This window comes from Myxine glutinosa, chromosome 1 (genome assembly GCF_964187855.1).
Source record: "Myxine glutinosa chromosome 1, kmMyxGlut1.1, whole genome shotgun sequence".
Classification (NCBI taxonomy): Eukaryota; Metazoa; Chordata; class Myxini; order Myxiniformes; family Myxinidae; genus Myxine; species Myxine glutinosa.
Window position 1 is genome coordinate 3,029,480 of NC_136261.1, and position 72,089 is coordinate 3,101,568.

At 48.6% G+C, this 72,089-nt stretch overlaps 1 protein-coding gene across 5 annotated transcripts; it reads right to left on the reverse strand.

Moving 5' to 3' along the window:
• Window positions 1-20,910: 20,910 nt before the first annotated feature.
• LOC137420783 (protocadherin-11 X-linked-like) lies at window positions 20,911-58,771 on the reverse strand. 5 transcript variants are annotated; one of them, XM_068106139.2, is made up of 10 exons: window positions 58,715-58,771; window positions 58,038-58,172; window positions 53,441-54,387; window positions 46,336-47,658; window positions 46,055-46,217; window positions 36,398-37,389; window positions 25,832-26,168; window positions 24,886-25,034; window positions 22,084-22,387; window positions 20,911-21,680 (listed from the first exon to the last, which is right to left on the reverse strand). In XM_068106139.2, the coding sequence occupies exons 3-10, from the start codon at window positions 54,161-54,163 to the stop codon at window positions 21,592-21,594; spliced, it is 4,080 nt and encodes a 1,359-aa protein (XP_067962240.2). In that variant the 5' UTR covers window positions 54,164-54,387; window positions 58,038-58,172; window positions 58,715-58,771; the 3' UTR covers window positions 20,911-21,591. The 5 variants fall into 5 exon arrangements, with proteins under 5 accessions (XP_067962240.2, XP_067962260.2, XP_067962269.2 ...); XM_068106159.2 differs by having other exon boundaries at window positions 58,013-58,172; XM_068106168.2 differs by lacking the exon at window positions 58,038-58,172 and having other exon boundaries at window positions 58,715-58,755.
• Between the last annotated feature and the right edge of the window lie 13,318 nt (window positions 58,772-72,089).

The window sequence follows — 72,089 nt, forward strand, 5'->3', positions numbered from 1 at the left end:
CTCCCACAGATCTCCTGATGTCCCTGTTCTCTACTGTTGTACTTGTGTGCTTCCCTCTCTCCCAATCTTGTCTCCCGTTCCCTTTATTGCATGTTTTGTTTGTTCCTTTTTTGTGTGTGATTAATGTTAGCTCTTACACGAGCCTCGATCTTTTATACGAAAAACAAAACAAAACAAAAAATGAAATCTTTCTTCTTTTCCAAACTGATTTCCAACCAACAGTTTGGATTGTCCCAGTTACTCAAGTCCAGACATGCTTCTCTCAGCAACGTGACAGACGATGTGCCTCAAGACAGCATCTTCAGCCCAGTCTTACTCCAAACCAACAAACATCCTCACCGATGCCCTGGAAAACCCTTTTCCTTTTTGCAACCTCCACAACACCCCGGATCCCTCTACTCGGCAGGCAGCAGCTACATCTCTCTGTTCACCTGAAAATAATTACACCCTGGACTGATATACACAACACATCCTTCAATCCTCAAAAATGTCTCTCTGGAAGGAAGGTCAAACAAACACAGCCATGGACAGCCACGGGAGAGATTGCGTCTTCAACCTCAAAGCCACGTGACGAGCAATTCCCGATCCTGGACTGACCACAACACACACAAAGGTGCACACTGTACATCCTCCATTGTTCAAAGTTATTCCTACATTTAAAAAACTAGGGCATGCCCGTACTATATATATATCTAAAATTATATCCCCCCCCCTCTATTTACATGAAATGGTTTGGTCCATTCGCAAAGCCAAAGCGAACGGCTTGCGAGTACGGTGACAATCCCCCCCCTCTATTTACATGAAATGGTTTGGTCCAAAGCGAACGGCTTGCGAGTACGGTGACAATCCCCCCCCTCTATTTACATGAAATGGTTTGGTCCAAAGCGAACGGCTTGCGGAGTTTGGTAAAGAAATCGCCATAGCGTGCACAAACGCGCAGGAAAGCGAAAGAATCGCAAATTAGTTTTAATTAGTTTTAAAACATAGTTTAACGCCAACATAGCTGCAACATAGTTTGCCAACGTGAAATAAATGAATACGCTCTCAAATGTGCCGTCCGAGGCAGAGTCTGTTCGCCACGTTCGGCACACGTGATAACTCGCTGCTCTCTGATTGGTTGAATCGTTTTTTGGACATAGCTCGGTAACTACTTGTCCGATTAATATGAAACCTTGAAAAGGCACATCCTCGGGTCCCCAGCAATATACCTGGCAAGTTTCAAGTATATCGGACCCGTGGTTGTCGAGAAACAGCGGTCACAGACAAACAAACACACAGAGATTACTGGAATTATAGATAGACTAGGGCATGCCCGTACTATATCTATATCTAAAATTATATCCCCCCCCCTCTATTTACATGAAATGGTTTGGTCCAAAGCGAACGGCTTGCGAGTACGGTGACAATCCCCCCCCTCTATTTACATGAAATGGTTTGGTCCAAAGCGAACGGCTTGCGGAGTTTGGTAAAGAAATCGCCATAGCATGCACAAACGCGCAGGAAAGCGAAAGAATCGCAAATTAGTTTTAATTAGTTTTAAAACATAGTTTAACGCCAACATAGTTTGCCAACGTGAAATAAATGAATACGCTCTCAAATGTGCCGTCCGAGGCAGAGTCTGTTCGGCACGTTCGGCACACGTGATAGCTCGCTGCTCTCTGATTGGTTGAATCGTTTTTTGGACATAGCTCGGTAACTACTTGTCCGATTAATATGAAACCTTGAAAAGGCACATCCTCGGGTCCCCAGCAATATACCTGGCAAGTTTCAAGTATATCGGACCCGTGGTTGTCGAGAAACAGCGGTCACAGACAAACAAACACACACACAGACACACACACACACACACACACACACACAGAGATTAGTGGAATTATAGATAGACTAGGGCATGCCCGTACTATATATATATCTAAAATTATATCCCCCCCCCTCTATTTACATGAAATGGTTTGGTCCATGAAATGTTTTGGTCCATTCGCAACGCCAAAGCGAACGGCGAACGCTTTACATGAAATGGTTTGGTTCATGAAATGTTTTGGTCCATTCGCAACGCCAAAGCGAACGGCGAATGGCTTGCGAGTACAGTGACAATCCCCCCCCCCCCCCCCCCCTCTATTTACATGAAATGGTTTTAATTAGTTTTAAAACATAGTTTAACGCCAACATAGCGGCAACATAGTTTGCCAACGTGAAATAAATGAATACGCTCTCAAATGTGCCGTCCGAGGCAGAGTGTGTTCGCCACGTTCGGCACACGCGATAGCTCGCTGCTCTCTGATTGGTTGAATCGTTTTTTGGCCATAGCTCGGTAACTACTTCTGCGATTAATTTAAAACCTTGAAAAGGCACATCCTCGGGTCCCCAGCAATATACCTGGCAAGTTTCAAGTATATCGGATCCGTGGTTGTCGAGAAACAGCGGTCACAGACAAACAAACACACACACAGACACACACACACACACACACACACACACACACACACACACACACACACACACACACACACACACACACACACACACACACACACACACACACACACACACACACACACACACACACACACACACACACACACACACACACAGAGATTGCTGGAACTCGGGCATGCCCGTACTATATATATATATCTAAAATTATATCCCCCCCCTCTATTTACATGAAATGGTTTGGTCCAAAGCGAACGGCTTGCGAGTGGTGACAATCCCCCCCCTCTATTTACATGAAATGGTTCGGTCCAAAGCGAACGGCTTCCGGAGTTTGGTAAAGAAATCGCCATCGCGTACACAAACGCGCAGGAAAGCGAATGAATCGCAAATTCGTTTTTATTAGTTTTAAAACATCGTTTAACGCCAACATAGCGCCAACATAGTTTGCAAACGTGAAATAAATGAATACGCTCTCAAATGTGCCATCCGAGGCAGAGTGTGTCCTCCACGTTCGGCACACGCGATCGTTCGCTGCTCTCTGATTGGTTGAATCGTTTTTTGGACATAGCTCGGTAAGTAATTGTCCGATTAATATGAAACCTTGAAAAGGCACATCCGGGTCCCCAGCAATATACCTGGCAAGTTTCAAGTATATCGGACCGGTAGTTGTCGAGAAACAGCGGTCACAGACAAACAAACAAACGTACAGACGTACAGACAGACAGACAGAGATTACTGGAATTATAGATAGATTATAGATAGATACTCTGAAATTGCAAGGGATGACATCCCATAGCTCACTGTTCGGGTGTTCGCAAGGTAAGATAATTAATTAATTAACTAGTTGATTGTGAAACATCGTAGCAGTGCCCCCCCCACCGCCCCCCATCCATGCTAGACGCGAGTGTTACCCGGACCTCCTCCTCCGGTGACGATCTGAAGCATGAGCTGCACCTCCTCCACCGGTGACTATCTGAAGCATGAGCTGCACCTCCTCCACCGGTGACTATCTGAAGCATGAGCTGCACCTCCTCCACCGGTGACTATCTGAAGCATGAGCTGCACCTCCTCCACCGGTGACTATCTGAAGCATGAGCTGCACCTCCTCCACCGGTGACTATCTGAAGCATGGGCTGCACCTCCTCCACCGGTGACTATCTGAAGCATGAGCTGCACATCCTCCACCGGTGACTATCTGAAGCATGAGCTGCACATCCTCCACCGGTGACTATCTGAAGCATGGGCTGCACCTCCTCCACCGGTGACTATCTGAAGCATGAGCTGCACATCCTCCACCGGTGACTATCTGAAGCATGAGCTGCACATCCTCCACCGGTGACTATCTGAAGCATGAGCTGCACAACCTCCACCGGTGACTATCTGAAGCATGAGCTGCACCTCCTCCACCGGTGACTATCTGAAGCATGAGCTGAACCTCCTCCACCGGTGACTATCTGAAGCATGAGTTGCACCTCCTACACCGGTGACTATCTGAAGCATGAGCTGCACCTCCTCCACCGGTGACTATCTGAAGCATGAGCTGCACCTCCCCCACTGGTGACTATCTGAAGCATGAGCTGCACCTCCTCCACCGGTGACTATCTGAAGCATGAGCTGCACCTCCTCCACCGGTGACTATCTGAAGCATGAGCTGCACCTCCTCCACCGGTGACTATCTGAATCATGGGCTGCACCTCCTCCACCGGTGACTATCTGAAGCATGAGCTGCACATCCTCCACCGGTGACTATCTGAAGCATGAGCTGCACATCCTCCACCGGTGACTATCTGAAGCATGAGCTGCACATCCTCCACCGGTGACTATCTGAAGCATGGGCTGCACCTCCTCCACCGGTGACTATCTGAAGCATGAGCTGCACATCCTCCACCGGTGACTATCTGAAGCATGGGCTGCACCTCCTCCACCGGTGACTATCTGAAGCATGAGCTGCACATCCTCCACCGGTGACTATCTGAAGCATGAGCTGCACATGCTCCACCAGTGACTATCTGAAGCATGAGCTGCACAACCTCCACCGGTGACTATCTGAAGCATGAGCTGCACCTCCTCCACCGGTGACTATCTGAAGCATGAGCTGAACCTCCTCCACCGGTGACTATCTGAAGCATGAGCTGCACCTCCTCCACCGGTGACTATCTGAAGCATGAGCTGCACCTCCTCCACCGGTGACTATCTGAAGCATGAGCTGCACTTCCTCCACTGGTGACTATCTGAAGCATGGTCTGCACCTCCTCCACTGGTGACTATCTGAAGCATGGTCTGCACCTCCTCCACCGGTGACTATCTGAAGCATGAGCTGCACATCCTCCACCGGTGACTATCTGAAGCATGAGCTGCACATCCTCCACCGGTGACTATCTGAAGCATGAGTTGCACCTCCTCCACCGGTGACTATCTGAAGCATGAGCTGCACATCCTCCACCGGTGACTATCTCAAGCATGAGCTGCACCTCCTCCACCGGTGACTATCTGAAGCATGAGGTGCACATTCTCCACCGGTGACTATCTGAAGCATGAGGTGCACATTCTCCACCGGTGACTATCTGAAGCATGAGGTGCACATTCTCCACCGGTGACTATCTCAAGCATGAGGTGCACATTCTCCACCGGTGACTATCTGAAGCATGAGCTGCACATTCTCCACCGGTGACTATCTGAAGCATGAGGTGCACATTCTCCACCGGTGACTATCTGAAGCATGCGCCGCACCTCCTCCTCCTCCCCCCCCCCCCCCCCCATCCATGACTGACAGGCACGAGTGTTACCCGCACCTCCTCCACCGGTGACTATCTGAAGCATGAGCTGCACCTCCTCCACCGGTGACTATCTGAAGCATGGTCTGCACCTCCTCCACCAGTGACTATCTGAAGCATGAGCTGCACATCCTCCACCGGTGACTATCTGAAGCATGAGCTGCACCTCCTCCACCAGTGACTATCTGAAGCATGGTCTGCACCTCCTCCACCGGTGACTATCTGAAGCATGGTCTGCACCTCCTCCACCGGTGACTATCTGAAGCATGAGCTGCACCTCCTCCACCGGTGACTATCTGAAGCATGAGCTGCACCTCCTCCACCGGTGACTATCTGAAGCATGAGCTGCACATGCTCCACCGGTGACTATCTGAAGCATGAGCTGCACAACCTCCACCGGTGACTATCTGAAGCATGAGCTGCACCTCCTCCACCGGTGACTATCTGAAGCATGAGCTGAACCTCCTCCACCGGTGACTATCTGAAGCATGAGCTGCACCTCCTCCACCGGTGACTATCTGAAGCATGAGCTGCACCTCCTCCACTGGTGACTATCTGAAGCATGGTCTGCACCTCCTCCACTGGTGACTATCTGAAGCATGGTCTGCACCTCCTCCACCGGTGACTATCTGAAGCATGAGCTGCACATCCTCCACCGGTGACTATCTGAAGCATGAGCTGCACATCCTCCACCGGTGACTATCTGAAGCATGAGTTGCACCTCCTCCACCGGTGACTATCTGAAGCATGAGCTGCACATCCTCCACCGGTGACTATCTCAAGCATGAGCTGCACCTCCTCCACCGGTGACTATCTGAAGCATGAGGTGCACATTCTCCACCGGTGACTATCTGAAGCATGAGGTGCACATTCTCCACCGTTGACTATCTGAAGCATGAGGTGCACATTCTCCACCGGTGACTATCTCAAGCATGAGGTGCACATTCTCCACCGGTGACTATCTGAAGCATGAGCTGCACATTCTCCACCGGTGACTATCTGAAGCATGAGGTGCACATTCTCCACCGGTGACTATCTGAAGCATGCGCCGCACCTCCTCCTCCCCCCCCCCCCCCCCCATCCATGACTGACAGGCACGAGTGTTACCCGCACCTCCTCCACCGGTGACTATCTGAAGCATGAGCTGCACCTCCTCCACCGGTGACTATCTGAAGCATGGTCTGCACCTCCTCCACCAGTGACTATCTGAAGCATGAGCTGCACATCCTCCACCGGTGACTATCTGAAGCATGAGCTGCACCTCCTCCACCAGTGACTATCTGAAGCATGGTCTGCACCTCCTCCACCGGTGACTATCTGAAGCATGGTCTGCACCTCCTCCACCGGTGACTATCTGAAGCATGAGCTGCACCTCCTCCACCGGTGACTATCTGAAGCATGAGCTGCACCTCCTCCACCGGTGACTATCTGAAGCATGAGCTGCACATCCTCCACCGGTGACTATCTGAAGCATGAGCTGCACCTCCTCCACTGGTGACTATCTGAAGCATGAGCTGCACATCCTCCACCGGTGACTATCTGAAGCATGAGCTGCACCTCCTCCACCGGTGACTATCTGAAGCATGACCCGCACCTCCTCCACCCGTAGCCGACCGAAGCGTGACACGCAGCTCAACCCCCCCCCCCAGGTGACCGCTGAAGTGTTACCTGCACATCGTCCCGCGGTAACTGGTTGGCAGGCCTGAGAGGAAGCGGTCCTGTAGGACTAGTACTGGTCGGCCCGGAAGCTCTCAACACCTCATTTTGTTTCTCGAGCCGAGAGACCAACTCTCTGAGCTTCAACACCTCCAGTTCTGCGTCTACCCCTTCGTCCAATCCAAACTTCACCGAGGACATAGCTGTGGAATAGGGGATTTCGGTCAACCAGAATCGCGCTGCCTTGTTCGACCATAACAGTTAGAGTTAACACGAACGCCAACGGTTAACACCCAACCATAACACCGTGCGTTATAAATACGTACTAGATACCGTATTCGTTACATTTAGTTTCCTTTTCTCCTCGTCACATGGATAAAGTACCATTTAAAATATCCTTATTTGTAATAAGGGGAAAAAACAATTACGGAAATGTGAGATACCAGCCTTGGCAAACTCGAGTATAACTATACACCGCAAATAACGGTCTTTACTGCTTCTTAACTAACGTAAACCTGCCTCATTATTTAGTGTGTAACAAAACAAAACTATCACAAAAATATAATTTTACCATTTAAATTATATTGATATTGTTACGACCTGTGCGTAATCCAGAGGAGTCCACAGATTGGTTCAGCAATGATTTATTTGACGTCGCAAACACTTTAAAGAACCTTCACTTACACAGCACAGCTTCATCCAAGTTACTCCCAGAAAACAAGAACAAATGCACCAACAGCACCGCTCTCGGCTTTTTATTCCTCTTTTATCAAATGCACCAACAGCACCGCTTGCTCGGCTTCTTCTTCCTCTCTCCCAAATGCACCGACCGCCCCGCCGCTTCGGCTTCTTCTTCCTCTCTAACAAATGCACCGACCGCCCCGCCTCCTCGGCTTCTTCTTCCTCTCACTAACCTGTCTTCATCCCTCTCATTAATTATTCAGGGTCCTTTTTACTGTTGCCACCTTCACAATTTTGTTCTCCCAACAAAACTACCGTTAAATAACTGCACAATTAACATGAACAACAAACGTCAGCAACAACTTCACACAATGCAGCCCAATTATTCACGCAGTTGTATCAGGGTGTGGTGCTGTGCACACACGACGCGATTGCCAGAGAGGTAGGCCACAACGCGTTGATACAACAAGAGTTTATTACAAGCTCGCATATCAGCACTGGGTGGGCTCGAACTTAGAGCCCGCATATATGTCCCGAGGCCACGCCTTGCCCCCGGGCGTGGCCGATTGGCCGAAAGGCGGGGCATGTATTTCAGTTCCACGCCTGGACGCTCGCGCCACCCACTGGTGCGTGGAATTATTGACCCTTGTGCCCGCCACACGCGCCCCCCCAGAATTCCCGCGCACCTGAAGCGTGAGCTTGCGGGCAAGCCGGATGACCCGGCGGAAACGTCCCCTGGCGATGCGTGCAGGGCTGGGGGGTAGCGGGACGGCGGGGCTGGGGGTGCCGGGGGTCTGACCGCCGGGGGGCGGCCTCGACGCGGAGGCAGAGCTGCTTGCGGGGGGTGGTCCAGTTCGAGGTGGGCCGGCTTGAGGCAGTCCACGGAGATACGATCCGGGGCACCGCCGATGTCCACGGTGAAATGTTTGTCCCCGGTCTCCAGCACGCGGAAGGGCCCGTCGTACGGGGGCCGCAGCGGTGCCCGGTGGGCGTCGTGCCGGACGAAAACGTACTCCGCCGTGGGAAGCTCCGGGGCGACGTGGGACGACGGGCAACCGTGGTGTGCCGTCGGCACCGGGGCGAACCTCCGGGCGGTCTCCTGCAGGGTGGAGCGCTGTTGCGATTAATTCGCCCGGTACCCGCAGCGGTTGTCCAAAGACCAGCTCCGCCGAGGACGCGTGCAGGTCGTCCTTGGGCGCCGTCCTGAGGCCCAGCAGGACCCAGGGGAGCTTGTCGGTCCAGCTGCCGTCGCGGAGGCTGGCCCGGAGCGCGGCCTTCATCGAGCGATGAAAGCGCTCGCACAGGCCGTTGGCCTGGGGGTGGTAGGCCGTGGTGCGGTGCAGTTTGACACCGAGCCCTTGCGCCACCGCGCCCCAGAGCTCCGAGGTGAACTGGGGGCTGCGGTCGGACGAGATGTCCGAGGGGGCACCGAACCGGGCAACCCAAGTGGCGATGAAGGCTTGTGCCACATCAGCCGCAGACGTCGCTGCCAATGGCACGGCCTCCGGCCACCGTGTGGTGTGGTCCACCATGGTGAGGAGGTGGGTGAACCCCCGCGAGGGGGGCAGAGGTCCCACCAAGTCGACGTGGACGTGGTCGAACCGACGCTCGGGCTCTGTAAACGGGGCCAACGGGGCCTGGGTGTGACGGTGGACCTTTGCGCGCCGGCACGCGAGGCACGTCCTGGCCCAGTCGCGGACGTCCTTCCTGAAGCCATGCCAGACGAACTTCGCCGTGACGAGCTTCTGGGAGGCCTTTGTGCCCGGGTGGGACAGGCCGTGGATGGCGTCAAAAACCAGGCGATGCCAGCCAGGAGGCACGATGGGGCGAGGCCGGCCGAGGGAGACGTCGCACATGAGGGCCGCGCCCGCGACTTCGAACGGCACCTCGGTGACGCGGAGGCCCGTGCCAGTGGTCCGCAAGGCGTGGATGCCAGGGTCGGCGGTCTGGTCCTCCGCCATCTGGGCATAGTCGATCCCGAGGTGGACCGCGTGCGCGACGGACCGGGAAAGGCAATACGCCACCGGGTTGTCTTTACCCGCGACGTGATGGATGTCCGTCGTGTACTCGGACACGGCAGAGAGGTGACGTTGCTGCCGGGCCGACCATGGCTCGGCGACCTTGGCCATCGCGAACACAAGGGGCTTGTGATCAATGAAAGCCGTGAACGGGCGGCCCTCGACCAGATGGCGGAGGTGTCGGACCGCCAGGTGGAGCCCGAGCAGCTCGCGGTCGAAGGCGCTGTCGTGGCATTCGTGCGGGCGAAGCTGCCGGCTAAAAAACGCCAGGGGCTGCCAAGCACCACGCACCCACTGCTCGTGCACCACGCCCACCGCGTAGTCCGACGCGTCGGTGGTGAGGGCGATCGGTGCATCGGGCGCCGGGTGCGCCAGCATGGTGGCGTTGGCCAAGGCCAGCTTTGCGCCCGCAAATGCCGCGGCCATCGGCTCCGACCAGGCGATGTCACCTTTGCCCGGCTTTCCCCGGAGGGCCTCGTGCAGGGGGCGGAGGAGCTGGGCGACGCGGGGCATGAAGCGGTGGTAAAAATTGACCATGCCCAGGAATTCCTGGAGCCCCTTGATCGTGCGGGGGGGTGGAAAACTCTTGACGGCCTCCACCTTGGTCGGTAAAGGGACGACCCTGTGCCTGGTGATGCGGTGCCCCAAGAAGTCGATGGCGGCGATGCCGAAACGGCACTTTGCGGGGTTGATGATCAGGCCATGCTGGCCCAGGCATTCGAAAAGCGTGCGGAGGTGGAGCAGGTGCTCCTCACGGGACGCACTCGCGACGAGGATGTCGTCCAGGTAGACATAAATGAAAGGTAAGTCATGCGAGACGCTGTCCATGAGCCGCTGGAACGCCTGGACCGCATTCTTCAACCCAAAAGGCATCCGCAGGAACTCCATGAGGCCGAAAGGGGTGATGACGGCCGTCTTTGGGACATTGTCCGGTTGTATGGGGACCTGGTGGTAGCCCCGGATGAGGTCCACCTTGGAGAACACGGTCGTGTTTGCCAACCGGGCGGAAAGGTCTTGGATATGCGGGACCGGGTAGCGGTCGGGGGTGGTGGCATCATTGAGCCGGCGGTAGTCACCGCACGGCCGCCATCCGCCGCCGGGCTTCGGCACAATGTGCAGAGGAGAGGCCCAAGCGCTGTACGATACCCAGCCGTTCCAGCGTGGCGAACGCTGCTTTCGTCATGGCAAGCTTCGTGCGGTTGAGGCGGCGTGCCCAGGCATAGACCGGCGGCCTGACCGTGGGGATATGGTGCTCCACCCCATGTTTGACGGCCACCGCTGAGAAGGTGGGCCGCGTGAGGGCCGGGAAACTGGCGAGGACGCAGGTAAACTCGTCTGCTGCCGGAAGCGTACAGACTAACCTCGCCGGGACGTAACCTTTCAGCAAGCGGCTTGGCAAGCCGCTCGGTGAGCCGCTCAGCGAACAAGCAAGCGAGCTGAAGGTTTCGGCCTGGATGAGACGTCTGCGCTTAACGTCGACCAACAGCCCATGCGCACATAGGAAGTCCGTGCCGAGCAGGGCCATTGGCACGCTGGCGGTGACTAACGACCATTGAAAGCGCTGCCCTCCGAACCGTAGTGAAAGGCAACGCTTCCCGAATGTGCAGATGGGTGTACCGTTGGCGGCAAGCAAAGCAGGGCCCCGGCCCGCGGCTTGCTTGTCGGACGTGGAGGCAGGGAGGCCGCTTACCTGCGCTCCCGTGTCGCACAGAAAACGGCGACCGGACGAGGTGTCCGTGATGAACAAGAGGCTGCGGGAATGGCCGACGCTCATGGCCGCAAGTGAGCGCCGGCCCGACCCGTCAAAAGAACACGGCGGGCGGCACGTTTCAGCCTTGCTGCCGAACCTGGCATGGTAGTAGCACCAGGTTTGCGGCGGTGGCCCCCGCGGTGGCCGTGCCGGTGGCGGTGGTGGTGGCGGTAGTTGGCGGGGTGTAGCAGCGGCCACGAGGGAAGCAGGGGGTGCTGTAGCCTCCGCGCCTGGATACACTACGGCAACACCGACCGCGTGTCGCAGGCCTCGAAATACTTGTCAGCCTCTCCAGCCAGGGAGAGGGTTCTGTTATTTTGGAACCGGCCAGCGCGAGGCGCACCTGTCCGGGTAGCTGGCGTAGGAAAAGTGCTCGGAATAAGAAATCCGGGCGCTGGTCTGCCAGCAGGGACAGCATGAAATCCATCCAGACGGATGGTCGTGTGTCGCCGAGGGCGGGAAGGTCCAGGAGGCGGTCGGCACGTTCGACCTCCGTGAGCCCGAACGTGGCGAGGAGGAGACGTTTGAGTGCCTCATACTTGTGGTCACCTGGCGGGCGCCGAAGGATGGACACGACGTGGGCGGCAGTGCCGAGCCCGAGGGCGGCGACCACGTGGTAGTACCTGGTCTTGTCCGCCGTGATGCCCCGGAGTTGGAATTGAACTTCGGCCTGCACAAACCAAACGTCGGCTTGCGCTTCCCAAAACTCCGGGAGATTGATTGCGACGGCGTTGGTAGCCATGGCGCGTTTGGGGGTCAGCATCGGCTGAACCAATCGGGGTCACCAGTGTGGTGCTGTGCACACATGACTTGATTGCCAGAGAGGTAGGCCACAACGCGTGGATACAAACAAGAGTCTTTATTACAAGCTCGCATATCAGCACTGGGCGGGCTCGAGCTTAGAGCCCGCATATATGTCCCGAGGCCACGCCTTGCCCCCGGGCGTGGCCGATTGGCCGAAAGGCGGGGCATGTATTTCAGTTCCCCGCCTGGACGCTCACGCCACCCACTGGTGCGCGGCATTATTGACCCTTGTGCCCGCCACAAGGGCAATGTTCATGAAATATCCATGTCATTAACAATCACATACCATACCGTAGTCGTGGAAACTTGTCAGGTCTTTTCCTCTTCTGCTGCAAACACCTGCACTCTACCAACAACTGACCAACAGCTATGACTGTGGTGTCCCTCCCCCCTCCCCCCCACCCCCCAGGTCCCAGGTCCGTTGTCCTGGTTTTCATTGAGGGCCACATCGGAGATTGCTCTTGAATCAACTGTTAATACACGGAGGTTACCCGCCAGATAACGTACTATCCGGCTCCGTCCCGCGCTCCATCCCATACTCTGTCCCGCGCTCAGTCCCGCACACCGTCCTGCGCTCAGTCCCGCGCTCAGTCCCGCGCTCAGTCCCGCACACCGTATCGCGCTCAGACCCACGCTCAGTCCCGCGCTCAGTCCCGCACTCAGTCCCGTGCTCAGTCCCACGCTAAGTCCCGCGCTAAGTCCCGCGCTCAGTCCCGCACACTGTCTCGCACACCGTCTCGTGCTCCGTCTCGCGCTCCGTCTCGCACACCGTCTCGCGCTCAGTCCCGCGCTCAGTCCCGCACACCGTCTCGCACTCCGTCTCGCGCTCCGTCTCGCACCCGTCTCGCACACCGTCTCGCGCTCAGTCCCGCGCCCAGTCCCGCGCCCAGTCCCGCGCACCGTCTCGCGCTCAGTCCCGCACTCCGTCTCGCACTCCGTCTCGCGCACCGTCTCGCGCACAGTCTCGCGCTCCGTCTCGCGCACCGTCTCGCGCTCCGTCTCGCGCTCCGTCCCGTGCTCAGTCCCGCGCTCAGTCGCACGCTCAGTCCCGCGCTCAGTCGCACGCTCAGTCCCGCGCTCAGTCCCGTGCTCAGTCCCGCTCTCCATCCCGCGCTCCGTCCCGCGCTCCGTCCCGCGCTCAGTCCCGCGCTCCGTCCCGCGCTCCATCTCGCGCACCGTCTCGCGCTCAGTCCCGCGCTCAGTCCCGCGCTCAGTCCCGCGCTCAGTCCCGCGCTCAGTCCCGCGCTCAGTCCCGCGCTCAGTCCCGCGCTCCGTCCCGCGCTCAGTCCCGCGCTCAGTCCCGCGCTCCGGCTCGCACACCGTCTCGCGCTCAGTCCCACGCTCCGTTCCGCGCTTTTAAAGTTTGGCTTAATTTCGTGAAAAGGTCAAAGTTCAGCATCACATAAAATTGTCAATTTTCACCTGATTAACCTGAAATTTTAAGAATTTGCATATTGGCATATTGGGTCACTGAATTGGTTCACCAATCAAAAAGCCGTACCGTTGATTGTTTTGGTGTTTTTTAGATCAAAAGGTCAAAGGTCAAGTTTGCATAAAAGTCAATTTTCGTCCAATTGAACTGAAATTTTAAAGCTACTGCTCGTTTTTTCTTTTTTTAGATCTGCAGCTCAAAGGTCAAGGCTGCATAAAATCATCAATTTTCATTTTTAGTAGTTTTTAAAAACTGTTTTTGTTATTTTGAGCATACAGAAGAAGAAGAAGTCGGAAATGCAAAGCCCATCCGCGTCTGTTTGTATTCAGATACTTCCTAGTTTCTTTTTGTTTTCACCCTACTCATGGGTTCGCTCATTTTTCGATGGATGAATAAAACATATTCGGATCAAGCACCCATCTGCATTCATTGACCCACTTACATTTTGGTGTCAGAAGTGGGATGCAGAAAAGAATGAATACCCCACCGGGTGGCAGAAGCATACAAGTGTCTGGTGGAGATCTATCTCAAATGTCATGTCCATAGCAGGTAGATCTCATGAAAAGAGCAAGGACAGGGTGGTGGGCCAGTCAGATGACAGAATGGAAAGTTTAACCCAGGAAATGGAGGCACTTCGACAAACGTTAATGATAGAGGAAAAATACCCGTAAAGACAACCCCCCCCCCCAAGACGCTGAAGACTCCACAAGCCGCTGTACAATAAGCCGCTCCAAAAGCCGCATGTATATCCCGTTATAACCCTTTGAACAATAAAACCCCATTAGAACCTTTAAAATCCTAAGACCCCATCAGACCGTTTTGGAACCAAACCCCAAGACTCTTCAGAACCATTAAGACCCCCTAAGACTGCTTCAATCACTTTACCCTTTAAACCACTTCGACCCCTTGATCCTTTTTGCCCATTAGACTTTTTTTTAACACCTTTGACTCCTGAAGACATTTACACTCTTTAGACTGCTTAGACTGCTTAGACCCTTTTAGACCCAAACTACTATTGGAAAATACCCTTTATATATTTAGACCCCTGACGACTCTTAGACCCCTAGGACCATTTAGCCTCTTTTGACCTTTACACCCCTGAGACACAACTTTAGAGGCACACCACACAAACATCAATAGAGCCTCCTTGAAATATACAGACTATATCTTTTCAGCAGGTAATGCACAATCCCAGGCTCCTGGAGGGTGGGTCACGTGCTAGGTTGAACAGAAATTGCATATTCGGTCCGGATCTGGATTCGAAAATTGCATAAGTGATTCTTCACGGTTGAGAGATCGGGACAAAAGCGATACAGTATATAGTGTGATATGTAAAAAGGTTGTTCACGGATTATGACAAATCTTGGTGGATGAGTTGGGTAGGTGACAGGAACAGGTGACAGGTAGGTGACAGGAACAAGCCGATTACTGCATGTATGTCTGCATGTATGTCTGTCTGTCTGTATGTCTGCAGGTCTGCCTATCTGTATGTATGTCTGCCTGTCTGTATGTATGTCTGTGTCTGCCTGTCTGTATGTCTGCCTGTCTGTATGTATGTCTGCCTGTATGTATGTCTGCCTGTATGTCTGCATGTATGTCTGCCTGTCTGCATGTATGTATGTCTGCCTGTCTGCATGTATGTCTGCCTGTCTGCATGTATGTATGTCTGCCTGTCTGCATGTATGTATGTCTGCATGTATGTCTGCCTGTCTGCATGTATGTATGTCTGCCTGTATGTATGTCTGCATGTATGTATGTCTGCATGTATGTATGTCTGCATGTATGTATGTCTGCCTGTATGTATGTCTGTGTATGTATGTCTGCATGTATGTATGTCTGCGTGTATGTATGTCTGCGTGTATGTATGTCTGCGTGTATGTATGTCTGCGTGTATGTATGTCTGCGTGTATGTATGTCTGCATGTATGTATGTCTGCCTGTCTGCATGTATGTATGTCTGCCTGTCTGCATGTATGTATGTATGTCTGCCTGTCTGCATGTATGTATGTCTGCCTGTCTGCATGTATGTATGTATGTATGTATGTCTGCCTGTCTGCATGTATGTCTGCCTGTCTGCATGTATGTATGTCTGCCTGTATGTATGTCTGCGTGTATGTATGTCTGCGTGTATGTATGTCTGCGGGTATGTATGTCTGCGTGTATGTATGTCTGCGTGTATGTATGTCTGCGTGTATGTATGTCTGCATGTATGTATGTCTATGTCTATGTCTATGTATGTCTATGTCTATGTATGTATGTCTATGTCTATGTATGTCTATGTCTGTATGTCTATGTCTGTATGTCTATGTCTGTATGTCTATGTCTGTATGTCTATGTCTGTATGTCTATGTCTGTATGTCTATGTCTGTATGTCTATGTCTGTATGTCTATGTCTGTATGTCTATGTCTGTATGTCTATGTCTATGTCTATGTCTGTATGTCTATGTCTGTATGTATATGTCTGTATGTCTATATGTCTATGTCTGTCTGTCTATGTCTGTATGTCTATGTCTGTATGTCTATGTCTGTATGTCAACCGCCTACAGGTCACAATTTTTAACTGATCTTCATGAAACTTCAATAAACGGTAGAGTTGGTCATAAAGATAAAGCCTATTGATTTTGATGTCAAAAGGTCAAAAATAGGGCAAAGGTAAACAATTTTGTCAGATTTCTAGAATCCTCAATTTTCATTCAATTAACTTGAAATTCGAAGAGGTTTTGCAGATCAGGTCACTGAATTCAACCACCAATGATTGCTGAGGTCAACTATGGCCAACCACCATCATCGTGTGACAACTATGGCCAACCACCATCATCGTGTGACAACTATGGCCAACCACCATCATCGTGTGACAACTATGGCCAACCACCATCTCTTATCTTCCCCCATCCAAAACCTTGACCTTTTCTACCCCCGCTAATTTCACCCCAAATCCACTTTTTGAGGTGCCGACTTCTTTCCTGGAAGTCCTTGGTGTCCTTGCGTTTTATACCTATCCTGCTCCTCCCCACCCCCCCGCCCCCCCAGGCCCTGTCCCGATGTCCCTGCTCTCAGATGTTGTGTTTGTGTGCTTCCTCCCCTTCTCGCCCCATCTTGTCGACCGCTCCCCTTTTTATATACTTTGTTTGCTTGTTTGTTTGATTTGTTTGTTTGATAAATGTTAGCTCTTTCACGAGCCTCGACTCTGTACACAAAAAAAAGAAAAAAGAGCTGAAGGCCAAGATAGAGGGAGACGGACAAACAGTGGGTGTGGGGAGGGGCGGACATGACGAATACAGAAGCAAACTCTCAGAGGGAAAAACTGGAAATTTGGAAGGTGGGTGAGGGGGGGGGGGGGAGTGGGAGGGAAGTTACCTCCTGTCCTGCCAGTGATGACTGACCTGGTCTCTTCCAAGAAACATAAATTGAAACCTAAGGTGTTAATTTCACCCTCACATGCATCACTTCTGCCAGGTAACCCAGGATGTTGAGAAATTAACCAAGAAGGCAAATAGTGTCAGGAAATGCATCTTTATTGATGCTTAAAAAACAGTAAGCCAACACAATAAGCTGAAAATATAAACAAATAATAAATACAGTCATGCTTTAAATATATACAAACGAGCTGAATGCACCTGGCGTTGCCCGGGTTCTTTTTGAATTAATTTAATCTTCTGTACATCGGTCTGACGCGAGCCCAGTATCAGTTAGTGCTCAACGATTCCTTGTTCTTTCTTCTGCCGGGCCCCGCGAGAGACAATTTTGAAAGCATGTGTTGAAATCAGTCAGAAATTCCTATTAAGTGCATAAGTTGTACTTCAAAAGAAATTTTAAAGAAGAAGAAGATTTATTGCGAAATGGGCCCAGCCCTGCCGAGGTGGGCCTCGACCGGCCTCGCCACTTAGCCTATAACCTTCCCGGGGCCCGTCCCGACATTTTTTGTTTCAGAGGTTTCCTCCTATCTTTCACCGTTCAGGAGATTAGCACGTGCAGACAAACAAACAAACAAACAAAAACTTTCTTATATATATATAAATAAAGATAATAAGGTGTGAAATTTAATCACTTGATTCTCGGTGTTATCTTGGTGGGGGTGGTGGGAAGGGAGAGGGGGTGTCAGTGGGGGAGGAAACAGGCCTGAGTAATCTTTCCCAACTTCAAAAATTAAAAAAAAAATGGCAATTTATATCTGGTATTTATCGTTCCCAAGTTTAGCAATTTATCTCTGGTATTTATCGTTCCCAAGTTTAGCAATTTATCTCTGGTATTTATCGTTCCCAAGTTTAGCAATTTATCTCTGGTATTTATCGTTCCCAACTTTGGCAATTTATCCCTGCTATTTATCCTTCCCAACTTTAGCAATTTAAATCTGGTATTTATCCTTCCCAACTTTGGCAATTTATCTTTGGTATTTATCCTTCCCAACTTTGGCAATTTATCCCTGCTATTTATCCTTCCCAAGTTTAGCAATTTATCTCTGGTATTTATCCTTCCCAAGTTTAGCAATTTATCTCTGGTATTTATCGTTCCCAACTTTGGCAATTTATCCCTGCTATTTATCCTTCCCAACTTTAGCAATTTATATCTGGTATTTATCCTTCCCAACTTTGGCAATTTATCTTTGGTATTTATCCTTCCCAACTTTGGCAATTTATCCCTGCTATTTATCCTTCCCAAGTTTAGCAATTTATCTCTGGTATTTATCCTTCCCAACTTTGGCAATTTTTATCTGGTATTTATCCTTCCCAAGTTTAGCAATTTATATCTGGTATTTATCCTTCCCAACTTTGGCAATTTATCTTTGGTATTTATCCTTCCCAACTTTGGCAATTTTTATCTGGTATTTATCCTTCCCAACTTTAGCAATTTATATCTGGTATTTATCCTTCCCAACTTTGGCAATTTATCTTTGGTATTTATCCTTCCCAACTTTGGCAATTTATCCCTGCTATTTATCCTTCCCAAGTTTAGCAATTTATCTCTGGTATTTATCCTTCCCAACTTTGGCAATTTTTATCTGGTATTTATCCTTCCCAAGTTTAGCAATTTATATCTGGTATTTATCCTTCCCAACTTTGGCAATTTATCTTTGGTATTTATCCTTCCCAACTTTGGCAATTTATCCCTGCTATTTATCCTTCCCAAGTTTAGCAATTTATATCTGCTATTTATCCTTCCCAACTTTGGCAATTTATCTCTGGTATTTATCCTTCCCAATTTTGGCAATTTATCCCTGCTATTTATCCTTCCCAACTTTAGCAATTTATCCCTGATATTTATCCTTCCCAAGTTTAGCAATTTATCTCTGGTATTTATCCTTCCCAAGTTTAGCAATTTATATCTGATATTTATCCTTCCCAAGTTTAGCAATTTATCTCTGGTATTTATCGTTCCCAACTTTGGCAATTTATCCCTGCTATTTATCCTTCCCAACTTTAGCAATTTATATCTGGTATTTATCCTTCCCAACTTTGGCAATTTATCTTTGGTATTTATCCTTCCCAACTTTGGCAATTTATCCCTGCTATTTATCCTTCCCAAGTTTAGCAATTTATATCTGCTATTTATCCTTCCCAACTTTGGCAATTTATCTTTGGTATTTATCCTTCCCAACTTTGGCAATTTATCCCTGCTATTTATCCTTCCCAAGTTTAGCAATTTATCTCTGGTATTTATCCTTCCCAACTTTGGCAATTTATATCTGGTATTTATCCTTCCCAAGTTTAGCAATTTATATCTGGTATTTATCCTTCCCAACTTTGGCAATTTATCCCTGGTATTTATCCTTCCCAACTTTGGCAATTTATCCCTGGTATTTATCCTTCCCAACTTTGGCAATTTATATCTGGTATTTATCCTTCCCAACTTTGGCAATTTATCCCTGGTATTTATCCTTCCCAACTTTGGCAATTTATCCCTGGTATTTATCCTTCCCAACTTTGGCAATTTATCTCTGGTATTTATCCTTCCCAACTTTGGCAATTTATATCTGGTATTTATCCTTCCCAACTTTGGCAATTTATCTTTGGTATTTATCCTACCCAACTTTGGCAATTTATCTCTGGTATTTATCCTTCCCAAATTTGGCAATTTATATCTGGTATTTATTCTTCCCAACTTTAGCAATCTATCTCTGGTATTTATCCTTCCCAAATTTATCAACTTATCTCTGGTATTTATCCTTCCCAACTTTGGCAATTTATCTCTGGTATTTATCCTTCCCAAATTTGGCAATTTATATCTGGTATTTATTCTTCCCAACTTTAGCAATCTATCTCTGGTATTTATCCTTCCCAAATTTATCAACTTATCTCTGGTATTTATCCTTCCAAACTTTGGCAATTTATATCTGGTATTTATCCTTCCCAACTTTAGCAATCTATCTCTGGTATTTATCCTTCCCAACTTTAGCAATTTATCTCTGGTATTTATCCTTCACAACTTTGGCAATTTATCCCTGGTATTTATCCTTCCCAACTTTGGCAATTTATCTCTGGTATTTATCCTTCCCAACTTTGGCAATCTATCTCTGGTATTTATCTTTCCCAACTTTAGCAATTTATCTCTGGTATTTATCCTTCCCAACTTTAGCAATTTATCTCTGGTATTTATCTTTCCCAACTTTGGCAATTTATCCCTGGTATTTATCCTTCCCAACTTTGGCAATTTATCTCTGGTATTTATCCTTCCCAACTTTGGCAATTTATCTCTGGTATTTATCCTTCCCAACTTTAGCAATTTATCTCTGGTATTTATCTTTCCCAACTTTGGCAATTTATCCCTGGTATTTATCCTTCCCAACTTTGGCAATTTATCTCTGGTATTTATCCTTCCCAACTTTAGCAATTTATCTCTGGTATTTATCTTTCCCAACTTTGGCAATTTATCCCTGGTATTTATCCTTCCCAACTTTGGCAATTTATCTCTGGTATTTATCCTTCCCAACTTTGGCAATTTATCTCTGGTATTTATCCTTCCCAACTTTAGCAATTTATCTCTGGTATTTATCTTTGGTATTTATCCTTCCCAACTTTGGCAATCTATCTCTGGTATTTATCCTTCCCAACTTTAGCAATTTATCTCTGGTATTTATCCTTCCCAACTTTAGCAATTTATCTCTGGTATTTATCTCTGGTATTTATCCTTCCCAACTTTGGCAATCTATCTCTGGTATTTATCTTTCCCAACTTTAGCAATTTATCCCTGGTATTTATCCTTCCCAACTTTGGCAATTTATCCCTGGTATTTATCCTTCCCAACTTTGGCAATTTATCTCTGGTATTTATCCTTCCCAACTTTAGCAATTTATCTCTGGTATTTATCCTTCCCAACTTTAGCAATTTATCTCTGGTATTTATCTCTGGTATTTATCCTTCCCAACTTTGGCAATCTATCTCTGGTATTTATCTTTCCCAACTTTAGCAATTTATCCCTGGTATTTATCCTTCCCAACTTTGGCAATTTATCCCTGGTATTTATCCTTCCCAACTTTGGCAATTTATCTCTGGTATTTATCCTTCCCAACTTTGGCAATTTATCTCTGGTATTTATCCTTCCCAACTTTAGCAATTTATCTCTGGTATTTATCTTTCCCAACTTTGGCAATTTATCCCTGGTATTTATCCTTCCCAACTTTGGCAATTTATCTCTGGTATTTATCCTTCCCAACTTTGGCAATTTATCCCTGGTATTTATCCTTCCCAACTTTGGCAATTTATCTCTGTTATTTATCCTTCCCAACTTTGGCAATTTATCTCTGTTATTTATCCTTCCCAACTTTGGCAATTTATCTCTGGTATTTATCCTTCCCAACTTTGGCTGCACATATCCCAACATGTGAATACTTTGTGCTAGCAGGTTGTCATAAAGCCAAACAAACCGGCTGACCCCCGTTTTAACCTCATCTCTCCAAACGGATTGGCTTTACAAACATTTGAGTGAATCACAGTCCAATGCCACTTCCAACTATGTTGGTTCATTCCAAGTTAAATCAATGAGTGATATGTTTGACCATTTCTGCTGCTTCAGATACATGTCTTGCTAACATGACACGGCCGCCGGTTTATTGTCCGGGCAGTACGGATCGATGAGTCGTGTGAGGTTCGTCTGACATGAGGTGCGTTTCATCATCAGGAACATCCAGAGCACCAGCTGGTAGGGTGAGAGGACGGAAGAGTATGAGAGGTTGGGGAAAGTAAAGAAAAGGTGTTAAAGCAAAACTTCCTTCTGTTCTTCCTCTTTGTTTGCCTCGTTTTACATTTCACAGATTGGTGTATTTATGGTACAAACTAAAGCGACAGGATAGTTCCTTTGTTTGTGTGTCAGCACTTCCATATTCTCATATTTCTCCAACATTGTTGCATGTATTCCCGAATTATCTAACTTCATGTGAATCCAAAAAGCACAAGTTCAAATTATCCAGCGAATTTCCCGTTTTCCCGTTTCTCTTTTATATAATCTACGTACACACTTCTCTTAGAATCACCCGACACTGTAAATTAATCTTTTCCTGCATTTTTCATTTCCCTCTTCAAATGCATCCCATTGTTCTCACCTCCATCTGGTGGCAGAAGCCGATCTCGACTCATTTCCCCATAAGCTTGATGCACACAAGGCATTGCAGAACCTCGAGTCCATCGTACCGAGAGATCACCTGGTGTTGATAATGCAGCGAACTCTTCGCAAGGCATGTAGGGATACACCACCTCAAACCGCTTTTCATCGGTCCTTAAGTTCCTTGGAGGCAGGTACGGTAGAGCAGGTGACATAGCTCCTGATTGGTCAGGCATGAAGGACAAATCACTGCAACTGATCCCATCGGGATAGCAAAGGGCACAGGTTTGAGGATCATTTGAAGTCTAAGGAGGGGTTGTTGGGATGTTGAGAATATCACCTATGGCAAGAGGTCAGGACACTGCCTGCATTGTTGTTACCTTTGTTATGAAATGGAAATATCCACTCCAGGCTTGTGCCAACAAAGCAATTTGCCATTCACAGATCCAAAATGAGGGCTGTCATGGCCAATCATGAACTCTAAAAGTGGGGCAGACATGCAAAAGAATTGTGCCCTTTGTGATTAAAGCATACAAGGTGTTCACAGCATAAAGTACCATTCTCAGGGAGGAAGAAAAGTCCCTAAAATAACCCCATTACGGCCACCATCTTGGATTTCAAAATGGCTGTGCTTGTGTGATTGGTCGTTTGTCACGCCTTGTTGTATAACGTTAAAAGACATTGGGCACAGGACTTTGCTTCTTGCACTCCAAGGTCTCCAGCAAATCAATGAATGTGTTAACCAGAAAGCATACCTTAGAACACACGGGCCCATGCCAAATGTATGATATTCTTGAAATGAGTTTTACGTATCAATCTACTTTCTTTCATTTGACCATTTACTGTGGGATGGTCACTCTCGCAAGACCAACACTATGCAAGACTTACTGACTTCCTCTACTCCCATAACCAACATGTGGCTCAACGGAATCATTTCACCTTCTCTCCTTGTCGAGGCTGGAGTTCCCCAAGGCAGTGTTCGAGGCCCAGTCCTATTGCTGATTTTCATCAATGATCTCTCTGACTCTCGAAAATCCCTTTTATCTATTTGCTGACGAGTCCACCCTCTGCCGTGACATCCCTCATGATTCAGACAGGCCTGGCTGCAGCCTCTTCCCTCTCTTCAGATCTTGGAAAAAAAAAATCACAAGATGGTGAAACACTTGGAATATGGCATGTCTTTCAATGCAGACAAATCTGACACTCTCACTATTTCTCTCTCTCCGAAATCCCATCGGGACAATGCTCATCGGACCGTCCGGCAAACCCTCCACGTACTCTCTTAACAATCCTCTTGAGGAAGTTCAGTCATTCAAACTCCTGGTCTCGCTATCAGCCAGGATCTTTCTTGGGAAAACCACATTTAAAGTTGGCCTCCAAAGCCAGCCGCCCAATGGGCATCCTCCGTCGTACAGTCTTTCCTTGGCACACCTGAACTCCTATCCACCTAAAAGGCCTTCATACGCAGCTTGATGGAGTACTGCTCTCCCCTCTGGGCTGGCTCCAGTGCCTCTGTCTCATTTCTGGTCTTGCACCCTTTGTTGTTTGTGCTTTGCTCCCCCACCCCCTAGGTTTCTGCAGGGTGCACGCAGTCCACCAGCAACCCCTTTTTGGTTAAACCAAGATCACTGCTCACCTCGACTCATCCGTTCAACTTTTTTCCCACCTATGGACTCAACTTCCACATTCTCTTCAATCTCATTCTTCGTTCCAGGTCTTCAAGACAGCTGTTCACCACCATCTCAGATGATCGATCCCCATTCCAAAACTTTGATCTTTTCTCCACCCATTAATCCCCCGCCCTTGCCCCCTCCTTCCAAATTTCCAGTTTTTCCTTCCTCAGATTTTCCTTCTGTATCCGTCTTGTCCACCCCATGCAACCTTTCCTGGTCCCGTTCCTCCCCACACCCATTGTGTGTCCAATCTCCCTCTGTTTTGTCCTTAACCTCAGCTGTTAGGGTTTCCCATGTCCCCCATTCCCTCACAGCTGTTCCTCTTGCCATGTGATGTCCTGATCCATTCATTGTTTGAGCTTTTCCACGAACCTCGACTCTGTATACAAAACAAATATACCATTGCCCTTATCCAATCTGGCTATTTGAAAGGCAAGTACCAAAGGCAACTAAACATAATCAGGGTCCCAGACCAAAGAAAAAAGGTTCTCGGCCCAGAAATCCGAGTAGCGTCAGCGAAGGTAAACGCCTATTCCTTCAGAGCGAATGCCCAACCTAAACACGTTCAAGCTTTGTTACATCAGCTTTTAATCATCGCACTTTATCGGATGACGAGGCAAGAGGCAACGCACACCAAGATAGACAAGACACCGGAACCTCCGGGTCGCGCATGCGCGATCGCAATGATGCATATGCGTACGTCACCAACAGTAACCACATTACCATATAATGGCGTAGAACCTTCATTCAACCTTTTATCTGTCTTAGAAGTGGAGCTTTTATGGATATTGGTTGGCAATGGTGGCCATTTTGAAATCCAATATGGCTGCCATGTTAATAGGGCCAGTTTTAGCATGACTCCACTACTGAAAATGCTGAGTTTATGTTGATTTCACATCCTGCCAAATGTCATGCCTTCATCACAAAGTGCACAATTGCTTCAAATTATGACAAATATCTGCCGCACGATTACATTGATCAGTACAGTCTTAATCATCATTTGGATGGAGCTTCAACATAAAGTTTGTGCACAATCCAATCCCTGTGCCAATCTCGCACCTGAGCTGTACCACTGGGCCGATACATCTCCCCGTACCCGTGCAGCGCCCCGTGCCCATGGAATAACTGACCTGCTGGCTGCAGAAGGTGTTGTCCAAAGGTAGGTGGGCTAGGTTGCAGTCCAATGAAAAAACAGAGCCTGTGGGTAATGTTGGCCACATTATGTAGTTACTTTGATGATAGTGACCTGCCAGATCAGGGATGGACTCTCTGCCAAACACTGCAAGTCAAAGAAAGTGGGAAACGAGTGTTTACACGTGGTACATGCTTGGTAGCCTCCGGTACACGTGTCCATCTGCGCTTTAGCTGATGATTCGCCAATAAGCGATGAAACCGGTCCGGCACCTGAGGGGGTGTCTAGCATTGGGATTCTCTTGTGTGTACTGTGTGTAAATGTTGTTGCAGCTGTGGAGGGACTCTGGGAAGAGTTTGAATCAGCTGTGGAAAACTCTGGCAAGGAAGAGCTTACCTTGTGCAGTCTTTCATGATTGCAGTTATGCAGCTTTCTGCTGGTAGAAGAGCATGGGAGGAGTCCATGTATTTATATCTATACCTATAAAAGGCAAAAATGTCTCTCTCTCTTTGTTTGTATGTGTTCTATGCATCTTTTAAGTTACAAACTCGGTGTACAAATACAACTTTCTGTGGGATGTAACACAGACGATGAGGCTATGTGGCTACGGTGTCACATGGGGGTGTGGAAGGGGCTGGGAATAATTTCTCAATGTAAATATGTGTGGTGTAAATATGTGTGGTGTTCTCTAAAGCACATGCTCACTATTTTGCCCAACTTGCAGCTTCCTAGCTCAAAGGATGGCTGAGATATCACCCGGACAAACAAGAAAACAAACAACCGGAGTGAAAATTGAGTACTCCCTTACAGCGCGCGTCATCGCCGGGTGCCCGCCAATGACGTCATGCAGTGCCTGGAGATGGCATAGGAAAGGAGCGGTGTACAAAAAAAAATAGAGAGAGGGCGAGGGAGAGGGAGTAGATTATGGAGGATTGTGATGACACCTTGTTCGTTGTGACCATCAAGCTCCATATGTTCATCATGACTCATGCGCTGGTTCTTCATACAGTGCACAAAGCCACTGGTCTGATCGGCATGGTGTTCGCCTTTTCGTCCGTGCCGCCGTTCATGGTGGCGCCGAGTGGGCTTGGTTTCCACTCGTTTACGACAATGTGTGCAGCCACGTTGTTTACACAGGTAAGCAATCACCATGCATCCTGCCACGGCGAGCATGGACAATGCGAGGCCAAGTCCAGGAGCAAAATGTGCACCCAATTTGATTTGATCCGACCTCGTGTTGTTATCCCGCGGATTGGACCGTTTCCACAAGTTGTTCAGGCTCTAAGGTGGACATTAGGGAAAAGACCAGAAGAAAATTGAAGGGGTAGGATGAGAGGAAAATTGGAGAGAACAAGCTGGTAGAGAAAACGAGTTGGCAAGACCCATGGAATGGGAATCAAGAGGACAATTTGTACATGTGGATAACTGGGATAATAAATAAAAGTAATTTAAAAACTATCATCAAAATCCATGTCATTGGACCTGTTTGGTAAAAACTGGGAAAGTGGAAGGGTTATTGCAGTCAAACCTCCCAAATAACACAGTGCGATATAAATACAAGTCCAATTCACGAGTCTCTCTTCCATGAGCCTCGACTTGGAATAAAAAATTCATTTCTTCATGTCACTGTTATACACAATCCTGATATAGATTATAAAATGCATTTGGAATGAAGGGATTTTCTAAAGTTAATGAATACTTTCACATTCTGCTTTCCCTGTTTTTACAAAATGGATTCAAACCATCTTAACTACGGGGCTGTCCGTTTAGTCGTCATAGCAAAAGGTATCGATAGGTCAGGAGCATCTCACAAGATCACCAATCGTTTACTCCTCATCGGCCTGGATTGTCCTTTGGTTACTCCGCAAGCACCTCAAATCCTCAAGCTCTCGTCTTCACAAATAGTGCGGTACAAGTTGTTTACCGTATCCCTTTACAGGTATACAGTGACCAGTCAGCAACTCTGGAGGTGCCCTGTGGGACGGAGCAGGTGGAGGTGTCATACCCGATCGGTCAGGGAATATGGCCGACAACTAATCCGAAACATCACGAGTCGGTTTGAACCATTGTTTGATCCAGGACCGTCTCAGGTTCTTACATTCGCGGGGGATATGTTCCTGGAAAATGCCGTGAATTTGGAATCCGCGAATGTGGGGACATTGTTTCAATGGAAAAAGGGGGGGATAGGTTCCCAGCAGTTTGTGATTCATAAGGGAAAATCAAAAACCCCACGAAAAACCACGAATATGCAGAGCTCAGGGCCGCAAATGCTGAAGCAAACCACAAATACATCCGCAAAAAAAAAAACCGGAAATGCACCGCAAATGTAGGGGTCCGACTGTATCAATACCACAGGGAAAAGGCGACCTCAAAACCGAGAAGGCTTTAACCTCCCACTCCCTCTCCTCCCCTCCTCCCCCTTTTCCCTTTTCCCCACATCCCTCGCCGGTGAAAAGTCAAAAAGAAGATGGTTAGATTGAATAATTAAATGGGATCTAGACGATTGATTGTGACTAATTGTTGAAAGAATACAGTGTAGACAGTGCGGTGAGTGTGACTAGAGTGAGTGAAAGGTTGATGATGGTGAAAATGATGATTGGAAAACTCTTGGTGAACGTCATCTCGGGATATGCTCCGCAGGTTGGTCGGAGTGACGAAGAGAAGGACAAGTTCTGGTGTGCAATGGAGAAGCTGATGGAAAACGTGAAAGATGAGGAAGTTGTTGTGGTAGGAGGAGACTTAAATGGACATGTGGGAAGGAGTATGGATGGTTTTGAGGGAGATCATGGGGGTTACAGATATGGTGTGAGGAATGGAGAAGGTGAAAGGATTTTGGAGTTTGCTGATGGAGCTGATTTGTTGATTTGTAATACTCAGTTCCAGAAAGAGGATAATAAGCTTGTTACATACACGTCAGGTGGGTCGACGACAACCGTTGACTACCTGCTGGTGCGTCGGCGAGATAGGGGGCACCTCCGGGACACAAAGGTGATCCCGGGGGAGGAGGCTGTTTCACAGCACACACTTGGTTGTCTGCGACATAAGGGTGAAAGGTGCGAGGAGAGCACGGCGGGTGAAGTACCAACCGAAAATGAAGGTGTGGAGGTTGAAAGAGGTGACAGTGAGGGAGGCAATAAAAGAGAGGCTGAGAATGGCAGAGGATGATGTGGTTGAGCTTGAAAGTGGTTGGATGTCAATGAAAGATAGTCTGTTGGGAGCTGTTGGTGAGGAATGTGGATGGACAAAAGGACCACCGAGGCACTCGGAAACATGGTGGTGGGATGATGAAGTTGGAAAGAAGATTGACGAGTAGAGGAAGAAGTTCAAGGAGTGGCAGAAGGCGAAGGGTATGGGGGCAGAAAAGGCAGAGCATGAAAGTTATAAGGCAGGCAAGAAGGCTGCAAAGAAAGAGGCAGCAAAGGCGCAGGAGGCATGTAGGAAAATGTTCGGAGAACGCTTGGATTTGGAAGAGGGTCAGAGAGCGGTATTCAGGATTGCAAAGCAGATAGCGAAAGAGAGGTGTGATGTGATGGGGGTGAGTTGCTTGAAGGATGAAGTGGGACAAATCGTTGTGGACCCAGATGGAATTAAAGGAAGATGGAAGAGATATATGAAAATTCTGTTGAATGCATAGAATGAATGGGATGGCAACATAGAGAGTAACCCAGTTTTAGGACCGGCAGAGAAGATAACTGAGAAGGAAGTTGAGGAAGCGATAAAAGCAATGAAGAGTAGAAAAGCGGGAGGGCCGACGGGAGTTGTGGGAGATATGTTGAAGGCAGCAGGAAGTTGGGGTGTGAAGAGAATGACAGAGATCTGTAAATTGGTGGTGAAAGAAGGCCGCATTCCAGTGGATTGGGAACTGAGTACCCTCGCCCCTCTATACAAGAGGAAAGGTGACCCTCTAGACTGTGGCTGGTATCGAGCGATAAAGTTATTGGAGCATGGAATGAAGGTATTGGAAAGGGTGTTTGGAGAGGAGGATAAGGAACAAAGTGAAGATCGACGAAATGCAGTTTGGATTTATGCCAGGAAGAGGAACGACAGATGCGCTTTTTATTGCGAGGCAGTTGCAGGAGAAGTACATGGAGAAGAGGAAGAAGTTGTTTCTTGGGTTTGTTGATCTGGAGAAAGCATTCGATTGGGATCCACGCAAAGTATTGACATGGGCATTGAGGAAGTTAGGAGTGGAGGAATGGTTGATCAGAGTAGTGATGGCAATTTACAAAAGAGTACGCACAGCTGTAAAGACGAAGGACGGGAACAGTGGTGAGTTTGAGGTGAAGGTGGGAGTGCATCAGGGGTCGGTACTAAGTCCACTACTATTTGTAGCTGTGATGGAGGTGCTGGCTCAGAACGTAAAGGAGGGTTTACCGTGGGAGTTGTTGTATGCAGATGATCTGGTGTTGATTGCAGAAAGTATGGATGGACTGAAGGAGAAGATGAACAAGTGGAAGGGATGTATGGAGAGAAAAGGTCTGAAGGTGAATATCGGAAAAAACGAAGGTGATGGCAAGTGGAAAAGCATGTGGTGAGGTGGAAAGAACTGGGAAGTGGCCGTGTGCTGTTTGCAGGAAGCGTGTCGGAGTGAATTCCATTCAATGTACAATGTCCGCTGAGTGGGTTCATCAAAAATGTAGTGGTCTGCGAGGGTCATTTACCAGTGTGGCAGCTACATTCAAATGTAAGGTGTGCACAGAGGGAGCTGCAGATGGAGGAAATGTTGAGTTGGATCTTGGAGACGGCGTGAAGCTGGAAGGTGTGAAAACATTTTGTTACCGAGGAGACATGCTGAATGGAGAAGGTGGATCAGACTCGGCAATGGTTGCTGGAATGAGACGTGCATGGAAGAAGTTTCGGGAACTGAGTGGCGTTGTGACGAGGAGGAGAGTGTCGCTGAAGCTGAAGGGAAAGGTGTCTGCTGCATGTGTGAGAAGTGTTATGATTTATGGGAGCGAGACATGGGTAATGAACGTAGGGCAGCAACGAAGGCTGGAAAGGGTGGAAATGCGAATGGTTCGGTGGATGTGTGGAGTATCGTTGAGAGAGAGGAAGACAAATGATGAATTGCGAAAGATGATGGGAATAGAGCCTGTGATTGATGCTGTGAAGAGGAACAGGTTGAGATGGTTTGGTCATGTGTTGAGGAAGGATGAAAGTGACTGGTTGAGAAGAGTGATGGAAATGAATGTAGAAGGAAGTAGAGGACGGGGAAGACCGAGAAAGACTTGGCTAAAGATGGTTGAAGAAGAAATGCGGGCAAAGGGGTTAACAAGGAGAGATGCAGAAAATAGGGCAAAATGGAGAAGATTGTCATGGGGACCGCAAGGCTAACCCCCGCTCTAGCAGGGAAAATGGCCTTAAAATGCATGTTGTTGTTGGTGTTGTTGTTGTTGTTGAAAGAACACAATGCTGGTGAGAATGCTCCAAAGAGAGTCAGCGGGGGGTGAGGAGGATGACGGGGGGTGAGGAGGATGGCGGAGGGTGAGGAGGAGGGCGGGGAGTAAGGAGGAGGGCGGGGGGTGAGGAGGAGGGGGGAGATGGGGGATGACGGGAGAGGATAGGACATGGCGATTTATATGGAGGGATGGTTGGAGTAATGGAGAAATGGTGATGAGTCAAAGCTCGACAGTTGTTATGAACAGAGTGAGGATGAGGGACAGAAACAGAGTTAAACAGAGCACTGAATGTGGTAGTAGCAGGAAAAGAGACACAAGGAAGAGACAACTTGACGATGGGTCAAAGGTTGGAGATGGCTCGATAAACCAGCACATCACCCCCTTACAATGACACACATGAGCATGCACGCGTACACACACACACACCACACACACACACACACACACACACACACACACACACACTCACACACACACACACACACACACACACACACACACACACACACACACACACACACACACACACTAAACTTGCAAATACAATTCTGACACCTGAACCATTCCTCTACCCCCATCGAAGGCTCCCCACTCCCCCCACCCCCACCCCAAAGCCTCAACCTTAAGTCCTCACCCTCCCCTTCCCAACATTGAAGCATCTATCTATGCCCTCCCCGCTTCAAGCCTACAAACCCTTCCCAACCCTCCCACCACAGCTCACCCCCTCTCCAACCACCAAATGCCCTCAACCCCCACTCCCTCAACCTCCCCCTTCCACATTGGTCCCATCTTTACTTCTCCCACTCATAAAAGCAAATGGACGTTCCCACATCGAAAAAGCGGGATATTGAACGCTTTCTGTCTCCCCGATCATGCCATCACCAACCTCACAGAATCCCATCACGGTCTTCTGTTCAACTCACAGGAAGAAAATAGTCGGAAACGAGGGGGAAAAAGGAAATACTGTAAAATTTCATAACCCACATGGTTTTAGTAATTTTGTTGTGTGGAGTTAATGGCCGCCAGTTGGCCATCTTTGATGGGATTACAATCTGGAAAAAAAAGCCCTCCTTCATTATCTGCTTGCCAAGTTTGAACAACATCGGCAAATGCATGTCTGGGAAATGGTCGAGGATGTGCACAACATGAGGTTGTTGGTTTTGTTTTTTTTACACCTGTTTTTTTTTTTTTTTACAGTTTTTGTTTTTTTGTCGTCGTCATCGTCATGGCGTGGGATGTGGACAGTGTCATGGAGTGACAAGCTACCTGGATAAACATCCTGGCTTGCTCAAGATGACAAGGAAGGTCTTCACATTTGCCTGGCGGGAGTAAATCTGACCCATGATGGTAAAATATGGCTGGAGTCACAGCTGCGCCCCAGAGACTGTGTGGTTTCGTTTATTGAGCGTCAGGGCAAAACGTTAAACTGTTGTGTTACCAGGCCAAAAGAGCACAAGATCTGCCAGCAACCCTCTTCAGGTGAAACTACCAAAATCAAGACTCTCTGCTCACCTTCACCTTTTCATTCCTCTTTTCTTCCGCCTCTGGAACAAACTCCCTCACTCTCTTCAATGCCACTCCTCCCTCCAGGTCTTTAAAACAGCTGTTCACCACCATCTCTTGTCTTCCCCCATTCTTATACAGCAAGAAACTATCAACTAGATTCAGGTAAGTTTGTTGATTATTTATTTGAAAACTTTTTGTTCCGTTTGAATTCCAGTCTGTTCCTGTTATAGCATTTACCTTAAAATAGTCTTCCTTTTTAGTGGAGTTTCAAATGACTAGGGCATGCCCGTACTATATATATATCTAAAATTATATCCCCCCCCTCTATTTACATGAAATGGTTTGGTCCATTCGCAAAGCCAAAGCGAACGGCTTGCGAGTTCGGTGACAATCCCCCCCCCTCTATTTACATGAAATGGTTTGGTCCATTCGCAAAGCCAAAGCGAACGGCAGTTACGAATCGCAGTTACGATGAATCGCAAATTAGTTTTAATTAGTTTTAAAACATAGTTTAACGCCAACATAGTTTGCCAACGTGAAATAAATGAATACGCTCTCAAATGTGCCGTCCGAGGCAGAGTCTGTTCGCCACGTTCGGCACACGTGATAGCTCGCTGCTCTCTGATTGGTTGAATCGTTTTTTGGACATAGCTCGGTAACTACTTGTCCGATTAATTTCAAACCTTGAAAAGGCACATCCTCGGGTCCCCAGCAATATACCTGGCAAGTTTCAAGTATATCGGACCGGTAGTTGTCGAGAAACAGCGGTCACAGACAAACACACACACACACACACAGACACACACACACACACACACAGAGATTAGTGGAATTATAGATAGATAATCGTACCCATCCCTCTCTGTACCCACCGTACCCAGTCGTACCCAGCTGCTCCTGAACTCTGTGTCCTTTCCTCCTGACAAGGTGGAAAAGTTTCTGTCAACCCTCGACTCTGATTCTGCAACTGGACCTGACGGCATCAGCCCACGGGTCCTAAAATCCTGTTCTTCCGCTCTTTCACGCCCTCTCTCTGTTCTCTTCACCCTCTCTTTTGCTCAAGGTCATCTGCCATCTGCTTGGAAATCTGCCAACATCACCGCTTTGCACAAAAAAGGTGCAAAAACAGATCCTAGCAACTAAAGACCAATCAGCCTTCTCCCAATTATCAGCAAAGTCATGGAATCCATCATTGCTTCAGATATGAAATCTTTCCTCTTCTCCAATGGCTTGATCTCTGATCATCAATTTGGTTTCACACCTGGTCACTCTACTCTGGACATGCTGCTTCTGCTTTCTCAACAATGGATGGAGGTCCTCAATCCCAAACAGGAAATTACAGCTGTCTCCCTTGACATATCACGTGCCTTCGATACGGTCTGGCACCCCGCTCTGCTCAACAAACTCACCTCCTTTGGTATCCATGGAAATCTCCACGCATGGCTGGCGGACCTCCTCTCTAGTCGTAGTCAACGTGTGGCCCTGAATGGGTTTCTCTCATCTCCTCTTCCTGTTCAGGCTGGAGTTCCCCAAGGCAGTGTTCTGGGCCCTGTGCTTTTTCTGGTCTTCATCAATGATCTCTCTGACTCTCTTGAAAATCCTCTCATTCTCTTTGCTGACGACTCTACTCTCTGTCGCTCCATTCCTCATCCCTCAGATCGGCAGTCTGCAGCCTCCTCACTCTCTGCAGACCTGGACAAAATCACAGACTGGGCAAACAAGTGGAACATGTCTTTCAATCCTGACAAATCTCACACTCTTACGATGTCTCTCCGAAAAGACCGACTGGACAACCCTCCCATCAACTTTCTGAATAATCCTCTCCAAGAAGTTCTGTCACTCAAGCTTTTGGGTCTCACTATCTGCCATGATCTTTCCTGGGAAAACCACATTTCAAATCTGGCCTCCAAAGCCAGTCGCCGACTGGGCACCCTCCGTTATGCGAAGTCCTTCCTTGGCACACCTGAGCTCCTCACCACATACAAGGCTTTCATCCACAGCTCAATGGAATACTGCTCTCCCCTCTGGGCTGGTGCTCCTGCCTCACACCTAGCTCGTCGTCACGCTATTGAAACCAAAGCGTTCAGAATCATTGGAATCTCCCGCGATGAAGCTAACTCCAAGGGCTTTTCACTCACTCACCGCAGGCAGGTTGGTGGTCTTTCCGTCTTCTACCGAGTCCTCTCTGGCCTTGCCCCCCACCCCCAGCTCTCTCTGGGCTCTGTCCCCCAAATATTCCTACAGGTCGCACAAGATCTGCCTGCAACCCTCTTATGGTTAAACTGCCAAAATCAAGACTCTCTGCTCACCTTCACTCCTTCATTCCTCTTTTCTCCCGCCTCTGGAACAAACTTCCTCACTCTCTTCAATCCCACTCCACCCTCCAGGTCTTTAAAACAGCTGTTCACCACCATCTCTTATCTTCCCCCATTCAAAACCTTGATCTTTTCTACCCCTGCTAATTTCACCCCAAATCCACTTTTTTGAAATACCAACTTCTGCTGGGAAGTCCTTGGTGTCCTTGTGTTTTATACTTCTCCCACCCCCCCCCCCCCTTCCCACGCCTCCTCCCCCCAAGCCCTCTCCCTCCCACACATCTCCCTGATCTCAGATGTTATGTTTGTGTGCTTCCCCTTCTCTCCCCATCTTGTTTTCCGCTCCCTCTTTTTATATATTTTGTTTGTCTGGTTGATTTGTTTGTGAAATAAATGTTAGCTCTTTGACGAGCTTCGATTCAGTATACAAAAAAAATAAAAATAAAAAATAAAATAAAAAATCCAAAACCTTGATCTTTTCTCCCTCCGTTCAAACACCCCAAATCCACCTCTTTCAATCCCCAACTTCTTTCCTGAAATTCCTTGTAGTGAAACTATAATTCACCAAATGTCCGTCTGTCAGTTCGAAGGTACTGCAAAAACGGCTCAACCGACCGATCGCAACGATATTTTGGGTGGGTATTCCTGGGACCCCTGGGAGTAAAATAGGCTGTATTGTTTTTCCAATTTTTCCAATTTTTCAGCTTTTCCAAACACGATGGAATAATATTTACCGATATGAACAGTGATGTGGCTTTTGTTGAAATTATACGTACCAGGAGAGAGTAGATCGACTCCTGACGAACTCTTCCTATATAACGTGCGGCTCCGAAGTAACACGGCAGCGTGTGCAAAGCGACTGAGAAACAGGTGTAGTGGCCGCTTCCATATTACAGATTCGGTGCGCACGCTTCACACATAAATGTGCAACTGAGAAAGACGTGTCGCGGCCACTTCTGTTTTGCAGAATTCAATCTTTTTTCAAAATGGACGCCATGTACTGTTTAGATTTTGATGATTTGCATGTGATATGATTCAACGGATGTTTATATGAATAGTTTAAAATTTAAAAAAAGGCCTTCTGATATTTTACCTTTTCATTTGGGCTTCACAATTGAAGCCCCGCCCATAGGGTGGGGACCGTTGCTGGTAGTAGTGAAATTCCTCGTCGTGTTTATTTGCTTTATACCGTGTATCCGTCCCTCCTCCCCCAGCCCTCCCCTTTCCACAGATCTCCCGATGTCCCTGTTCACTACTGTTGTTGTGCTTGTGTGCTTCCCTCTCTCACCCCGTCTCCCGCTCCCTTTATTGTATGTTTTATGTGTGTCTCCGTTTATGTTTTTTGTGTTTAATATGTTAGCTCTTACACGAGTCTCGACTTTGTATCCAAAAAGAATAATAATAATAATAAAAACTAAAGTGACCACCAGTCGGCCATTTTTTTATTGCATCGCGAAACAAAATGATGTGCATATGTATACCGTCATGTATTGTCTTTGTGCCATGTATGAACAAAAGACCGAAAGGTGTCACAGACCTTGAAATCGATCCACCTCAGTGGTCGAGGCAACGTTCTGTTCATATACTGGACAAATAACTCCCAAGCAGCACTTTTGCCACTCAGGTTATGCAGGTCCTTGCTATTATCTCGGCCTCATTGGACTTGGTCCAAAATGGGGGCTTATGGATTGGGTATCACACGTGCATCAGTCCACAACCATATCTCGGACATGTATGTTTTTTGGTTCAAACTTGGCACAAGCACAGCACATGACGGCACACACATTCACCTCACCATATCTTACGATCAGATCCAAGATGGTCGACTGGAAGACTGGCGGCCATTTTAGTTGTAAAAAACCCGATATTGAACACGTCCTCAACCATTTCTCGAACACGCAATTTCGAACTTGTTCAAACTTTGCACACAGACAACGAATAACGGCTTACATATGGACGTCATTTCTTCTCGAGATCAGATCCAAGATGGCCGACTGGCTAAATCTCCTGTTTGCTCCTACCTTTCCCTTTCAATATTTCCATCCTCACCTTTTCAATTCAATTTTTTGTGATCTTTTCCTTCTTGTCTTTCGTCACTCGCATGTCAGTCACCATACGTCGATGGTGTGCAGTTAAAGCCTTTCCGGTATGGCCTCACTATTCAACACTCACATTTCTAACAAGAATGTAATCAATCTGCCTCATACTTGGCCCACTTATACACAACCAGCAGTCCAAACACAAACAACATGTATTTGAATCATTTTCCGATTCTAATTGTCTTGCTCACCTTTTCCACCAAGGTTTGAATACAAGTCGGCCTCGCATCTGAATCATTCACCAGGACGTGAAGCCAGCGGCCTGGCCCACACCGAGCGTTTGGCCATCCCGAGTCACATGTCCTGAAACCCAAGCGAAACAGGCCACGGTCTTCGGGCATTATGTCACGTGCCAGTCGTAAAAGACCATCCGTACGACCCAGGAAAAACAACACTCGCCCGACATCACGAGACTGGCGACCGTGGCGACTGGTCGTGGCCTTGCTTCCATTACAAGTACCGGAACCCATAGTAGCCTGGCTGATCCTGGAGGCCCTCGTCAGCTCAAAGGTGACCATCCCATTGCTTCCAGCATCTGGGTCCACGGCACGCAAGGTGTAAATCTCCGAGTCTCTGCTGCTGAGTGTTTGCACAAAAACCCACTCACTATCTGTGCGGGGCTTAATCAATGTGGGAAAGTTATCATTTTCATCTTCCACTACTAACACAACGTGCGATTCTGCCTTCAGGGGAGGGCGTCCACCATCCATCACAATGACGGTGAACTCAAGTCTCGATCCATCTCGTTCTCGATCCAACGGACAGGTTGTATGCAGTTCACCACTTTGGGCATCGATCCGCAGGCTCCAATTACCGATACCTGCCAATGAGTAGTTCAGAACTCCATTGGAACCGGAGTCAAGATCATAGGCAGTCAATTTACCGAGAAGACCCGCAGGACGGTTCTCGAGCAGAGCAAATGGATACAAAGACCTTGTAAAGACTGGTCCGTGATCGTTAGCATCGAGGACATGGAGCAGCAAGATGGCGTCAGTACGGCGTGCCGGTTCGCCACCATCACTGGCAGTGACATTCAGCCGATATTGGGACTTTTCGTTATGGTCCAGTTGGTGAGAGGCACGAAGGTAGCCATCGACCGGATCCAGAGATAAATACTTCGGAGCATCACACAGTGTGTAGCGGACGGTCCCGTTGGATCCGGCATCGGGGTCCCATGCTTGGACTGCGAGGAGAAACGGACAAGTACACGACCAGTAAACACGTACCATGGTCAGAGTGCATGAAAGGAAACGATACAGTGCCTTGGAATTAGAGACAAAGTAGTAAATCTGGTTCATAAAAGGATCCAAGGCATGGGGGGGGGGGGGGGGGTAAGGGGGTATTAATTAATTGGTTTCAACAACAAGAAAAAAAAATCATGAGTTAAAATAATAATTAAATACGACTGAATTACTTTTCAATTCTTTTTGTCCACAACAAGCGGGATTTTATTTACCTTTTCTTTAATTTAATTTGACTTTGAACATGTTGTGTTTGGAGTTTATCAATTTTACATTTCCATATTCGTCAGATGATAAACAAACATTCTCAACACCCTTTGGTTTCTCTGCCATCACATTCTCTTTGAGAAGAAGGGTCCATTTTGTCGACCTTGGAGCGATACATATTTGACCAGACAACGATGGATCGGGTCATTACAATAACATTCACAACTATAGATAAAATGTATCGATGGCCTCGACGTTCGAATCCCGACCCGGCCATAAACTGTCATCCCGGTGTTTCACTGGATGGGTGGTTCATCAATGTGGGTGCCGTCCCTGAGATGGACGTTAAACCGAGCGTCCGGCCCGTCTGCTGACATTAGTTGGTGGACTTAAAGATCCCACAGTGCCCTTCGCGAAGAGTAGGCAAGTTATTGCCGGCACCCTGGACAAATTCCACATTCCTACTACAAACTACATGGGGCACTGCATCAGCGGCACAGCCATGTGCTGCATACAAAAGAAGAAGAAGACATATTAGATGAAGCAAAACGGGCAGATTGGCAAAGAGAAACCTGCACAACTCAATGTAGCCAGGCCTCGAGTGTACCTGAAGGTATTTTTCATGAATGCCGACTCTCTGCGATCTTCTCTGATCAAAAGACCCACAAGACCCCGATGACCAGATGACCAGAGGACCCAAAAGCCACAAAAGAGCCAAAATACCACAATGTCCCCAAAAGACACTGGGGACCAAAAACACCCTGAAGACCCTTAAACACTCAAAAGATGCAAAAGAACCCGAAGACCCAGAGGACCCAAAATACCCAAAAGACGCAGAGGACCCTGAAGACCGAAAACACCCCGAAGACTCAAAAGACGCCAAATACCCTTAAAGACCACAAAGACCCTTAAATACCCCAACGACCCAGAGAAACAAAAAGACCCAGAGAACCAAAAGACTCTAAACATCCAAAAGACCCAGAAGACCAAAAGACCCCAACAACCCCAAATACACTTAAAGACCCCGAAGACCCAGAGGACCCAAAATACGCGAAAGACCCTGAAGACCCCGAAGACCCAAAATACCCCAAGGACACAAAAGATCCAAAAGAAGTGTAATTATTTCTCCTCTATTGGAAATGTAGACGGTGGCATGCAAACCGAGCCTCAAGGGTGGTTTACAGAAGTGCTTTAAAAAAAAAAAAAAATAAATACAAGGCGCAGGGAGGTGAAATTCGCTGCAGGTGATGTGCAACGAGTGCAGATTGAAACAAGCATTCATTTACATCCGTATGATGTCAAATAAATAAGATATAAGCACACCTGACACTAGGCCAAGGCTGCAGACTTTGGCATGCTCACACGACTGTTCCGTCGAAATGAAATGTTCCAGAAGATAAAGAATACAGTGTCACATTTGTGCATGTGCTTTAAAGAACGCTCTTTTGTGCTACGAAACATCATATCTTCCAGTCTCCTTGAATATTTCAAATAAAAGTAGAACAGCACTTGGTGGAGAGCACACCTCCACCAGGTTGAACAGTTTATGTTTTGTATCCCAATGATAGGCTGGATCTGGATTCTGACCTGAACCACAATCTGATCAGCTTCTTCTCGTCACCCAACCAACTCGTCCACCAAGTTTAGCCATAACTCGCCCATAACTGTTTTAAAATATCGTGTTGTGGCGGGCACAAGGGGCAATAATTCCGCGCACCAGTGGATGGCGCGAGCGTCCAGGCGGGGAACGAGAGCACATGCCCCGCCTTTCGACCGATCGGCCACGCCCGGGGACTAGGCATGGCCTCAGCACATATATGCGGGCTCTAAGCTCGAGCCCGCCCAGTGCTGAAGTACGAGCTTTGAATAAAGACTTTGTTATACCAACGCGTTGTGGCCTACCTCTCTGGCAATTGAGTCGTGTGTGCGCAGCACCACACTGGTGACCCCGATTGGTTCAGCCGTTGCTGACCACCGAACGCGCCATGGCCACCAACGCCGTCGCAGTTAAACTCCCGGAGTTTTGGGAAGCGCAAGCCGACGTTTGTTTCGTGCAGGCCGAAGCTCAATTTCATCTCCGAGGCATAACGGTGGACGAGACCCGGTACTACCACGTGGTCGCCGCCCTCGGGCCCGGCACTGCCACCTGAGTCGTGTCCATCGTTCGGCGCCCGCCGGGCGACAACAAGTACGAGGCGCTCAAACGTCTCCTCATCGCCACGTTCGGGCTGACGGAGATCGAACGGGCCGACCATCTCCTGGACCTCCCCAAACTCGGCGACACACGACCATCCGTGCGGATGGATTTTATGCTGTCGCTGCTTGGAGACCAGCCCCCGGATTTCTTATTCCGGGCGCTTTTCCTACGCCAGCTACCTCTACAGATACGCCTCGCGCTGGCCGGTTCCAAAATAAAGGAACCCCGCGCCCTGGCCGTAGAGGCCGACAAGTTTTTCGCGGCCTGCGACACGCGGTCAGGTTACGGTGCTGCCGTCGTGGATCCCGGGGCAGAGGCTACAGCGCCCCCGGCTTCCCTCGTGGCCGCTGCTGCGCCCCGCCCACCACCGCCATCACCACGGCCGCCGCGGCCGCCATTGCCGCAAACCTGGTGCTACTACCACGCCAGGTTCGGCCGCAAGGCTAAAACGTGTCACCCGCCGTGCTCTTTTGACAGGTCGGGAAATGACCGGGCCGGCGCTCATTAGCGGCCCCTGAGCGTCGGCCATTCCGGCAGCCTCCTGTTCATCATGGACACCTTGTCTGGGCGCCGTTTTCTTTGCGACACAGGAGCGCAGGTAAGCGTCCTCCCCGCCTCCACGTCCGACAAGCAAACTGCGGGCCGGGGCCCCGCTTTGCTTGCCGCCAACGGTACACCCATCCGCACATTCGGGAAGCGTTGCCTCTCTCTGCGGTTCGGAGGGCAGCGCTTTCAATGGTCGTTCGTGACCGCCAGCGTGCCAATGGCACTACTCGGTGCGGACTTCCTATGTGTGAATGGGCTGTTGGTCGACGTGAAGTGCAGACGGCTCGTCCAGGCCGAAACCTTCAGCTCGCTCGCTTGTTCGCTGAGCGGCTCATTGAGCGGCTTACTGAGCGGCTCACCGAGTGGCTTGCCAAGCGGCTTGCTGGAAGGTTCCGTCCCGGCGAGTTTAGTTTGCACGCTTCCCGGCAGCGGACGACTTTACCCGCCTCCTCGCCAGTTTCCCGGCCCTCACGCGGCCCACCTTCTCAGCGGTGGCCGTTAAACACGGGGTGGAGCACCATATACCCAAGGTCAGGCCGACGGTCTATGTCCGGGCACACCGACTCGAGCCCACGAAGCTCGCCGTGGCGAAAGCGGAGTTCGCCACGCTGGAGCGGCTGGGGATCGTACGGCGCTCCAACAGCGCTTGGGCTTCTCCTCTGCACATTGTGCCGAAGCCCGGCGGAGGATGGCGGCCGTGCGGGGACTACCGCCGGCTCAATGATGCCACCATCCTCGACCGCGACCCGGTCCCGCATATCCAGGATTTTTCCGCCCGGTTGGCAAACACGACCGTGTTTTCCAAGGTGGACCTCATCCGGGGCTACCACCAGGTCCCCGTCCAACCGGACGATGTCCCGAAGACGGCCGTCATCACCCCTTATGGCCTCTTCGAGTTCCTGAGAATGCCCTTCCGGTTGAAGAATGCGGCCCAGGCGTTCCAACGGCTTATGGACAGCGTCTTGCGCAACTTACCTTTCCTTTTTGTCTACCTGGACGACATCCTAGTTGCGAGCGCGTCCCGGGAGGAGCACCCGCTCCACCTCCGCACACGCTTTTCGAACGCCTGGGCCAGCATGGCCAAATCATCAACCCCGCCAAGTGCCATTTCGGCGTCGCCACCATCGACTTCTTGGGGCACCGCATCACCAGGCACGGGGCCGTCCCTTTACCGGCCAAGGTGGAGGTGGTCAGGGATTTCCCACGGCCCTGCACGATCAAGGGGCTCCAGGAGTTCCTGGGCATGGTAAATTTTTACCACCGCTTCGTGCCCCACGTCGCCCAGCTCCTCCGCCCCTTGCACGAGGCCCTCCGGGGCAAGCCGGGCAAAGGTGACATCGCCTGGTCGGAGCCGATGGCCGCGGCGTTTGCGGGCGCAAAGCTGGCCCTGGCCGACGCCACCACGCTTGCGCACCCGTCGCCCGAAGCACCGATCGCCCTCACCACCGACGCGTTGGACTACGCGGTGGGCGCGGTGCACGAGCAGTGGGTGCGTGGTGCTTGGCAACCGCTGGCGTTTTTTAGCCAGCAGCTTCGCCCGCACGAACGCCGCTATAGCACCTTCGACCGAGAGCTGCTCGGGCTCCACCTGGCGGTCTGACACTTCCGCCATCTACTGGAGGGCCGCCCGTTCACGGCTTTCGTCGACCACAAGCCCCTTGTGTTCGCGATGGCCAAGGTCGCCGAGCCATGGTCGGCACGGCAGCAGCGTCACCTCTCTGCCGTGTCCGAGTACATGACGGACATCCGTCACGTGGCGGGTAAAGACAACCCGGTGGCGGATTGCCTTTCCCGGTCCGTCATGCATGCGGTCCACCTCGGGATCGACTATGCCCGGATGGCGGAGGACCAGACCGCCGACCCCGGCGTCCAGGCCTTACGGACCACTGTCACGGGCCTCCGCGTCACTGAGGTGCCGTTCGACGCCGCCCTCCTATGTGACGTCTCCCTCGGCCGGCCTCACCCCATCGTGCCCGCTGGCTGGCGGCGCCCAGTTTTCGACGCCATCCACGGCCTGTCCCGCCCGGGCACGAAGGCATCCCAGAAGCTCGTCGCGGCGAAGTTCGTCTGGCATGGCCTCCGGAAGGACGTCCGCGACTGGGCCAGGACGTGCCTCGCGTGCCAGCGCGCAAAGGTCCACCGCCACACCCAGGCCCCGTTGGCCCCATTTGCGGTGCCCGAGCGTCGGTTCGACCACGTGCATGTCGACTTGGTGGGACCTCTGCCCCCAGCGCGGGGGTTCACCCACCTCCTCACCATGGTGGACCACACCAAACGGTGGCCGGAGGCCGTCCCATTGGCGGCGACGTCTGCGGCTGAGGTGGCGCAGGCCTTCATCGCCACTTGGGTTGCCCGGTTCGGTGCCCCCCTCGGACATCTCGTCCGACCGCGGCCCCCAGTTCACCTCGGAGCTCTGGGCCGCGGTGGCACAAGAGCTCGGGGTGAAACGACACTGCACCACGGCCTACCACCCCCAGGCCAATGGCCTGTGCGAGCGCTTTCATCGCTCAATGAAGGCCGCGCTCCGGGCCAGCCTCCGCGACGACGGCTGGGTCGACAGACTCCCCTGGGTCCTGCTGTGTCTCAGGACGGCGCCCAAGGACGACCTGCGCACGTCCTCGGCGGAGCTGGTCTTCGGGCAACCACTGCGGGTACCGGGTGAATTTATCCCTCACTCCACGGCTCCTTGGTCCGCGGCGCAACAGCGCTCCGCCCTTCAGGAGACCGCCCGGAGGTTCACCCCAGTGCCGACGGCACACCACGGTTGCCTGCCTTCCCACGTCGCCCCGGAGCTTCGCACGGCAAAGTACGTCTTCATCCAGCACGACGCCCACCGGGCACCGCTACGGCCCCCGTACGACGGGCCAATCCGCGTGCTGGAGACCGGGGACAAATTTTTCACCATCGACATCGGCGGTGCCCCGGATCGCATCTCCGTGGACCGCCTCAAGCCGGCTCACCTCGATCCGGACCACCCCCCGCAAGCAGCTCTGCCTCGCGTCGAGGCCGCCCCCCGGCGGTCGGACCCCCGGCACCCCCCAGCCCCGCCGTCCCGCTACCCCCCAGCCCTGCACCCATCGCTAGGGGGCGTTTCGGCCGGGTCATCCGGCTTCCCCGCAAACTCACCCTTCAGGTGCGCGGGAATTCTGGGGGGGGCGTGTGTGGCGGGCACAAGGGGCAATAATTCCGCGCACCAGTGGGTGGTGCGAACGTCCAGGCGGGGAACGAGAGCACATGCCCCGCCTTTCGACCGATCGGCCACGCCCGGGGACTAGGCGTGGCCGGCCTCGGCACATATATGCGGGCTCTAAGGTCCAGCCCGCCCAGTGCTGAAGTACGAGCTTTGAATAAAGACTCTTTGTTATACCAACGCGTTGTGGCCTACCTCTCTGGCAATCGAGTCGTGTGTGCGCAGCACCACAGTGTTATATAATCGCTTTTGGCCTGATCTCTCAATGGTGAAGAATCACTTGGTTAAATAATTCTCATATCCGAATCACTATTCAGATCTTCACCAAAATCGAATCGAATCGTCCTTGTCAGACACCCAATCGGTCCACCAAATTTCGTCCAAATCTGTCCACAACTTTTTGAGATATCCTGCTATGTATCGTTTTTGGCCCTGTCTCCCAATGGTGAAGAATCACTGAAAATTAAAGTAGCTGGATCTTTACCAAAAATGCGGATCCAAAATGCGGATAAATGCGGATCTTTACCAAAATCTAATCATTTCATCTTTGTCACATACACTACCTCTCTACCAAGTTTCGTTCAAATCTGTCCACAACTTTTTTCGATATCTTGTGCACAGAAAAACAAAAACAGACAGACAAAACAAACAGACAGACAGACAGACGTGAAAACATAACCTCCATCCACCTTTGGTGGCAGAGGTAATAACTCCAATCCGTCACTTTTGATGTTTATGGGCTTTTATACTAGTAATACACACAACACAGACACAATAATACACACCCACAGACACAGACACAATATCACAGACACAATATCACAGACACAATATCACACACACAATATCACACACACAAACACAATATCACACACACAAACACAATATCACACACACAAACACAATATCACACACACAAACACAATATCACACACACAAACACAATATCACACACACAAACACAATATCACACACACACACAATATCACACAAACACAATATCACACACACACACAATATCACACACACAAACACAATATCACACACACAAACACAATATCACACACACAAACACAATATCACACACACACAATATCACACAAACACAATATCACACAAACACAATATCACACAAACACAATATCACACAAACACAATATCACACAAACACAATATCACACACACACAATATCACACACACAAACACAATATCACACACACAAACACAATATCACACACACAAACACAATATCACACACACACACACACAATATCACACAAACACAATATCACACAAACACAATATCACACAAACACAATATCACACAAACACAATATCACACACACAAACACAATATCACACACACAAACACAATATCACACACACAAACACAATATCACACACACAAACACAATATCACACACACAAACACAATATCACACACACAAACACAATATCACACACACACACAATATCACACAAACACAATATCACACACACACACAATATCACACACACACACACAATATCACACACACAAACACAATATCACACACACAAACACAATATCACACACACACAATATCACACAAACACAATATCACACAAACACAATATCACACAAACACAATATCACACAAACACAATATCACACACACAAACACAATATCACACACACAAACACAATATCACACACACAAACACAATATCACACACACAAACACAATATCACACACACACACACACAATATCACACAAACACAATATCACACAAACACAATATCACACAAACACAATATCACACAAACACAATATCACACACACAAATACAATATCACACACACAAACACAATATCACACACACACACACAATATCACACAAACACAATATCACACAAACACAATATCACACACACACAATATCACACACACACAATATCACACACACACAATATCACACACACACAATATCACACACACACAATATCACACACACACAATATCACACACACACAATATCACACACACACAATATCACACACACACAATATCACACTCACACACACACACACACACACACACACACACACACACACACACACACACACACACACACACACACACACACACACGTTATCCGCAATATCTGCATCGTGAAAGTTTGTTTTCTTTCCCCCAGTTTTCCCAGTCCCCCTTCTGTGTTTGAGAGTTTGTACCCTTATCCAACCTGTTCACCCCTCGTGATGTCCCCTTCTCCTTTCTTCCTCCAATTGTATTCCTCTATCGTGTTGTTGGTGCGCCCCCGCTCCCGCTCTGTCTTTCCATCTTGCTAATGTCCAGGTCCATTCTATGTTCTAGCTTCCGCACGAGCCTTGACGCCTGTAAAAAGTGTTGCAAGTATTGAAATTTGAGTGTCAATAAATGGTAACTGTTCTCAACAGGTTACCTTTTCACGTGTCATCTCACCTTGTGCCAGGATGGCTCCAGGTAGGTTGTTTTCCATCACTGTGGCATTCAGTGAGGTTAGGTTAAACTGAGGAGCATTGTCGTTTTCATCCAAAAGGAGAATGCTTATCCACACTCCAGATGCAAGATGAGGATTTCCACCATCCCTCACTTCAAGCCATACCTGAATTATTGGGAAAATAAGGTAATAAGGGTTGGAAGAAGGCAAACATCAACTCAACCTCACCCCCTGATCCCCCAGCGCCCCCCATTTATAAGTACATCACATCTACCCAACTCACGTGGTACTCTTCCTGGGTCTCGCGATCCACCGTCGTTGTCGTCTCCAGTAGAAACATCTCGAGAGAATTCTTAAAAGCTGGATATACCTGCAGAGGAACTGGAAACGTTGCAGCAGTTCCTTTGAAACCTCCATTTTCTGTTTCCGAGAGTACTTGTGGATCCTTAACTTGCTCGTTATCTCTTTTACAATGATGTCCATTTACACCGAGCTTGTTGAACGTTTTGTTCGTCCACGTTTGAGCATTCAGCAGGCGACACGAAACACTTCCGTTCCTCCCTAAATCCGGGTCCGAAACCTGAATTAGCAGCAAGCGGGTCCCAGGAGAGATCGCTTCGGACACCGTGAGGCAAATGGTCCCCATGGCGTCGGACCTCTGCTCGACTGCAGCTGCAAGCGGTTCAGTTTCGATGACGGGAACGTTATCGTTTACATCAGAAAGCAAGACCGTGATGGTGGCAGTGGCCATCTGCCGTGGACGTCCTCGGTCCATCGCGACCACCTCCAGCTGGTATTCCGCTCTCTGCTCTCGATCCAGCTCACAAAGCACAGAGACCTCACCACTGGTCATGTTTAGATAAAAGGTCTCCTGGGTCACAGCTCCCGTTTCTGAAGCCCAAACATATTTGATGGCGCCGTTTGCACCGGCGTCTGCGTCTCTGGCGTTCACCTGGGCGACAACGGTGCCGGTGGCGGCGGACTCTGAGATCGAAGCTTGGACATGGGAAACGAGAAAGTGTGGGGCGTGATCGTTGGCATCGGTAATGTTAATGTGAACTAAAAGGACATTTTCTCGGTGCGGTTTTCCACCATCGGAAGCCTTCAAGACACCAACATAGGCAAAAATCTCTTCATAATCAAGTTGATGTTCCAGTTGTAGATACGGAGCTCCTTCCAGATCCACGTGTAAAGAGAAGGGGCTTTCAAGGGTAGTCTTTACCTTCTCAAGTTCACTTCCATCTTTTCGTTCTGTGTTCAAGTCAGTGGTTTCATCTTCCTTCCATGTGAATCTCTCTGTGTGCCTCACGTCCCCTTCTCTCTCCCCTGAGTGTTCAGGTGAAACGGAGCCCTCGCGAGAGGTTGCTGCAAACCCAGATGTGAAGTGAGGCTTCATGGTTAGTAACTGGTACACGATCGTTCCATTGATCCCAGCGTCGGGATCGACAGCCGGTGGGAGAAGTACGACGAGTCCGATTGGAGCATCCTCCATAATCTTCGAAACAAAAGTAGCTGATGGGAACGTTGGCTCGTGATCATTGATGTCCAATAGGTGAAGCTGCACAATGACAAATTGGTTGGCGGAGCTCTTCAAAGAGATCATGACCTGGTGAGGGTCACAAGTGTAAGTTACATCCTGAAATTTGCTTTAACTTGTTTAATTCTCCTCTTTGTCGCTATTATCCCCCCAGCTCATAATAACTCCATGGACATGTACCACTACTTATCCCGAGTGTGAAACAAAAAGCGCGATTAAGCAATTGGTTCACTTCTCTGTCCGTCTGTCTTTCCGCAACAAACGTCAGTTTATGATTGAGGAACAACAGCATTTCAATTCAACGTTACATTTTGAACATGAATCGGAAAACGAACCTATAGCTTGGTAGTAATGTGGGTCCAAATTTGTCCCGATAGCTCATGTGTGGCAAGGAGTGAGATCATTAATTTACTCTCTGTGGCGGTCAAACAAAAAATTAAAATCATTCCAAACAGGAAACTTACTGGTTTTACGGACACCATAAAAGGGCATGAACAACAGGGACAAATAACCAATGTAACACGTTAGACAGGGAGGTGCAAAAGACTCTGCGTCAATTGTGATCAACTTTCGGAAACGTTTTCTACAACCTTCAGATCTCCATTTCATTTAAATTGAATTATATACTCCTACAGTAGCGTGGTGTTGCCTGGTGTTGGCTTAGCGGCTAGGGTGCCGGCTCGGGATCCTAGGATCCTGGATTCGAATCCCGGTCGATCGCTGAATTAACGCCAGGGGGGTTGACTCAGCCTGTCATCCTTCCGAGGTCGGCAAATTGAGTACCAGCTCACTGGTAATTCTCCGTGTGTCGCAAGAGGTGACTAACAGGGTTGGCGGCAGGAAGGGCATCCGGCCATAAAACATTGCTTCAAAAAGGGGACCACGGTGCCTGAAAAAGGCCAACACCCGCTCCGCAGGGGAAAATGGCCTCGAAACGTCATTTGTTTTGTTCTTATACTCCGACACTGAAGAACACACATCTTCCCTTTGGCGCCTTCAAACTCCCAATCCGCTTAGCAGTTCTTGGAAAAAAACATTATGGCATTTGTCGTCATAATCGACCAATCAAATCAAGTGCTCGCAGACCCCGCCCATGTGCTCGTTTCTCATGACGGTGCGGGGTAAGGTGTTCAATGAAGTCTCGTTGTTCATCGTCATCGGTGCGTTTATGGGAATGTTGAAATTTAACTCGAAACGTGACCGTGACAACAAGCACGTGAAGAACGATCATCATGTAGTGCATCAACCACATTCCCTGAACACTGCCCAGATTACCGCAACCACATTCCCTGAACACTGCCCAGATTACCGCAACCACATTCCCTGAACACAGCACAGATTACCGCAACCACATTCCCTGAACACTGCCCAGATTACCGCAACCACATTCCATGAACACAGCCCAGATTACCGCAACCACATTCCCTGAACACTGCCCAGATTACCGCAACCACATTCCCTGAACACAGCACAGATTACCGCAACCACATTCCCTGAACACTGCCCAGATTACCGCAACCACATTCCCTGAACACAGCACAGATTACCGCAACCACATTCCCTGAACACTGCCCAGATTACCGCAACCACATTCCATGAACACAGCCCAGATTACCGCAACCACATTCCCTGAACACTGCCCAGATTACCGCAACCACATTCCCTGAACACTGCCCAGATTACCGCAACCACATTCCCTGAACACAGCACAGATTACCGCAACCACATTCCCTGAACACTGCCCAGATTACCGCAACCACATTCCCTGAACACTGCCCAGATTACCGCAACCACATTCCCTGAACACTGCCCAGATTACCGCAACCACATTCCATGAACACAGCACAGATTACCGCAACCACATTCCCTGAACACTACCCAGATTACCGCAACCACATTCCATGAACACAGCCCAGATTACCGCAACCACATTCCCTGAACACAGCACAGATTACCGCAACCACATTCCCTGAACACAGCCGAGATTACCGCAACCACATTCCCTGAACACTGCCCAGATTACCGCAACCACATTCCCTGAACACAGCCCAGATTACCGCAACCACATTCCCTGAACACTGCCCAGATTACCGCAACCACATTCCCTGAACACTGCCCAGATTACCGCAACCACATTCCCTGAACACTGCCCAGATTACCGCAACCACATTCCCTGAACACAGCACAGATTACCGCAACCACATTCCCTGAACACTGCCCAGATTACCGCAACCACATTCCCTGAACACTGCCCAGATTACCGCAACCACATTCCCTGAACACAGCCCAGATTACCGCAACCACATTCCCTGAACACAGCACAGATTACCACAACCACATTCCCTGAACACAGCCCAGATTACCGCAACCACATTCCCTGAACACTGCCCAGATTACCGCAACCACATTCCCTGAACACAGCCCAGATTACCGCAACCACATTCCCTGAACACAGCACAGATTACCGCAACCACATTCCCTGAACACAGCACAGATTACCACAACCACATTCCCTGAACACAGCCCAGATTACCGCAACCACATTCCCTGAACACTGCCCAGATTACCGCAACCACATTCCCTGAACACAGCCCAGATTACCGCAACCACATTCCCTGAACACAGCACAGATTACCGCAACCACATTCCTTGAACCTCGATGGAATGATTGCTGCCGGAGGTGGACATACCCGGTATTGACATTATTACGACCACTTTGGATTCCTATGTGAAAACAATTCCCACAATGAAGCATCATGTTGATGACGTCACAATTAAATGGACACATTCCCCCCTCCTCATGTTTTGGGAGTCGAGTTGAAAATGCTTTGGAATTTCACCAAAAGGTTACGCTAAACGGTTAACAATTGGGGGGTTTTTTTGGCCTTTATACATACTTCCTGTATCGTGACGAAATTAATTAAATTAAATATGGTGCGCAAATCTCACGAGTTCAACTCGCTGGCCTCCTGACGTCATCCGTGTCACCTTTAACTAACCATTCATAGAACTACCAACAACTCACCATGCCCGAGAGGTACAACCAGCTGGTAAGACAGATGACAAGTCAAACATAGGACACATGGTAAGCTAGTCAAGCAATCAACAACAAATGGTCAACCAATCTCGTAACAGTAACCGTAACTGGACATACCCGGGAACTACACCCTTAAGTACTCCCAATCTCACCGGTAACTACTCCCAATCTCACCGGTAACTACTCCCAATCTCACCCATAACTCCTCCCAATCTCACCCGTCACTCCCCCCAATCTCACCCGTAACTCCTCCCAATCTCACCCGTAACTCCTCGCAATCCCCCCCGCAACTGCTCCCAATCTCACCCGCAACTCCTCGCAATCCCCCCCACAACTACTACCAATCTCACCGGTAACTACTCCCAATCTCACCGGTAACTACTCCCAATCTCACCGGTAACTACTCCCAATCTCACCGGTAACTACTCCCAATCTCACCGGTAACTAATCCCAAACTCACCCGTAACTACTCCCAATCTCACCGGTAACTACTCCCAATCTCACCGGTAACTACTCCCAATCTCACCGGTAACTACTCCCAATCTCACCGGTGACTAATCCCAAACTCACCCGTAACTACTCCCAATCTCACCGGTAACTATTCCCAATCTCACCGGTAACTATTCCCAATCTCACCGGTAACTACTCCCAATCTCACCCGTAACTACTCCCAATCTCACCCGTAACTACTCCCAATCTCACCCGTAACTACTCCCAATCTCACCCGTAACTACTCCCAATCTCACCCGTAACTACTCCCAATCTCACCCGTAACTACTCCCAATCTCACCGGTAACTAATCCCAAACTCACCCGTAACTACTCCCAATCTCACCGGTAACTAATCCCAAACTCACCCGTAACTACTCCCAAACTCACCCGTAACTACTCCCAATCTCACCGGTAACTACTCCCAATCTCACCCGTAACTACTCCCAATCTCACCCGTAACTAATCCCAAACTCACCCGTAACTACTGCCAATGTCACCGGTGACTACTCCCAATCTCACCGGTGACTACTCCCAATCTCACCGGTGACTACTCCCAATCTCACCGGTGACTACTCCCAATCTCACCGGTGACTACTCCCAATCTCACCGGTGACTACTCCCAATCTCACCGGTAACTACTCCCAATCTCACCGGTAACTACTCCCAATCTCACCGGTAACTACTCCCAATCTCACCGGTAACTACTCAGAAATCTCACCGGTAACTACTCCCAATCTCACCGGTAACTACTCCCAATCTCACCCGTAACTACTCCCAATCTCACCCGTAACTACTCCCAATCTCACCCGTAACTACTCCCAATCTCACCCGTAACTACTCCCAATCTCACCCGTAACTACTCCCAATCTCACCCGTAACTACTCCCAATCTCACCCGTAACTACTCCCAATCTCACCCGTAACTACTCCCAATCTCACCCGTAACTACTCCCAATCTCACCCGTAACTACTCCCAATCTCACCCGTAACTACTCCCAATCTCACCCGTAACTACTCCCAGTCTCACCCGTAACTACTCCCAGTCTCACCGGTAACTAATCCCAGTCTCACCGGTAACTAATCCCAAACTCACCCGTAACTACTCCCAATCTCACCCGTAACTACTCCCAATCTCACCGGTAACTACTCCCAATCTCACCGGTAACTACTCCCAATCTCACCGGTAACTACTCCCAATCTCACCCGTAACTACTCCCAATCTCACCCGTAACTACTCCCAATCTCACCCGTAACTACTCCCAATCTCACAGGTAACTACTCCCAATCTCACCGGTAAGTACTCCCAATCTCACCGGTAACTACTCCCAATCTCACCGGTAACTACTCCCAATCTCACCGGTAACTACTCCCAATCTCACCGGTAACTACTCCCAATCTCACCGGTAACTACTCCCAATCTCACCGGTAACTACTCCCAATCTCACCGGTAACTACTCCCAATCTCACCGGTAACTACTCCCAATCTCACCGGTAACTACTCCCAATCTCACCGGTAACTACTCCCAATCTCACCGGTAACGACTCCCAATCTCACCGGTAACTACTCCCAATCTCACCTGTAACTACTCCCAATCTCACCGTAACTACTCCCAATCTCACCCGTAACTACTCCCAATCTCACCCGTAACTACTCCCAATCTCACCCGTAACTACTCCCAATCTCACCCGTAACTACTCCCAATCTCACCCGTAACTACTCCCAATCTCACCCGTAACTACTCCCAATCTCACCCGTAACTACTCCCAATCTCACCCGTAACTACTCCCAATCTCACCCGTAACTACTCCCAATCTCACCCGTAACTACTCCCAATCTCACCCGTAACTACTCCCAATCTCACCCGTAACTACTCCCAATCTCACCCGTAACTACTCCCAATCTCACCCGTAACTACTCCCAATCTCACCCGTAACTACTCCCAATCTCACCCGTAACTACTCCCAATCTCACCCGTAACTACTCCCAATCTCACCCGTAACTACTCCCAATCTCACCCGTAACTACTCCCAATCTCACCCGTAACTACTCCCAATCTCACCCGTAACTACTCCCAATCTCACCCGTAACTACTCCCAATCTCACCCGTAACTACTCCCAATCTCACCCGTAACTACTCCCAATCTCACCCGTAACTACTCCCAATCTCACCCGTAACTACTCCCAATCTCACCCGTAACTTCTCCCAATCTCACCAGTAACTCCTCCCAATCTCACCCGTAACTCCTCCCAATCTCACCCGTAACTACTCCCAATCTCACCCGTAACTACTCCCAATCTCACCCGAAACTCCTCCCAATCTCACCCGTAACTCCAAAAGGCAGGTCTTCATGCCCTTGGTGCAGAGCTGTTCCCGGTCCAACCTGGCACTTCCGGTCTTCAGTTCTCCATTGGTGACCCCAAGTCGCACAGAGTCCTGCGGACCAGTTGATGAGAGCAGGTCATAGCGAACAGATTGTGAAGTTGATGGAACGGAAGGTGGGGCGAGGGAACCGATGAAGCTTCCAGGTTCTGATTCTTCCACTACAGTAAACACCAAGCTGCTGCCATCCGGTGACCTGCGTAGCCTTTCCTTGTTACCTTTGGTGCCAGTGGTGTGGAGCACCTTGATATTCATCCAATGATCCAAATGCATCTCACGATCACCCTCAGTAGTTGGAGTCTCGGAATCATTTGGCTTCATCTCTGCCACTTTCTCGACCTGCCCGTCAATCCGACCATCTTTGTTGCTGTTGGCTAATCGCTCGCCATGTTTGTGTTTCACCTCGTCACCACCTGGGCATCTCCTTGGTTCCCCATCAACAACGGTGGGTGTTTGCAGCAGCAATGTGCACAGAATGAGAGCGAGCAGAGAAACCCTCGTGATGGAGGGAGGACGAGAAAAACAAGAAGAACAAGAAGAGAAGATGGAAGGAGGAAGTGACCCAGGGGAAAGGTGAAGAGATGTCACGTGACAAGGAGTTCCACGTGTGGAGTGGGAAGATGAGTGTGAAGAGGAGGGAATTGTAAAGTGATTGGGAATCATCATATCTGGAGATTCTGGAACGCCATGTGGAATGCCGAATGGAAAAAGGAATGTTAGAATGTTTGGTCGGGGATTACAGGATTAACGGGACCTTGTCGAAGCAGATGGAGTGAAGGTGCCGAGAAGATGAACACCTGGAGACGTGGATGGATGGGCAGGTGGGAAAAGACGAAGGAACACGTGACAAGTGACGTCCAATGAGAAACATTTCATCGTCATCCTTTCACCTGAGGAAGAAGAGGGAGAACGAGGGCTTCATCAAGGTTAAAGGTCACAGGTAGTACAATTTTAAAGAACAAGTACACACCTCCAGAGAACCAGGAAGGTGTGCGATTACCATTGTGAAGGTGTTCCTGATACAAGGTAACAACTCCCTCAAGACAGGTAACCTGAGGTTTTGGGTGAGGCTGCATTTCCTGTTTGAGACTATTTATAAATCACATAACAAGTTACACGCAGAAGGTCATTTGGCCCATCGCTGCTGTACTTCACCCACACGGCATTTTCATTATACTGCACACCTGATACCTACCCACAGTGTTACCATCAATTAAATCAAGAAACATCCATTTTCGAAACTCACCTGTATAGCACATTTGATCTTCACACAATGGTCTTCCCTTTTTACAGACACCATGGGATCTCCACATCCAAAGTGAAATTCACACAGGACAGGTAGCTTTACATACACACACGGAGGACTGCATACTTCAACATACAGCACCTCCTGCAGGTACTGCACCAGGTCGGCAGTTTTAGTCAAATTCCACTTCATGAAACAAATCCAGGAGGAAATTTTACAGGTACAAGCACAGACTAACTGAGCTCACCTGCAGTAAGATATACAAGTGAAGGTGGATACACAGAAAAGTATACATGGAAAGGTAGGTGACAAAACAAGGTACACTAGGCAGGAAAGTAGATGCACTAGATGGGAAGGTACATGCACGACAAGGTGCACTAGACGGGAAGGTACATGCACGACAAGGTGCACTAGACTGGAAGGTACACGCACGACAAGGTGCACGACACGGGAAGGCAGGTGCATGACACGGTGCACTAGATGGGAAGCTAGATACGTGCCAAGGTGCAGGTGGGAAGGTCGGTGCAGCAAGGTGCAAACAAGAAGGTAGGTGCACTACACGGGAACCTTCGTGGGTTCCTTGGGTGTGCGACAGTTGGGTGTGCGACAGTATCTCGATGGGAAGTCGAGTGTGCGGTTTTGATCGCACAGGTTTCAGTGGATCCTCAATAACCTGTGACTTTTGATATCCCTTTAATCTCGGTACAAATCTCGTGTTAATCGCGCTGCGACTTTTTCACCTGTAATTGAAAGAAGCCTCCGCCATTGGCTTTCACTTTTGTAATTACAGCTTATTACAGGTAATTAAAGTACACGTCATCTTTCGCTCCTTATGATGTGTGACTTAGTGAAACTTAGAGAGGGTTCATTACACGTAAACGACTGCATTGGGCCACCCTGGCTCCTAACAACCACATTGGGCCACCCTGGCTCCAAACAACCACATTGGGCCACCCTGGCTCCAAACAACCACATTGGGCCACCCTGGCTCCAAACAACCACATTGGGCCACCCTGGCTCCAAACAACCACATTGGGCCACCCTGGCTCCAAACAACCACATTGGGCCACCCTGGCTCCAAACAACCACATTGGGCCACCCTGGCTCCAAACAACCACATTGGGCCACCCTGGCTCCAAACAACCACATTGGGCCACCCTGGCTCCAAACAACCACATTGGTCCACCCTGGCTCCAAACAACCGCATTGGGCTACCCTGACTCCAAACGACCACATTGGGTTACCCTGGCTACAAACGACCACATTGGGCCACCCTGGCTCCAAACGACCACATTGGGCCACCCTGGCTCCAAACAACCGCATTGGGCCACCTGAGCTCCAAAGAGCTCTGTTTGGCACCAATCACCATCCAGCGCCTGTTTACCCGTGCGTACCAGGAGATTGTTTACCCGTGCGTACCAGGAGATTGTTTACCCGTGCGTACCAGGAGATTGTTTACCCATGCGTACCAGGAGATTGTTTACCCATGCGTACCAGGAGATTGTTTACCCGTGCGTACCAGGAGATTGTTTACCCATGCGTACCAGGAGATTGTTTACCCATGCGTACCAGGAGATTGTTTACCCGTGCGTACCAGGAGATTGTTTACCCATGCGTACCAGGAGATTGTTTACCCATGCGTACCAGGAGATTGTTTACCCATGCGTACCAGGAGATTGTTTACCCATGCGTACCAGGAGATTGTTTACCCGTGCGTACCAGGAGATTGTTTACCCGTGCGTACCAGGAGATTGTTTACCCATGCGTACCAGGAGATTGTTTACCCATGCGTACCAGGAGATTGTTTACCCGTGCGTACCAGGAGATTGTTTACCCGTGCATACCAGGAGATTGTTTACCCGTGCATACCAGGAGATTGTTTACCCGTGCATACCAGGAGATTGTTTACCCGTGCATATCAGGAGATTGTTTACCCGTGCGTACCAGGAGATTGTTTACCCGTGCGTACCAGGAGATTGTTTACCCGTGCGTACCAGGAGATTGTTTACCCGTGCGTACCAGGAGATTCTTTACCCGTGCGTACCAGGAGATTGTTTACCCGTGCGTACCAGGAGATTGTGTACCCGTGCGTACCAGGAGATTGTGTACCCGTGCGTACCAGGAGATTGTTTACCCGTGCGTACCAGGAGATTGTTTACCCGTGCGTACCAGGAGATTGTTTACCCGTGCATACCAGGAGATTGTTTACCCGTGCATACCAGGAGATTGTGTACCCGTGCGTACCAGGAGATTGTGTACCCATGCGTACCAGGAGATTGTTTACCCGTGCATACCAGGAGATTGTTTACCCGTGCGTACCAGGAGATTGTTTACCCGTGCGTACCAGGAGATTGTTTACCCGTGCGTACCAGGAGATCGTTTACCCATGCGTACCAGGAGATTGTTTACCCGTGCATACGAGGAGATTGTTTACCCATGCGTACCAGGAGATCGTTTACCCATGCGTACCAGGAGATTGTTTACCCGTGCATACGAGGAGATTGTTTACCCATGCGTACCAGGAGATTGTTTACCCGTGCGTACCAGGAGATTGTTTACCCGTGCGTACCAGGAGATCGTTTACCCATGCGTACCAGGAGATTGTTTACCCGTGCATACGAGGAGATTGTTTACCCATGCGTACCAGGAGATTGTTTACCCATGCGTACCAGGAGATTGTTTACCCGTGCGTACCAGGAGATTGTTTACCCATGCGTACCAGGAGATTGTGTACCCGTGCGTACCAGGAGATTGTTTACCCGTGCGTACCAGGAGATTGTGTACCCATGCGTACCAGGAGATTGTGTACCCGTGTGTACCAGGAGATTGTTTACCCGTGCGTACCAGGAGATTGTTTACCCGTGCGTACCAGGAGATTGTTTACCCGTGCGTACCAGGAGATTGTTTACCCGTGCGTACCAGGAGATTGTGTACCCGTGCGTACCAGGAGATTGTTTACCCGTGCGTACCAGGAGATTGTGTACCCGTGTGTACCAGGAGATTGTGTACCCGTGTGTACCAGGAGATTGTTTACCCGTGCGTACCAGGAGATTGTTTACCCATGCGTACCAGGAGATTGTGTACCCATGCATACCAGGAGATTGTGTACCCATGCATACCAGGAGATTGTTTACCCGTGCGTACCAGGAGATTGTGTACCCGTGTGTACCAGGAGATTGTTTACCCATGCGTACCAGGAGATTGTGTCCCCATGCATACCAGGAGATTGTTTACCCGTGCGTACCAGGAGATTGTTTACCCATGCGTACCAGGAGATTGTGTACCCGTGCGTACCAGGAGATTGTTTCTGACGGCCCGGACCATGTCAGGTTCTGTTGTTCTTCATTGACACCTTCAGTCCAGCACCTCTCCAAACAGTGGGTCGATAACTGTGGCCGTGGGTCTACATCAGCAGATCCACAACACCACCTATGTCCAGACAGTGAACCGAACAATACAAGCTCTATTCCAGTTCTTTACCTACAGGCTCTAGCGTTTACCTTTCCCTTTACATGTGTACCTTTTGGAAGGGTTAATGTATAAATTGTGTTCGCACATTCCTTTATACAACGACACGTACCAGCTCCTCCATGAGCCTCGACTCGGTACACAAACAGAATACTTACTATCTGACATGGACAGTGGACACGGACACACACACACACACACACACACACACACACACACACACACACACACACACACACACACACACACACACACACACACACACACACACACACACACACACACACACACACACACACACACACACACACACACACACACCTTGAACCGACGTGGAAACAGTTCAAACCTCGTATTCAGGAAATGAGTGACGTGTCGGCAGTGATGGACAGGTGATTAACTCAGGCATAGGTAATGAATGTGGTACATTAGTGGTACCCCCATTGTCATAAATATTAATATTATTATTGTTGTTTTTACTGAACAAGCACGAACTTCCTCACCTGCGTCGAGCCGACTCGAGATTCCGACTCGAGATTCCGACCGAGATGCGAGTGCAGCATTGAAGCCTCGGGGCGGGGAGAGCGGAATCCACGCCCTCATATGAATAGTCCATACTCATTGGTGTATGTGCAGGGGGGCGGTGTAATGAAAGCGAACTCAGCTCGTGATTGGATAGGCTGACTCAGTGGGCGGGGAGATCGAGGCGCGAGTTGATGAATCACAAAAGGTGTTGTTTTTAACTTGCGCTCGCGAAATGAAGATCAGGTTTAACTGGAGTTGTGTTTTTACGAAGATGCACGTAAACGTATCTGCGTAGATACGTAGAGAAGGGGTTTATGGGTGACCGGAGCCCGCAGAGGATCGCAGAGGCGTCGATGCGCACACCTCCAAAATCTGAAGGACACGTCGCGCGTACCTGTGGTCGTGTGCGTCAAACAAACGCTCATTCGTTGAGCAGGGAACAGCATCCGGCAGCATTTGGGGGTTTCGGGTCCAGATCCAAAACGGAACTAAAACGAAGAACCAAAGCATCAAACGGAGAATAGCAATGGAGCAGTTTGAGGAGCGACTCTTAGATGAGGTTCGCAAATACAAACGTTTGTATGACACCTCATCAAAATATTATACGCAATACATGTCTCCTACCGGCAATCTGTCGTCCGGAAAACTGTTGGGGAAATTACCAAAGGGTTATTTACCCAAAGCTTCTGAATCGTTCCCAATCGCTAATTACCTCAGGACGGGCTCACCTGTGATTCGCACTCGGGACTTCGATTTATACACCTTGCAGACAGGTCAGCAGAAGCACAAGAAAATAAGTTGTTGATAAAGAACCTTTCAAGTCGCTAAATATCAGTAATTTATTATATTTTCTGGTTCACGATCAATGATCGATGTGCACTTGGCTCCGCCCCTCTCGAAAGCGCGCGATGTGTCGCGCTTTTGACGTTCGCGAGACGAGGTTGAGGTCGTGCGGTGCGGCTTGAGGAGAACTCTAGAATAAACAAAGTGCCATAACTTTGTCAAAAATGTTGAGTGACAAAGGCTTGAGTGACTTCCGCTTCCGGTCTTGCCGGCGAGGTTTCGTTTATTCGCAGCTCTCCACGCTCTCCATCGAAGTTAAGTAATTGTTCCCATTTGTATTTTCGTTATAACTGTATTTATTTTATGATGTGTGTACGTATAGTGTGTCCCGAGGAAGATTTTCGGTGCAAATCTTTCATGCCTGTATAGATAAATCGTGTTAATTCGTGTCGTGTCTTTTGAGGCCTTGTACTGTGTCCAACCTTGAGGCTTTGTTTTTCTCTCAGCGGTCCGTCGTTTGTGATCCAATAACTTTCGTTCTCTGTTTTCCCAGTCTTTTCACCCCATAGCCTACTTCCTTGTTTAAAATCTCAACTCAAAAACAAAAACAAAAAAAACATTTCCTTCTCTGTTCTTATTCGTTGTTCTCATTCGTTTATTCGTTCGTTCGTTCTTCGACCACGTGTTTCTCCCCCATTTCCCCAGATAGTTTTCACTGTTAAACTTTAAAATGTTTACACTTCCCCCTCAAGTTCTGTATTCCGTCGTATATTATAACACCTTTTTCTTCTTCTTCTTTAAAAGGTTGCTTTCGACTTGCTCACCAAATCTATTCATCCCCCAAAAAAATTCCATCTCTTACAGTGCCTCTTTTCGACATTCCCTAAACTCTCCTGCACTCCATCCTCCCCCCAGTGTCCTTAAACGTATTTTTGACTCGAAGGTCACAAGAAACTCATTTTGCAATAAATGTTCGTTTCCCATGAATCGTACACTTTCTAAAATCCAATCTCACCCCTCCCCTCCAAATCTTCCCCATAACCCCTCCCCTCCAAATCTTCCCCATCACCCCTCTCCTCCAAATCTTCCCCATCACCCATCCCTTTCAAATCTTCCCCCTCCCCTCCAAAACCTCCCCATCACCCATCCCTTTCAAATCTCCCCCCTTGCCCCTTCCCTCCAAAACTCCCACCACACCCCTCCCCTCAAAGGCTCCCCCTCACCCCTCCCCTCCTAGACTCCCCCCTCCCCTCCAAATCTCCCCCATATCCCATCCCTTTCAAATCCCTCCCCTTGTCCCTTCCCTCCTAAACTCCCCCCTCACCCCTCCCCTTAAAATCTCCCCACCCTCATTTCTTCTCAATTTCCCCCCTCTCACTCCCCCTCTTCAAAGCATCATCCCCGCTTCTTCCCCCTTCCAACTCTCACCTCCATCTCCCCCAACCTTCTGCCTCGCTCTTCCTCCTCCTCAAATAACACCTCATTGTGCCTCACCCAATCACCATCAAACCTTTTGTCCGCCCCATCCTTCCCTTTCTCCGAGCTATTCTGAAATCTCTGACACACCTTCAACAGCTCTCCCTACCTCTTCCACCTCTTACCATACCCCTCCTCCCCCCTGTTCTGTATCCGATGCTCCCCCTTCCTCTTCATTAACGGTATGGACCTCAAACATCCAGGGCCTTCGTTCAAACTCAACTGATCTCTCCATACAGGTTGCTTCTGACAAACCAGATGTGATCTGCTTAACAGAAACTTTCCTCCTTCATGATGTCTCTGATTCCTTAGTATCTCTCCCGGGTTACTCCCTCCTCTGGTATGATAGACCTGAGCCTCGTCCTGGAGGTGGGGTTGCTATCTTTATCAAAAACTCTCTTCCTCACTCACCCTGCACTGCACTCTCTCCACCTCACCCACAGGAATACCTCTGGCTATGGCTTCCCCTTCGCTCCCACCTCTTGTTCATATGTGTGTTGTACCGTCCACCAAACAGTGATGACTCCATCGACATCTCGCTGTCTGATAATACGGACCAACTTCTATCTACTCATCCCAACTCTCTCTTCCTCATATGTGGTGATTTCAATTGTCACCATGCCAGTTGGCTGGGTGTGGGTACCTCTCTCACCAGCCATGGCTCCTCAGCAAAGGACTTCTGCGACTCACGGCGACTGACACAATCTGTCAATTTCCCGACCCGGATCTCAGTCAATGGAACATCTTCTCTTCTGGACTTGGTTATGACTAACTTCCCCGAAAATGTCTGCTGCTCTTCTTCTGCTCCAATCGGCTCATCTGATCATGTGCTTGTTAAAGTGGACATCTCTCTGACCATTCTCAGGGAGCCTGCTCAGCGTCGACGAGTCTGGCATTTCACTCAGGCCAACTGGCACGGTCTTCAAGCAGCCATCAATCATCTGGACTGGTCTCCCATCTCTACCACCTCTGACATCAACTCATCCTGGGAATTTTTCCAAAGTAAATTGCTCTCTCTCATGCACAGATTTATCCCATCTCGTCTTCAGTTGTCATACCCTTCCTCCCGTCCATGGTACACGGAATCTTGTGTTGAGGCTGTTGCCCAGAAACAACTTGCTTTCGTCTCCTGGAAAGCAAATCCAACGGAAGGAAATCTCATTTCCTTTCACAAAGCCCGAAACAAGTGTGTGTCCACCCTCAGGAGAGCCAGGAAACAATATCTCTCCGTTCTCAAGACCGAACTCTCTTATCTGTCTCCCTCTTCCAAATCCTGGTGGCGTTCTGGTCAAATCTGTTTCTGGTGTTTGTTCCCCCTCCATCCCCTCCCTTACCTCAAACGGCTACACAGCTGACTCCGCACGTGAAAAAGCTGAATGCCTCAACTCTGTGTTTGCCTCTAAATCTTGTCCCAAACCCATCCCTCTCTCTACCCACCGTACCCAGCTGCTCCTGGACTCCGTGTCCTTTCCTCCTGACAAGGTGGAAAAGTTTCTGTCAACCCTCGACTCGGATTCTGCAACTGGACCTGACGGCATCAGCCCATGGGTCCTAAAATCCTGTTCTTCCGCTCTTTCACTCCCTCTCTCTGTTCTCTTCACCCTCTCTTTTGCTCAAGGTCAACTGCCGTCTGCTTGGAAATCAGCCAACATCACCGCTTTACACAAAAAGGTGCAAAAACAGATCCTAGCAACTACAGACCAATCAGCCTTCTCCCAATTATCAGCAAAGTCATGGAATCCATCATTGCTTCGGATATGAAATCTTTCCTCTTCTCCAATGGCTTGATCTCTGATCACCAATTTGGTTTCAGACCAGGTCACTCTACTCTGGACATGCTGCTTCTGCTGTCTCAACAATGGATGGAGGTCTTCAATGCCAAACAGGAAATTAGAGCTGTCTCCCTCGACATATCACGTGTCTTCGATACAGTCTGGCACCCCGCTCTGCTCACCAAACTCTCCTCCTTTGGTATCCATGGAAATCTCCATGCATGGCTGGCGGACTTCCTCTCTAGTCGTAGTCAACGTTTGGCCCTGAATGGGTTTCTCTCATCTCCTCTTCCTGTTCAGGCTGGATTTCCCCAAGGCAGTGTTCTGGGCCCTGTGCTTTTTCTGGTCTTCATCAATGATCTCTCTGACTCTCTTGAAAATCCTCTCTATTTCTTTGCTGATTACTCCACTCTCTGCCGCTCCATTCCTCATCCCTCAGATCGGCAGTCTGCAGCCTCCTCACTCTCTGCAGACCTGGACAAAATCACAGACTGGGCAAACAAGTGGAACATGTCTTTCAATCCTGACAAATCTCACACTCTTATGATGTCTCTCCGAAAAGACCGACTGGACAACCCTCCCATCTACTTTCTGAATAATCCTCTCCAAGAAGTTCTGTCACTCAAGCTTTTGGGTCTCACTATCTGCCATGATCTTTCCTGGGAAAACCACATTTCCAAGCTGGCCTCCAAAGCCAGTCGCCGACTGGGCATCCTCCGTCGTGCGAAGTCCTTCCTTGGCACACCTGAGCTCCTCACCACATACAAGGCTTTCATCCGCAGCTCAATGGAGTACTGCTCTCCCCTCTGGGCTGGTGCTCCTGCCTCACACCTAGCTCGTCTTCACGCTGTTGAAACCAAAGCGTTCAGAATCATTGGAATCTCCCGCGATGACGCTATCTCCGAGGGCCTTTCACTTACTCACCGCAGGCAGGTTGGTGGTCTTTCCGTCTTCTACCGACTCCTCTCCGGCTTTGCTCCCCCAGCTCTCTCTGGGCTCTGTCCCCCAAATATTCCTGCAGGTCGCACAAGATCTGCCTGCAACCCTCTTATGGTTAAACTGGCAAAATCAAGACTCTCTGCTCACCTTCACTCCTTCATTCCTCTTTTCTCCCGCCTCTAGAACAAACTCCCTCACTCTCTTCAATCCCACTCCTCCCTCCAGGTCTTTAAAACGGCTGTTCACCACCATCTATTATCTTCCCCAATCCAAAACCTTGATCTTTTCTACCCCCGCTAATTTCACCCTAAATCCACTTTTTTGAGGTGCCGACTTCTTTCCTGGAAGTCCTTGGTGTCCTTGCGTTTTATACCTATCCTGCCTCCACCCAGGCCCTCTCCCTCCCACACATCTCCCGATGTCCCTGCTCTCAAATGTTGTGTTTGTGTGCTTCCTCCTCTTCTCTCTCCATCTTGTCGACCGCTCCCCTTTTTATATACTTTGTTTGCTTGTTTGCTTGATAAATGTTAGCTCTTTCACGAGCCTCGACTCTGCATACAAAAAAAAAAAAAAAAAAATTGAATTCCCTGATTCTCTATAGGATCAATGAGAATTGTCCGGCTTGTGATAGAGTGGGATTAAATACAGAGTCAAAAGCCCATAAACAATGTTTATTCTGTGATTATCTTTTCATTAATGATGATAAACAATATAAAAAGAAATATAACTTTTAAATTACAACCAAAAATGAATTACTTTATAAGATTAATAAGGGAGAATGTTAAGTATGATGATGATAAGACACCATTTCTTACAAGGGGAGAGCCTATTTGTGTTGAGGAAACGTATATGGGTTTAGTGATATTTATTATTCAAAATCTTATCATAATAGAGCAAACGTATATGGTTATGTCGTTATGTATGTATGTTTATGTGCGACTAAAACGTCTTCTTCTTCTTCAAATAAAATTACCACCCTCTTAATTAACCCTCTTAATTGCGTTAAGACTGCTGAGACCCCTCAGACCTTTGATGACCCTTTAATTCCCCCAAGACCCTTCAGACCACCAAGACCCCTGAAGACCCCCCAAAGACCTAAAATACCCTTCAAGGCCCCGAGGCTCAAAAAGACCCTGAATACCCAAATACCCTGAATACCCAAAGACCCTGAATACCCGAAGACCCAAAACACCCCGAAGACCCAAAACACCCCGAAGACCCAAAAGCCCCTGAAGACCCAAAAAGACACCGAATACCCTTAATACCCAAAAGCCTCTGAAGACACCAAAGACCCAAAAGACCCTGAAGACACCAAATACCCTGAAGACCCAAAACACCTCAAAGACCCAAAATACCCTTAAAGGCCCAGAGGATCTAAAAGACCCTGAAGACCCAAATGGCCCTGAAGACCCAAAACACCATGAAACCCAAAAGACACCAAAATGGTCAAAGATGCCTACCCCTCTGAAATGACGTGTGGTGAGGCGCGCGAAGCACGCCGAGTCACGCTAGTAATTTTAATGGAAATGTTAATACAAGATACTATATAAACTATAACGGGCACTCGGTAGAGCGCATACCTTCGCCGCAGCTACTGTTCTGTACTTGGCATGGGAGTGTAGGGAACAGAACAACAAAAATACGATTTTGACCTTTTCGTGACCTTGACCTTGACCTTTGACCCGATTGCTCCCAAAATCTAATCAAATGTGTCACGTATAATAACCAATCATCCCACCAAATTTCATGCAATTCGGTTGAATACTTTTTGAGTTATGCGAATAACATACACACACACACACAGACATACAAATAAATACACAGCGATCAAAACATAACCTTCCGCTTTTGCGAAGGTAATAAAATAATGAATTATCTTGAAATTAAACCTGAACTCAGGATAAAATATAGAGTTTCTAAAAAAGCTCATAAAAATTAGATGACTTGTTTTTCAAATATATTGTTACAGACGCGGTTTTGGATGTTAGTTTACCGAGCGGTTTGGTATGACCGCGTCTGCACAGTTTACCCGATTATACTCGAACGTTGGCCGAGTCGCGCTACGCTAGATCAATGAAGGAAAGGACACAACGGCTGGGTCAAATGACACGACACCAGGGGTACAGTTCTCAAGACCTCCGGAGGAGGTTATAATATTTGTATGCAGAACGTTTAGATTACACTGACAAGAGGTACAGCATAGGAAGGTGGGCACTTAAACACGGTCTTATATTAGCCCCGACAGACCACAGATAAACGGGACAAGACTGACTCACACAGGGATTGATGGCAAGGAAGGGCAGGTAGTCGATGGATAGCACAAGGTGCACCTTGGCTCAGGGACAGGATAAAGCGCGGTCCAAAAGATGCAGGGAGGTCTCTCAGCGCTCGGAGGTGGCGACTTCTCTCTCCAAGCTGGGGGCGCATCTCACGTCACCTCCGGTAAGTGGCTGCGTATATCCAGCGGGGAGTGACACGCCCTCGGCTCGTTAGCTCCGCCCCAGATGGAATCGGCCCGCCGCTTCTTATTGGGTGCGGGGGGGGGTTACCGGGCTCCGCCCTTGACGAGGGGCTGACAGTCAGCCCCTTCGTGGTAACCCCGTCGGAGCACATGGGCAATGGCGGCTAACCAAGCCGGAGTGAGGACGCCCACTCCCCGCGCCGCGGCCGCGCCGCCCCCGCTGTGGTTGTAGTTGTTGTTGTTCCATGAGATGATGGGAGGATGCGGAGATGAGGTTGTGGGGAGGTATTGGGAGGTCCTAAACTCACTACTGGTGCCATACAATCACATTCTGGTGCAACGAAGAGTCAGAATTAATGGAAACGAGTCCTTAACTGACATAGACTAAGAATAACTAGCAAGATGTCCTATAGTTGTCTACGTGAGATGCGGTGAACCTGGGCACGACATTTAATGGGGGAAAAAGGGGAAGGTCGGTTCTACAGAGTGTTGTTTACAGACAATGGGACTAGGGAATGGGGGATTGGGGATAGTTGGGGAGTATTGGGGAAATAGGGGGTATATTTACAAGCGGATATGGATGGAGGCCAAATCCCATATCCGCAACAATATAAATGAATGATTTTTTACCCTTTTGGGAAAACAAGATAAAATTTAACAACCATAAAAATCTTCCAAATTCATTATGATGTCGAAAAGTTGGTTCAAGCGGATGTGGACAAACCTGTTTGCTTTTAAAGATGCTCCTTACCCCCAACTTTTTAGATTATGATAATTTAATAATTTTCACAAAATCAAGTTTTCAACCCGAGTATCAACTACTATCACAAAGTTTTAATGCGGGTCTTCAAAAAGAAGATATAATGGGTTTAATTAAACTTCAAAACAAACAAAATGATTATAACATTGAAGATATAATACAACTATTTTGTGATACACAAACATGTAAAAATAAATCAAAACCCATAACTTGTATTCTTAGTGATAATACGGATGATATACCTTCACTCCAAGATTTAGATACATCAAAAAAGAACCTCGTTATCTTTGATGATTGTGTTAATAAGAGAAACCCAACGGTTATGGATAGCTACTATACAAGAGGGAGACATTCTTCTTGTAATAATTGTATTTATCTCAGTCAGTCATACTTTCAACTCCCTTGTCGCTCAATAAGAAACAATGCCAATACCTTTATTTTATTCGAGTTAAATAAAACAGATGTAAATAATTTTTGGAGAGACAATTGTTCTACATTATGGAGTAAAATAAGAATTTGAGGATAATATGAAACACACGATTGGAAAATACAAATATATTGTTGTGAAACAAGATGAGTTACTAAATGATATTTTATAAATAATTACATACATAAATGACAACCATTATTATTAATCTTGTGGGTAAATCTGCTTCAGGAAAAAACTTTCACAAGTCTACGCTCTTGAATAGTAAAAATGAAAACATTGTAAGTTTGTTTTTTTTTTAACACCCTATGATTCGTATTGTATCTACAACAACCAGAGCAATGCAATCAGGATAAGTAGAAGGTGAAGATTATTATGACATTTCAATGGAGGAACATATGCGATTGAGGAACGAAGGTCAAATATTTGAGGAGGTCTCTCTTGGCACGACAAAATATTCACATTGTAAGAGTGAGTTCAAGAAACAAAAATCTGGTGGTCTTGGGATTTTAGAAACTAATCCAGAAGGCATGAGACAAATTATGAAACATCTGAGTGATAATGGAGTTCAGGTTTTATCATTCGGTTTTGATGTTGATGAAGAAACTCAACGCCAACATATGAAAAGCAGATACTAGTATTAGTGAAGAAGAAATTACAACTCGTATTAATGCTAATAAAGAATTTGATGAAATACAGACTTGGCATTTAATATGGAATTTTTTTTTTTCTTGACTTGGGTTTACTTTCTGAACTCAGTATATCAATCTGGTGAGTTTCTTTTACCCTTCGGTGATGTCTTTGTTGAAAGAACCATGTCACTGATTGTCTTTCGCAGCAAGAAGTCAATAACAGGATTATATCACAGGTGGCGTGACAAAATGTAAGGACAGGTACATTTGACGATTGGCTTCACAATCGGGTATATAAGGGTTGTTGCGTTCTGTATTAGTGGAAAACAACTGCTGCACGTCTACAAAAGTTCTTGCCGCTTCCTCTGGAGATGGTCTGTCAACTTGACAATGCTGTTTGTCATGGAGTGGTGGCTTTACGAAATTCTGGCATGAAACAGCATGCTATTGCTCAGCAGCATGGCATCACTCAAGGTCAGGTGTCAAAGATCCTGAAACGAAATGCTCAGAGGGGTGTCCCTACTCCAATACCGAGGCCAGGACGTCCACGCAGAACCACAAGGAGAGATGATCGCCAGCTGCACCGGTTAGTCTGCAATGGCCGTACCAAGTCAGCTAATCGGCTTAGGGCTGAGTGGCAGAAACTGACAAATGTGCCTGTATCCAGAAGGCTAGTCAACCAACGACTGGTTCAAGCAGGCTATCGTGCCAGGCGTCCCCTGAGAAAGCCACGCCTGACCAGACAACACAGCCAGCGCCGATTGCAGTGGGCCAGAGAGCACCGTCAATGGCAGCCAGGACACTGGAATCACGTGACCTTCAGTGACGAGTCTAGATTTCTGGGCTATCGTCAAGATGGCCGCGTCCGAGTGCGCAGACAAGTGCATGAAGCCCACAACGAAGATTGTATAGTGCCAAGAGTCGAAGCTGGAGGTGGTGGGGTGACCGTTTGGGCTGCTTTTCATGCAGGGGGCAAAACTGACCTGGTTGTTCTGAATGGAAACCTGAACCAGTTCAATTACAGGGCCATTCTGGAAGAAACATTGCTCCTATTTGCTCGTGCAGCCTTTCGAGGAAACTTTGTCTTCGAAGATGACAATGCACGGCCTCATCGTGCTCGCATGATCCAACACTTTCTTGCTGACCGTGGTGTAGAGCATATGGAGTGGCCTGCCATGTCCCCGGATATGAATCCGACAGAGAACTTGTGGGCAGAATTAACGCGTCAAATCGACAACTTGGTCCAGCAGCCGACCTCTGTGCGTGAATTGCAGCAGGCTATTGTCACTGCATGGCAAGCGATTCCTGTCCAAACCTTGGCAAATCTCGTGAACAGCATGCCTCAACGTGTACGTGCTCTCCTGAATGCTCGTGGGGGTTACACAAAGTACAGAACTGTAATTTTACTGTCCGTAATCCCAGTCATAATTTAGCTTTTGTTTTTGTTGAAATTATTTTTGGCTAATGTGCAAAATAAAGAGATACTTCTGGAAAACGTACAGAAGTTTAACACAGTCCTGTCCGTGAATTGAGTTCGATATCAGTTTACATCACTTTCAAGGATCAATTTATTTGCTTCGAAATGTCAAATGTGGTTTTTGTTTCTTTTAAAGGTCACATTAACAAAATCTAGAATAATTTCAACATAATTCCAATGAACTTTTGGTTCTAAGTCATCTTGAAAAGTAAGTTCACCCCCACAAAACAAATATTCCATATTAAATGCCAAGTCTGTATTTAAAGAAAAGGATTTATTTGAACACATCTCCTTTAATGATAAAGAAAAGGAAAATTTCTCCATTGACCTTTACAATTCAGTAAATGATATTTTTCAATAAATAAATACAGAAAATGAATGCACAAGAAAGAGCAAGAAGATTTAAGGAGCATCAGGAGTTGGTTTCAAAAGTTGTAAAGCAACAGTGAGAGATAAAGAAGAAACGGAGACAGAAACTAACTGGTGAAGAAGCCTTTGAAAGAAAACAAGAGAAATTTTTTCAACCACTTTTAAAAACTTCTCAACCCTCGACAATTCCCGCGATAGAATATACTCCGAAAAAACTTCAAATGCTCGAAGATTTTCGTCAAATGACAGAGCAAGAACTTGGAGAATTAGAATATGATGATGAAGGATTATTCCGGCAACTTGAGGAAACAAAATCACCCCCCCAATTCTATTGTAAATTTCAAACAACGAATATTCAACGGATACAAAAACCATAGCGGGTCTCATACCAACAGAAGAAACAGCAGTGTTTCATCTTGTGAAAGAAAGGGTATTGATGTTCTTGATTTCTGTTCAACCTACTGTTAAATTAACCACGAGATTAATGTTTCTTCCAACAAAAGATGGAAAACAAGCAACAAGTAATAGGCTTAATTCACGTTATTTTAATGAACCATTGAATATGAAAAATGATGATGATAGAGTATATATCGATACATTAATAACATAATTGCCTTCGTCCATTTCGAGACTACTTTTGTACATGAGGCAATTTGTCAAATTGCCTTCGCAGATTTTGAGAATACTGTTATGAATTTGGGTAGAGCAATATCTAGAGCCAGATAGATCTGTATAGGTAGGTATCCGACTGTCGTGATGGGGAATCTACCTGTAATAAGTTCTATGTTTAGTCCGGTTTGTCGGTATAAGCTGCATTGATGTCCCTACTACGAGGGAGCAGGGTGTGCTAAATAGTGCAGGGATTATGGATAAGATTCCTTTGTTCATCGCCCCATCTGTCGTCAGACCTGTGCCCCTTATGGCAATGCACTTATATAAACACTTAGATAGGTCCCTAGTGCAATATTAAATAATTCCCCTCCCTTACCACAATGACTTTGGAAACCAGGCAGAACGCCAGATCGGGGCACCGCCGATGGGGCCGCAGCCAGCCACACCACCAGCTGGCCCAGCAACCAGCCTCGTGGCAAGGCTGGGAGCCATGCCCAGGAGGACTGTTGATTGGTCCATAGAAGGGACAGAGAAATGCCCTGTGATTGGAGGGAAGGGAAGGACTGGTGGTTGGCCACGAGGGTGGCGTGACATAGTGGCGGGAAGGACTTGGCCAATGAGAAAGGACCAGCATGACAGACCTTCGAGAGGTCGAAGCACGAGGCTCTGATTGGGAACGCGCGAGATTGACGTCACACGCAAGGTGACAAAAGGATGCGCTGCACGACATTTTGTCTTTTGGCTTTCTCTCTCTCTCTCTCTCTCCCCTCTTCGCACTGGACCCATCGCCCTTCGTGTGGAGATCGACCCTTTGTGCTTGTGCTCTCTGCGCTGGGATTGGAGATCGCGTTCTTCATGGTGCGTGGTGCTTGGAGCGGTTCTACTCGGTGCTTTCAGAGCTTAGAGTGGTGCTGGGGCCTCGTGTGCGATCGACTCGGAGCTCGGAGCGGTGCGGGTCGCGCCGGGCCTGGCAAAGCATGCGAGCGAGGTGGACGGAGGGTTCCTTCGCGCCTGAGCTCGGAGCCGTGTTGGACGGCGGACACTGCACTACAGACAGATAAGCTTGCACCCACAAACCATTACACGACGGACAGTTATTTTTGGTAATTCATTTTCCTTTGTCTTGTTTCTGAGGTGAGGTGTGCGGGATCCCGATATAGGACACTTTATTTATCATCGCGCATTTTCCTGTCCCGCTATCTCTTATAATATAAACCCTTGTATTATTTTCTGTATATACCTGAACGCAGTTTTCCGTGTAATTTATTTAATTTGCAGCAGCATTGGAGGCGCCCTGAGAACAGGTAAGACTGCAGGGGTCTGGTGCCGCCCCTCCATCCCGCGCAATTTTGTATAGCTTTCTGTCTTCGAGTCCACCATTGAGTTTTCGCCTTGAGAGCTAAGGCCTTCGCGATCGGCTTCGGTGACCGCCTGTTTTTCAGCAAAGGCGGCCACACGACAAAATGGTGTCAAGAGTGAGGATCTGGGCCCATAGGACAAATTTTTTTGTCCGCGGCGAGAGATCGACACGGTCGGGCATACATCGCGCCCGGCATTTGGATGCAAAACATTTTTTAGTCAGAGGCGATAAATTTGCATCGTCGATCGGTGTGCGGGACGCGAACTGAGAATCAATAAGTATTAC

What these genes read in the sequence shown, in the direction of transcription:
- LOC137420783 (XM_068106139.2), bottom strand. Translation starts at nt 54,163, where the DNA reads ATGATGATTCCCAATCACTTTACAATTCCCTCCTCTTCACACTCATCT. An exon ending in TTCAAACCTTGGTGGAAAAG is followed by an intron (nt 26,169 to 36,397) that starts GTGAGCAAGACA and finishes TGTCCACCTTAG; the next exon opens with AGCCTGAACAACTTGTGGAA. An exon ending in TGATGGTCACAACGAACAAG is followed by an intron (nt 25,035 to 25,831) that starts GTGTCATCACAA and finishes TTTGACTTGCAG; the next exon opens with TGTTTGGCAGAGAGTCCATC.